Source organism: Notothenia rossii, assembly GCF_949606895.1.
Source record: "Notothenia rossii genome assembly, chromosome: 5".
Taxonomy (NCBI): domain Eukaryota; kingdom Metazoa; phylum Chordata; class Actinopteri; order Perciformes; family Nototheniidae; genus Notothenia; species Notothenia rossii.
The window spans coordinates 27,364,202-27,428,842 of NC_136903.1; the positions used below are offsets into that span (position 1 = coordinate 27,364,202).

The 64,641-nt window shown below is 40.6% G+C and overlaps 3 protein-coding genes across 6 annotated transcripts; 1 reads left to right on the top strand and 2 right to left on the bottom strand.

Moving 5' to 3' along the window:
• Positions 1-10,157: 10,157 nt before the first annotated feature.
• On the top strand, positions 10,158-60,279 carry LOC307041923 (uncharacterized protein). Of its 4 annotated transcripts, XR_013808946.1 has the most exons (5): positions 43,316-43,762; positions 43,864-44,991; positions 45,386-45,554; positions 55,762-59,584; positions 59,997-60,279. XR_013808946.1 is itself a non-coding variant. In XM_079685530.1 (4 exons), exons 2-4 carry the CDS (start codon positions 43,824-43,826, stop codon positions 55,820-55,822), a joined length of 1,398 nt encoding a protein of 465 aa, XP_079541656.1. In that variant the 5' UTR covers positions 10,158-10,381; positions 43,541-43,823; the 3' UTR covers positions 55,823-60,279. The 4 variants fall into 4 exon arrangements, 3 of the variants coding, with proteins under 3 accessions (XP_079541656.1, XP_079541657.1, XP_079541655.1); XM_079685530.1 differs by adding an exon at positions 10,158-10,381 and having other exon boundaries at positions 43,541-44,991; positions 55,762-60,279; XM_079685531.1 differs by adding an exon at positions 10,158-10,381 and having other exon boundaries at positions 43,573-44,991; positions 55,762-60,279.
• LOC307041924 (uncharacterized protein) lies at positions 10,575-23,909 on the bottom strand. Its single transcript, XM_079685532.1, has 2 exons — positions 12,193-23,909; positions 10,575-11,966 (listed from the first exon to the last, which is right to left on the bottom strand). The coding sequence occupies exons 1-2, from the start codon at positions 13,096-13,098 to the stop codon at positions 11,448-11,450; spliced, it is 1,425 nt and encodes a 474-aa protein (XP_079541658.1). The 5' UTR covers positions 13,099-23,909; the 3' UTR covers positions 10,575-11,447.
• On the bottom strand, positions 36,125-42,375 carry LOC307041925 (uncharacterized protein). The gene is made up of 6 exons (XM_079685533.1): positions 41,523-42,375; positions 40,535-41,160; positions 39,929-40,247; positions 39,419-39,473; positions 38,918-39,071; positions 36,125-36,728 (listed from the first exon to the last, which is right to left on the bottom strand). Exons 2-6 carry the CDS (start codon positions 40,543-40,545, stop codon positions 36,602-36,604), a joined length of 666 nt encoding a protein of 221 aa, XP_079541659.1. The 5' UTR covers positions 40,546-41,160; positions 41,523-42,375; the 3' UTR covers positions 36,125-36,601.
• Positions 60,280-64,641: the final 4,362 nt, after the last annotated feature.

Here is a 64,641-nt window from a genome sequence, read left to right on the forward strand (position 1 = left end):
TTGATGGCTTGGCAGAATAGAATGGCACTTGACATGTTGCTGACGGAGAAGGGAGGGGTGTGTAAAATGTTTGGGTCTTCATGTTGCACTTTTATCCCGAATAACACTGCCCCAGACGGAACTCTGACCAGAGCTTTAAAGGGTTTGACTTCCCTTTCAGTAGAGTTGGCCGATAATTCAGCATTTGAGGATCCTTTCAGCAAAATATTAGAATCATGGTTTGGAAAGTGAGAATTTAGCTTTGTCCTTGTTCACCTCTTTGATGATTGCTGTGGCAATACTCACAGTGTGTGGATGCTGCTGCATACCTTGTCTGAGGGGGCTAATGATGAGACTGATAGAAACTTCCCTGACCAAACAGAACCTAATGCTAATGAATCAGCAGAGCTCAGCTCGCGAGTTTTACCATGAGATAGGGCCGGATGGCAATTTCCATGACGATGACTTATTCCTCACCTCCTTGTTTGATCAGGAAGTTCCTGGTTCAGACGGAAAGGAAAACACTGGGCAGTAATAACACCCACATGTAGAAAATCGAGAGAAGATACATAGTGATGATGATGGAGGCCATTAAATAAAGACATTGTTTTGTGTGAGTGATTTTATATCCTTTTATGCTTATACATTTAATCATGGTGTGGAAATTATACCTTATACATTTAATCATGGTGTGAGAAATGTTTAGAATAAATCGATTTCTATTCAATTATAAATGTGAAGTATGAACTACTGGCTTAATCTGCCTCAATGTTTTGATTATTATTAAAACATGTGCCTATACAATCTACCTACCTCAGCCGTTTGGGTATTTTTGTATATGAGTTTTTAAGCTTTATAATCATTTGTATTTTCCAAGTTCTATGTTATTCCGAAGTATAAACAGGAGGGATATGTTGGAAAAATGCTGTTGTCTCCACTTTATGGTTTTTCTTTAATGCACTGATACTATATGTGACACTGAACTGTGCATGACCTTGCAGCTGCCTCTTGCTGTGATAGGAGGAGGCAGGGCATTTCGGGTTGTTGATATTTATGACCGACACTGGCGGCTGATACTAGTGCCACCTCGATTTACGACTTTGTTGTCATCTATCTCCGTGTTTTGGACTATATAAGCCTGAGGTTTTTTGCTGCTCCGGTGAGCAACATACCCCATGTCTGTGAGTTAACCCATATCCTTTGTATGTGATGTAACTCTGCTCCTTCTTGCAAGAATAAATTAGAACCTGATTATTGATTCTCAACCTGGTGTTGAGTGATATTTTCCTAACAGTGGGTGTTTCTCAATGTTGAGTACGCTTGCTTGGTAGCACATGTCTTCCGAGTCACTTGCTTCGGAAACGAGGCAAGAATATTTCCTAGCATTCAGAAAACGAAGAGTGGAACAGGCGAGCAAGTGTGCAGCTGTGCGTCATATGGGAGGTCCCGCCTTACATTTTCCGCCACAGATTTGGGGAGATTGGTCCGTGCGCAAAGCATTGTGGGGATTTTAAGACCGCGGAGTCTACACATGTGCAGGCTCAACATTTCTCGCTACGAAGTACGCCAGGATCGGTAGAATTCCAAGTATGCTGGACATTGGAACAGTCCTTCGGCGGCACTCGATGACGTAGTATGCTTGAAATAGTGGCTCTGGAGCAGCTTTACTCGACATTGAGAAACACCCCGTCTCATTTCCGCTCGGACCAGCCTACCCGGTCTACGTGGGCTGGGTCCTCCGTGGACCGCGTAGGCTGGGTCCTCCGAAGGGTGCAGCCCCTGAATTGAGTCACGGCCACAGTCTGTCTGTCTGTCTGTCTGTCTGTCTGAGTATTCCTTGGCAGTCTGTCGTCCATGTTTGTTCCTGTCTGTTTCTCCGAGGTCCTGCCTGTGTCCTCTTTCTTGTTCTTCGTGCCCTCCGAGTCTGTACTCCATTTAGTTTTTCTTTTAATTGTGTTATTTTGCGTTGGTAGTCCCTCATATTTGCGCTATTTAATTAAAACACCACTTTTTGTTTATACTTTAATACTTGCCTCCTCTTCATTCTGCATTTGGGTCTTGATTTTCTCAACTCATTACAGTTTTTCCCTAACTAAAAATTGATTTACATTTAAAATCTCTATTCATGTCAATCTCTGGCAAAAACCTATGGCATTACCATTTTTGAAGTCCTGTTTTGATTACTGTCCATGCACACTGTGATTTATATGCACTTGTCCATTTCATCATTAAATCAGAGCTCTCACTGCCTTGACAAGCTTTTAAAATGACTCCGCATAAATTAATGTTCCAGGTTTGTGCAGAAAAAAAACGTTAGTGTTGTGTTAATTGATAATCCCCCACAGGAGAAAAAGCAGTTCTGTTATGTAGGTGAGCTAATGGCTTGGATGAATCACCATTTTGGAATAAATTATATTTATTTTTGTTCACAGGCCATCCAACTGTACCTGTAAAATGGCACCCACTGATCAATTAATAATGGTTTGATTTGCATTGTATTGTCTTTTCTTCACACTGAAAATAATTGTGGGATACACAATGTGACAAATCGGGTTTTTAAATTGGTTAATTCAACAAAAATCAGTCAGTTGCCAAACCTGTAAATTAGGATACTTCTTACAAATGTCAAACTATTCCTTTAAGATTTCATAAATAAAGGATTACTAGGGACCACATATTTTACTTTGTTCGGATACAACTTTCACTCAATGAAAGTAGAAGCAGAGTCTCCTTAGATACCCCCCTCAATTATTCCAAACTCAAACAACATAACAGAGCACATGTTCTATTCGTCCAGCTGAAAAATATAAATCATCAAATATTAAAAGAACAGAGGGGGGGGGGGGGGGGGAAGCAAAGGGGGAAAAGACAAGATATAAAATAAAAAAGCTGCTGATTCTCTCAGTGGGTTTGAATAGCCGCAATTCTATTCATGTGAACAAAATCAAATGGCAGAAGAAAAAAGAAATAGTGGAAGAGAGAGAATTCATAAGGTTCATTTTCATCTTTCTCAGACTCCAGCCATGACGCATCGCTTTTACAGAGGCAGAGTTCAATTGAACTTAACGTTGGAATGTCTAAACTCTAATGATGTCAATCTCTTGATCTCTCGCTTTGTGAATAAAGTTTACACCATGTTCGACCAGGCGGCCAGTCAGGGACGTGGCAGGCCAGAGAGACGAGGGGAGAACAAACGTGAAGAAGGGAAGGTGATTAAACGCCTGCCGTTTCAAAAGAGCCTGCTTTTTTTTCTCTTTTATGCAGAGATGCCATTCTGTTATCTGGCAAAGCAGAGAGTATACAGAAAAGGATTACGGCCAATGGCTAATGAGCGGTTTAGTGCAGTGCTGGCAACGCTGCCGGGAGAGATGGTACCGCTGCTTCTCAATTTGTACACTCGTGTCGTATAATCACATGAGTGTCAAGTCAAGTTCTTAAATCTGAAACAGACGTCGAGGACTTGACATGTAATGTGTGTGTGAGTATTTGTCATCCTCGTAACTGGTTGGCTGTAGATGGTAGTAACTTTTCCTTTTCTGACTATAGAATACATTTTTGTTGTTTTATGATTTTGTGATAAGGTGTTCAAACACTTATTTTGCTTATTTCTCCCAAAAAGCCAATATACCAACTGCACCCTTGCTCTCTCAACACGTTTGGATTATGTGGGTGAATAGGTGCTTGAGTTTTGCTTCTTTAGTTTCTTATGCCTTTCTTCTTTCTGGATAACAATGGTGGAGAGGAGGTGAAGGGGCTTGTGTTTCCTGTTTGCCGACACCTAGGAGCTGCTTGACATCCACATGTCTATTTTGAAATTGTATTATGTTGGTTATTCTGAAAACATGTTAAAACTACAATGCTCATTCTCTCTCACTTCAACAGCTACCTCTAAGAGGCTAGACAAGGGCATCACTCTTTGAATTAACATTTTGCAACAATCTCCAACAGCCAATCATCATGCTGACGTCAAACTTTGACTCCTCTCTCTTTTCATCAGCTGTCATTTGAGGTGTATCACTGCATCCCTCCTCCATCCCATCCACTAAGGTTAAGCTCATTAGAATTCCACTCGTCACCAAATCCAGTTCTATTCCTCAAGATATGACATCACAAATGAGTGTCTAACTGTCAAAGACTATTGACATTAATTATCCTCTTGTGCACATGTCAAACATGATTCCTTAATCCAAAGATGGGTCTCTTCTGGTTGAATTAATACATGGTCAATATCTAGAGAAAAGGATCCTCTCCTCTTCCTGAGTTATTTTCAGTTTTTGTTATTTGTGTCAAGGGTGTAAGTTAATACATCCTGTACTGAACAGCCCCTTGTGTACCCCTACAGACTGTGAGGAAGAAGTATATATTCACTGTAATGTCACCTGTTTGTTGACCACAGTTTTAAAGTCTGAAGTTGGCTGTCCTTGCCATCGCCGTGATGACTTTTTGGAGCCAGAAATCCTCCTTTGTGTTCAATACAAGACATGTTGTACAAACTCTCGAAGTCCAGAGTGTTCACACATCTTTCATTCCCCAGCACGAACCAACTTAGTTTACACAATGTACGAATGCCCTTATCCTTGACAGTTTCATCTCATCCTTCAGGGCCACTTCCCTTCATTGCCAGGTTTCTGTGATGATTGGATGTTGAATAACCTTCTTCCTCTGCTGTCTGCATCCCTCTCCTGCTGCTCTTGATGACTCAGTGTGTTGCTACTTCCAGCCTTAGCTGCCCTATCGTACACCTCATTGCCCTCAACCCTATCATGTGCTACAGCCCATGGAAAACGTACACTTGTATGCCTCAACAGTTTAGAAACCATCATTAATATCTACTAAACTATGCCATCAAGGAAGATAATAAATCAGTGCATAAAAACTAGATTAAATACCCCCCACTAGCCACCACATCGCCTACTCTACATCATTTTGCACATAATTCTGCAAAGAATATTGATATCCCATCAGGCAGCCATCTGCTCTGGCAGATTTGCAAATGGGTTAGGCCAAATCCTTCCTCTTCTCTTCTGCTTTTGGGGATCTTTTTAACCATCAGTGTAAATACTTTGATAGTTACCCAACAGATTATTACGTTTGTTTTCTCAAAAAATGTATCACAATTTCCTGTTTCATCTTCCTGTATAAATATTTGTTTAAGTCCACATAAACCTCTCCACAGTCATAGTGGGACAGGTTTCCAGTTCTCTTGCACTCGCATCTTCCTGGTCGCTGATTGGTTCCTCATTGCACTGCCCCTGATTTAGGATTTTTTTGTTCCATCTGTCAGTTCTACTGCTTAATCAGGTTAATTGTTCAGTTTATTATATTTTTTGTACAGTGGGGGTACATAATGACAAAATACAATACGGGGCAAAAGAAATTGATTCGGTTTGAACCATCCAAAAACAATTTAAAGCCAATCAACCAAAATAAATAGCAGTACATCAAATTAGCAATATTCGGCCATGTAACGTGTTTTGTTATGTTCTGCTTCAGTGCCGGTAGAATTATCTTCAGCAGCAATGTTGATGAAAGAACTCAGGGAAAGAGTTTTTATATTTGTTTCTGTGGTAGCATTAGCACTGTTGTTTTCTCTGTTATGGAACAGGAGTTTAAAGTGCAGTGTACAGTACAGAGAGCTGTGTACACTGAAATGTCTACCTACATTTGTACAGATTTCTATATTGTATATCGGCCTTTATATCTATTAAGGCTAACGAATAATCTCTTTTTCATCAACTTGAATAGTGATATAGAATGATAAGGAGAGCATTTCTCACCCAGCGAACCTGCCTCATAAGTCTTTAAAGTTGCACATTCAGCAAAGCTACAGCACCACTCAAGCTTCTGTCACTTAGCAACTCTATTCTTTCTCCTAGAATTACTATCCTAAACTTTCCCTCAAGGCGAGCTGAACTGGCGGGGGCCGACCCTTTTCGACATTGATTGCTTGAGTAAGTGAGACATTTGCACTTTCACTCTGTGGCCTTGCTGACCAAAGATCACAGCCATATCCCTGCCAGACCATCCAACTTCATTATCAAGCAGCGGGGGGAGACACACAGAGACCTTAACTCGGCCTCAGGAGACACACGAGCCAGCAGATCACTGCCATTTCAGAGTTTGATCATCTTTATCCTCTGTTTTCTTGCTGCTCCTACAGTACCTAAGGCCTGATGCTTTCTGATCGCCTCACTACTAAGAGCAGAAGGGCTGCGAAATGAAATGGCAGAAATAAGAGAGAAATAGCGGGGAAGAGGAAGGTTGTCGTAACAACTATTCTTATGTGCTACTAGAAGAGGAAACCCCTGGATATTTTTGCACTCTTTCAGATTTGCCTCCCTTCCACCCATTCTCTTTATCTCACACTCATTACCACATTGCCTTTTATCAACAGCACATCTCAAATTTAACTCCATGTATGTCTCTTTCTTTCCAATTCCTCCTTGTTCAGAAGCTTTTCCCTGCTCCTTCTCCGTGGGCGGGGATTATAGATGTAGGGAATCATAGACTCCCAGTAGCCTTCTCTAGGCCCCTGAGTCATCCCTGCTGCTCCCTGATCGCTCAGGATGAACAGCAATCACCTGGGCCCAGGAGTTCAAAACTTTTAATCTCAATCAGATCCGATCCGATTTTGAAATCCCATTTTTTGTGATCCAGGATCAGACAAGTCGGACAGATTTTGTCCCTGGAGTTCAAAGCAATTCAGGATAGGATCAGCCTGATCCAGATTACGATTTTTCAAGATGACTAGAACCTGAATATCAGTGCTTTAATCCTACCGATCACCATCTAGTGGACATGAAAAATAATACAAGGAAGACAAGAGACCACATTGCAGAGACATCTATAATGTTTAATTATATTTTTTAATTTGAAAGGTGATGACAGATGATGGACTTTTTTTTTGTTGAAGATATTTTTACTTTAATCTAAATTACAGTTGTGATTGACAATCTTTGCTGTTACACTTTTATGAGCATCAACATTTATGTCATCAACATTTGGTTGAAAACAAAATAGGCCACCACAAACGTGGGCAAAAATGGAAAAAATTAAATGTATTTCCCATGAAGGCTAAAAATTGTGTATTATTTCAGTTAACAAACTTTGCCATCTTATTTAAATTGAAACATATTTTTAAATAAATTGTACACTACATTTTGCTCTGGTAATCCACTGGAAATCCACCCCTTTGGTGGGATCAGGATAATCCAGTTTTTTGGGATCAAACTGATCCCAATCCTGTGTTGTCGGTTTGAACTACCCATTTTGAAGATTTGATCCAGATTAAAGCTTGGATTGGATTTCCTGATCTGATCAGATATGAAAGTGATCCTAATCCTGTTTTTTGGTTTTGAACTCCCCAAAATCCAAATCTGATCTGATCAGATAGGGATTAAAAACTCCTGGGCCCTGAAAGAGACAGAGCTTAAATGTTACCCTGCACTGAATGTGAATGTTGCCACACGTTTCAAAGTAGCACAATCTTTAAGAGATCTTCTTTTCATTCTATTAATTGGATTTCATTAGATAAAAACTGGGGAAGTTTTCAGGAATCTGGCAAAAAAGTGTCATCAAATGTAATCATATTTTTTTCACATTACGGTCTATTCTGTTCAAACGATAAAGCAATTAACAATAACATTTCTATTTGTTGCTGGCGATGCTCAAAAATTCAGAAAAATATAGCATAACCTTTCATTTAATTGTTTCTTTAAAGCAACAAGTACTCCAACTCATACGACCAATAGATCGATTGTTCAAGCCCTTATTAATACGAAATAGGTTGATTGTTCAAGCGCTTATTACGACCTATAATCACGTTTTAACCGACCTCTAGTGCTCCCGTTGAATGCAAACGCTACGGAGGGTCGTATATTCAAGCAATAGCTCACGACTCATGCTCCGCTTCGCGTCGGGCCGAACCACGGATGAGCATATACCACCGCCTGAAGTGAGCTATTGCTTTTATAAAACGGTTACCAAGTGTGGCAATATGAAAGAAAAATAAACACTCTAATTAAAATAGTTTTTATTTGTAAATAATGATGTTCAAAATAAAATAGTCCCTCCCTTGCCTTCTGCACGAAACATAGTGTGAGGTGGTTGCTATGCAACAACACTAACAGCTAGCGAACATATTAGACAGAGAGTCTTGATCCATTATTTGGCTATTAATTTACATTAATTTGTATGTTGCCGTTTATTGTGCAGCCACTGAAAAACTGTCCAGCATCAGTAGAATGGCTTACGTGGTTACTTGTATAGGTTGAGGTTGTAGAGGCTGTTGCTTGGCGTGGCGAGAATAATGCTCTACATTCTCCGGTCCCCGAGATTCGGCTTCCACTAGCTCTAGAGAGAGTTTTCGCACCTGTGGGCCACTAACGGTCATAATTTCTCTGCTTTGTTTCAAGACCCGCATCAGAAAGCTTTTGAATGGTGGTACTTTTCCAGTTGGTCTACCTGCTCTTCACGTAGGTCTGCATGTCATCGTTTAGGTGCTTTTTTTTCTGGAGATAGGCACTCCTCAATCCACTCCTCCATAGCAAGACCACCCCGGAGGTCGAAGTTAACCTTAAATGTTTTCCATCTTAAGCAATGTTGTCAAATCTGTAATCAAAAAGGTCTGCAAAAACGCTATCGACCAATCAGATTGCCTGATTTGACTTGTCCGTTTTATATAGAGTCCGTTACGAAAAAGAACTTAATTCATTATGTCAAACCTTGGAAAGTACCTAGATATCCCTGCCCTAATGCCAAAGTAACTGCACACTGAATATGTTTTGCCGTTTGATGTCTATGTCTGGAGCGTTGTGCAAAAAGGAGGGTTCCTGCCCCGTTTCTTCTCTGCTGTTTTATTGTCCCAGTTTGAAAATATACAGTTAAATCGACCGGACTTCTTTCTGCAGATGTGAGCGTCCTTTAACAACGGTCAATAAGTCCTTGCTGCACATTATCCCTTACATCTTTCCATCTTAAGCTTTGTTAGTTAGTTAGTTAGTTTTGTAACGGACGTAATGTAACAGTTGTAACGGTTGTAGCTTTTCTCAGACACGGAGGGATACTGACTTGTTGTGAAAAGTAACTACAATTCTACCCGTTGTATACGCTCATTATATCACGGCTAAGAACCAATCAGATTGCTTGATTTGACTTGTCTGTTTTATAATCACAAATAACCCTCTCTGGAAAATCCTAAATTGTACGATAGTTTGGCCATTAAAATGCTTTTTGATTAGATTTCTAGCGAGAAGTGTATATTATACTTTCAGAATCCACGTCCAGTGGATGTGTAGGATCTATAGTTTGATATATATTACGAAGATGATTTGAGGTCTCGCCAGGAGAACGTGTAAGGGCAGCGTCCATGTAAAGTTAGCGTCAACCCTCACGGGGTGAAAACAGTATTTCCGGTCTCGAAGTTTTCATAATAAAACCGTATTCCCCCCGCTGTCCAATGATTTTAAAGCTATATCTGCAGTACTCATCCACTAAAAACATCAGTTTATCCTTGTTAATTACACAACATTAATTGGTTTAAATTGTGCACAATGCTTTTCTCTTTGGAAGCCGTCATATAACGGCATTGTAATACACGGTTCGGCTGCATTAACCTGTTAAACTCCGAGCCTGTTTTTCAGGTTTCAGGCTCGAAAATGACATTCCCAGAACAAATGACCATATCTTCCCTTCTAAAAGGGTTAAATTAATAATCTTTTTTCTCAAAGTAATGATAAACCTGTCAGTTGGATGTAGAAAAGTCAGATTCAATATAGATGTTTTTTATTTTAAAGAAAATTCAGATTGAACATGGTCAAAAACTGTAAATTATAGTGTCCGTCTAAAAAATATTTTGTACTTACAGTGAAAACTAACCTTGGATGATGGGTTAGTAGACTAAAAGCTTTAGGAATCCAAAGTACAACATATAATAAGTACCCTGTATCAAGATTGATGCAAAACAAGTGATATTTGACCTTTTTAGACAGATTTAGCAAAAAGAAACCTCTTCTGGGCCCATATGGGTGGATATTTCATATCTCTGACTCCCCTTGCTGGATTTTGACATTTGACATCTCTTTCTAAACGTCAGAGCCAATGGAATGGGGGAACTCCCACATAGTCCTTATTTGGTCATGTGTGTGTATTAGACTGCCGCATAGCCAAGACCGGAAGCAGCAGCCACTCTGGTGGCTACCATTAGCAGCTAACTTTTGCTCTGCGATTTTTACATAAAAATGGAATTATGGATTATAAATAAGATAAATTATTGCCCAGAAACTTTATCAACCTATGGATTAACCGATTCAGCCACGTTTTTTCTCGTTTTAATGCCATTGAACATGTCTTTTGATCAGATTGACAGCTACGGTGAGACGATCTCCCTAGAAGCTCCGTAAAGGTACGTGTTGTGATGTCTGTGTTTGCTTCCCCTGTCGCAAATTCGGATCACTCAGTGATGATACTATATACCTAAATAATCTGTGGAACCTCAGCTTTAATCGGATATCTTGTATGTGCAGCTACGATAAGTAATAAGGGTACTTTTATCTAGAGTTCTGTGCCAATGTCCGTTAGCATTTTTCGCTAAGGGGTCATTTAGATGCTTCTTATGAGACTTGTGTTTTGTTTTGGTAAAAATTGTTTATATCGTCAGTTAGCTGAGATTATTTCCGTTAATCTGGTATAACACATTAATAGGCTCTTAAATATTAAGATCCCCTGAGACCAGTGTTGGGGAAGTTACTTTTAAAAAGTAGTGTTTGCTCATTACTCGTTACTTCTTTAAAAAAGTAATCCCTTACTTTACTTAGTTACCCTCCAAGGAAAGTAACTTTTTAGGTTACTCGTTACTTTTATGTTACTTTTATGTTGCTCGACTTTGTGCAGAACCCCATCTCCGTTCCTAAATGTGTAGGTTTACATAAAGTTCTACTATGGAGGACATAACAGATATTTCTTTTGTGCTCTTTATTATAAAAAAATGCCAGAGCACTTAACAAAACATTGGGCTATAGGCGTCAACACCACCACTAAACAATAATATCAAACAATATCAATATAAAATCATAATCATTAAACAGGCTAGCCCCAAAATAGGTGCAAAGCTAGTGCAAATCATACTGTATCAATAGGCTCCTTAGGAACAACATGATGAAAACCTCAAAATGGCTCATGTGTCTCAAAATAAAACATGCCTCATGTAAATCCAACAGAAAAAGAATAACTTCAAAATGTCTTGATATCGATGGCTTGTGTAAATAAAATAAAATGGCATAATACAGCTTGGAAGCAAAGACATTTTAGCCAAAATAAAATCAAGAACAACTTAAAGCAGGACTGGCCTCAGAATTAAAAGGCTATCTTCACTGAATATGCTGGCCCTTCTTCACAGTATGATGGAAGATAAAAAAAGAGGATATTAGGCATAGGCTTGAGCTATGTCTACAGCATGGGTGGCAGGCAACCTATTCCACATCAGTACAAAATGTGTGATTATACCTCATCAGGAGCAGTCTTTCAAAACGTTTATCTGAGAGTCTGTTTCTTCTGGGGGTAAGCACAATACCTCCCATGCTGAACAGCCTCTCCACCGGTGCACTGGATGGTGTGGCAGTGTTGTATTTCATGGACACAGCTTTCACTCGGGGGAAACGGTTGAGGACTTCTAACTCTGAGCCTGATCTCATGTACTCAAGTACCTCCGAGTCTGCGCTAATGGACATTGCGTCTTCCTCTTCCTCATCAAAAGAAAAAAAGTCATTCTCATTGGCGCTGCTGTGTGCGGCAACTTCTCGGTTTTTATTCTCAGCCGGCTCTTCATCACGGGGTAGAGTGACTGTGCGACACTCCACGATGAGCAGCGCACGCGCCGCTTCTCTCCGCTCCGCTCCCCCTATCCATCGAACTTTACATTTCGGCAACGTCAAGGCAGCCAATAAAGCTTCACTGCTCTCCAACACCGGTGCGAATCGCGTCTTGATAGCCTAGGACAAAATTATATAGAAGAAATAAGCCTAGTTTTCAGACACACGACTCACTAGAGCTCTATCAGGGGAGGCATAATGCATTTATCTGAAGAATATTTATTAAGAAATGTCCGTTAATGGATAGGCATATACATTAAATTATATCATAGACATTGTAGGCTATATGATGTATGTATATGCCTAGGCTACTAACTTTCAGATAGGCTATTAAGAATCGGCTTACCTGTACAATTACACCCGGTAGGTTTGCTGTCATCCTCGACAGTCCATTTTGGAGTGCCAGTGTCCTGGACATCAGGGTCTCCAGGGTTGGTAGAAGACTATCATAGTAGCAGTTGTCTTCCCCTTGCAATATATCCAGTGCTACTGTCAGGGGTTTCAAAACACTGCAGTATTCCTTTAGGAATAGATGTTCACGCTCTGTCGGGGCTCTGATGTCCAGTCTAGTACAAAGCGTATTCAAATCTTGGGCCGGGATGTCACTGATGCGGGACAGGGCATCATGGAAGGAATTCCACCTTGTTGATGTAGGCACAATCATTTTTTTCCCACAGATTTCATCGACAATCTCAGAGGCCAAGGTAGAGCGGCTCACCTTTGTCCAAAGAGCAGCGCACTTTGCCGTTGCACTCCTGTACACACATTTTGAGTCATTGTTGGAGGACAGCCATTTGTCGATGTCATTGCACCAGATCAAATTGAGTGTATGCGAAGCACACCTGAAATGTGGGGGAAGAGAAAACTGTCCTTCTGTGGTCCCAAGTAACTCTTCCACATCTGTGAAAACTAGACCTTGCTCGTCGTTATCCTCCTCCTCGTTAGGCTCAGGGGGTGCATACATCTTGAAAGCTTTAACAAAATTAGGCCCGTTGTCTGTAACGGTGGCGGTGATCCTATGTGAAAGGCCAAATGCTGAGTGAATCTGTTCCATTTCAAAGTCTATAACATCATATGTATGCCTGCCCTTTATTCTTTTGCATGCGATGGCAGCTTTCTCACGTTTAAAGTTGCATGGATTGATCCAGTGCACAGTGATTCCCAAAAAGCTTCTGTTATGGCTACTCCATATATCCGCAGTGCTGGACAGATACGGCAAACTCTCGAACGTTTTCTTTAATTCACTCTCCATTTTCAGATAGTATTAATCCAGATAGCCAGTGAACGTTTTACGATCTGACCATGGGCGCCTGTCTCCCGTTATTGGTATCTTGCTAAATATCTTTCTGAAAGTGGGAGATTCAACAGTATTGATGGGCAACATTTCTTCGACGATGAACGAAGCTACAAGTTTGTCCAACTCTTGTTTAGATAGGAGAAACTGAAGTTTTAGCTGCTTTGGGCTTGGACTCGATATATCATCATTTCCCCGGGGATCTTGAGCTAATAGCTTCATGCTAGCATGTTTTCCTTTCAAATGCTTGGTGAGGTTGGCAGTTGAGTTAACGGCAGTGGACAAAAGTTTCTGGCCAGGGCACAACGTACACCTTACACTCACATTTTTCCCCTTAGTTTCAACAAGTTCGAAGTAATGGGAATACCTCCATCCCTCGAATGTTAGCGTTGGCTGCGCCTGCTTCTCGCTTGCCATCACTGCTCTTCAGTCTTCATGCCACCACCAGCGGCCAGCCTCTATCACGTACAGTGTGGAATGAGAGCTTGTGCCTGCGTAAGCACGCAGCTGAGTAGGCAGTGTGTCACACTGTCACTCGTCCCTCGGAAAAGTAACGTTCCGGCGAATTGAAGAAGAAACTACGTTACGTTACCAAATTTTCCGTAGTAGCACATTATACTACTTTTTACCCGGAAAAAGTAGTTACGTTACTGTAACGCGTTACACCCAACACTGCCTGAGACACAGTGTCGTGAAAAAAAACCAGGGTCCCTTGGGGCTTACATATCTGCCGTAGTTCTTTATTTATAGAGCCCTGCTGAGAAGACTTCTAGACAAACAGGAGAACTGCCGCCAAAACTGAAAACGTGACGTGGATCATAAATATATCAGCAATTATACAACATCTTACATTTCTTTATACACAATACGTCTCCTCGCAGTATCAACACTAATTCGGCTGACTTTTATATTTGATCCAATTGGTAAATAGGCTGTATTTACACCATAACGGTGCACAGCTGATAGAAAGGGACTTGTAGTTTTTAAAGATATTACTGAACTTCTTTGAATATAAGAATGTAAATACTGGGTTGAGAGAATAGTCAGGGGTTTTGGGTGATGGGAGACACATCTATGGAATCACAATTTCAATAGCTTACCATTAAATGACGGATATACCTTTCTGTCTGTGATGTTTTACAAATCAGATATTACATTATATATATCATATATTATATATACATTATAAGCTATAATATTTCACATATTGTAGTACTACAATATGTGAAATAATATAGCAATATCCTGTACAATTATGTGAAAACATGAATAAAACTACACATCTTCAGATGTTATACATACATAAGTGTCCTACAATAATAATACAAAGTTATTATGGCATTGTATGCTGTGTGTTATTTGTAACATCTTCAGAAACTCCTTTCCAACTCCTCATGCAGTCGACTGTTACAAATCTATACAGGTTCATGGTAAAATGCATAAGCTTCAAATCGAGAGACTGAAACTGTATATTGCATCGTTTATTTTGGCACTTGACAATCACCTTCCCTGAATTTGACTCAGGTGTAACTAAAGTCTGATTTGAGGGTTGTATATATTTCACATCATTAATCAGAATCTGCAAAGTAACTAAAATAAATGTAGTGGAGTGAAAATACCAGGTTAACCTCTGAATTGTAGTGGAGTAGAACAAAGTAGTACATGCTGCTGTAACAAAAACATTTCCCAGCTTGGGATCAATAAACTATATCTTATCTTAAGACCCGTTCGAGTCCAGTTTTGGATAGTCTGCCATGGTTATATTCCATTTCAAAGAGCTGTTTGACGCTCGGCGTAACCTTGTCACACTGCCACTCCAACATCCAATCACAGAGCTTGAGGACTAATCACGGGGTTTGAAAAGGAAAGCGGATGTTGCAGTCCCAAACAATAGCTGAGGATTCTGGGTAGTGTAGTGTCTTCGGAAACTCTGTAGTGTCTAAACTCTGAAAAAACTATTTGTTTCTCCGAATCGAAGGTTAAAAACACAAAAGCATTGTACACAATTTAAACCAATCAATATTGTGTAATCAACAAGGATAAACTGATGTTTTTTAGTGGACGATTAATGCAGATATCACTCTGTAATCATTTGACAGTGAGGAGAATACTTCCGGTTATATTATGAAAACTTTGAGACCGGAAATACTGTTTTCACCCCGTGAGGGTTGACGCCAACTTTACATGGACGCTGCGTAAAGACGTAGTACAGGTTCTCCTGGCGAGACCTCAAATCATCTTTGTAATATAGATCCTACACATCCCCTGGACGTAGATTCTAAAAGTACAATATACACTTCTCGCTAGAAATCTAATCAAAAATAATTTTAATGGCCAAACTATTCCACAATTTAGGATTTTCCAGAGAGGGTTATATGTGAATAAACGACCCTCCGGAGCGTTTGTAATCAACAGGAGCATGTTGTTTCTTACACGGTCACTAGAGGTGCTACACTTTAAAACGTGACTATGGGTCATAATAAGCTGCTGAACAATCGACCTATTTGGTCGTTTGTCGTAGGAGGACAGGCTGCTTTAAAGTTTTGAATATAAAAAATTAAATATATAATTGTGCATTGAAAACTATGGTTGCCGACAGGTGCAAACGCGTTACAACAACCCAAAATATTTCCATAAGGTGAAAGGTTTCATGCAACACAACAACAAATGTGCCAAAACACATGCAAATGAATAAACATCTTGTATATATTTCCGTTTTGTTTCAGCCTCTTTCAGTTCTTTTTCAAATGCAGTGTTTTGTATTTGCAGCACTTTTAGTAAACAATGTGCATGTAAATGCTGCACAGGTGTTTTCAACTTAGTGAAGATGGTTCTTCATTTGCATCTGTTTTGGCACTTTTATGTTTTTATATTGGCATCATTATTGAAAGTGCAGCATGTTTGTCTGAATAAAAGTGTTTTGGTCTGTTATAGCAGTTATTTTGGCCTCCACAAATTCCAACCTTATGATGATGCTGGAGGAAAATTCAGTGAATCCCCAAGGTAATTAGGATTAATTTTGTTGGAACCATGTATGTTTGCACCAAATGTTTGTAAGTATGTATACATATTTCACTGGATAAGTTAAGACTTGATCTGCTGGTGCCGCCAGATGATGAAGATAATTAGCATTCTCCCTCTGGCACATACTATAAATACATACAATAATGGAGCAAGACAATAGTACAAATGCCATATTAATCTATAGTTGTATGGCAATCCGTACTTAAGTCAAACCAAAGTGTTGAACTGACAGACGGACCCACCTCATGGCTTATAAAATGCTTCATATATTGTAGTGGTCGGTTATGTGATGCAATGAAAACAAAGGTTTTATGTACAATTTGTTGTCTAAAATATAGTACATTATTGTAAATGTCCTTGTTAAGTGTTCAGTCTATCTGAAAAGTAAGTTTATGATCCATTAAAATCTGTGTACTATTACCAGGAAGTATGTTATATAGCTGTTAAAGCACAAAAAGGACCACTTAAACACAAGGACACACAGTGTTGTAACTGTAGGGAAAGTGCTGTATACCTCCTATTACTGTGCCATTAAGTTAAAAGTCTTTCTTGCTTCTGCTTTCAAGAGATGCTGTTAAATCAGAGCAGTAACAGTGAGCCCGGAGCTGTTTTGGAAAATTGTTCCGTGGTGGAATAGCATTAGCTGTTGAATTGTCAATTTTCACCACCACAGGGAAATACAGTAGAATGAGCTCTAGGATAGTTTTCTGGATGATTGGCATTAACCATGTGAACACGTTCACTTATATTCTTCAGAGGTGCATTTTTTTTTTAAAACAAGTGATTTTTCTTTCATGGTACTTACTGTATGAGCTGAAAGTCTGAAACCCCACACTAGGGATCCAGCTTCATTAGGCCTGTGTGTATTTCTCTTCACTAGTCGTTAAAAATCACTCAAGAGAGCTTTAAAATGTCTCTTCACGTCAAAAATGTATGCCATTTTAGCCCTGGAATCTCCATCTTCACATTTTAAACAACAGCGTTCTCAAAAATAGACTTGTCAGCAGTGGAGTGCATGCTTGGAGGCATTCTGAGCCATGTCCAAATGGATGGTACAGGACGATACAAGAGCAATGTTGATCTTGTTGGCTCCACTTCGAGCGACAGAATTACTAACAAAGAATTGCTAACAAAGCAATTATATACTAATAAAGGACTGGCTTATCTAAAGCCAGTTGAGTAGCCCTTGAAATGTTTTAGCTCTATGAAACCTGATGTACTTATATGAATCTGTTTTCTTCAATTTTGTATCTTGTTGGTCGAATGCACTTATTGTAAGTCGCTTTGGATAAAAGCGTCAGCTAAATGCAATGTAATGTAAATCTTCCTTCGGTTACATTGATTGCTTCAGCTGTCTATAGCAGACCTGTGAGCGGGAAATTACTGAATCTTTTCATTTGAAAGCAATTGTTGATAACAGCTTAGGAGCTTGGGAATGTGCAAAACCCACAGTTTTGGGTACAGGTTTTTCCATACAGACTCTGACATTTGAGCAATTTCAGCTGCTTATCGTTGTGTGACTTTGGTAAGACTTGACCTTGACACTTCAAACACTTTCCTCTCATTCAGTGAACCTCCATTAGGGGAATACTATTCACCATCTTTTATTTGTCTTCGATGCTTTACTATTTTTCACTTCACTTTCATTGTCTCGTTTGTTGCTTTCCCCACACATGCATATGCACACATTTCAATCTCCCAGCCCATATTGTTGAAGTGCTACCATATGATCTGCATGCCAACTATAATCTTTTCTCTTCTTATTCTCAACTGATGCATCTCTCATTCCCTCCTTTTTTAAAGTCTTTCGCTTAGTCCGGATGGAAGATCTGTTGTTCTGGAAAAGTTAAAAGGATAGCTGCTGGCAGCATTGCACCGTGCTGGCTAACAAGAATATTCCCAATGACACTAAATTGAGTTAAATTCTAACATGTTTCACATATGCTTCAGATGGACACAGTTATCGTGAGATCATCTGGGTTTACAGATTACAGTCATTTCAGAACATGCCAATGAAAAAATTGAGAATGTCTTTAGAAAAATCAACCTCAAATTCATCAACTTCAATGTGTTGGAAAACAAGCCTTTTGAAGGTATTGGATATGTGTAAAATAAATAATAATAGTTGTGTTGTTCTCATAATCCTACACACCAGTTCCCTGCTGCAGCAAAAAGTCCTAAATGACATTAGAAAATGCCGTTACCTGAATGTTCAAAACAAATACTTGAATAAGCATTTCATTAAAGAGAGTTTCAACTTGAAATACTTCTTAATGTAAAAGTTAAGAGACCACATTCGAAAGACGATAGAATTAAGCAACACACTTGTTATGTGCTTGAGACTTTAAGCCTTTTAACTTCCAAGCTTGAGATGTTGCCATTTATATATAATTGCCTTCATTATATTGAGATTGATCTAACATTAAATGTCCAGAGGTGGCATTTTCTCTGCCAGCTTAATTATTTTTGCCTGTTTCAAAATCCTAAGTGCAGCTGAGTAAATGGTAGAATTTAGAGCAAATTCCTGTGAAGATAAGATGCTCTAATTTCAAACAATTCAGAATTATATCTTTGTTGGTATTTTTATGCACCTTAAATGCCGAGTTTGTGCATAGCCAAACACTGGATTCTGGATTGGGGGGGTTTACCTTGCTAGTTATTGCCTAATGGTTACAGAACCCAAAAAAAACATGATGACATCACAAAGTGACCAAAATCTGATCAGCTCATTGTCAGACAGGTTTCTACATAAATGGATAAAGAGAAAAAGAGTGAAACCAGCGTCCTGGAATGGTCTCTGTATCTTTACTTGTCACACAGATACTAAGGGTTTTTTACTGGGAGAGTTGCAGGAGAAATGACAAAACCGGCTGCAGTTTGAGAGCAGCGGGTGGAAGCTGCGGTTTTTGGTTCACTCGCACGGTTGCATCCCACATTATGAAGTTGATGGATGACAGTCCTCTAGTCTACAGGCACGCTCAGACATTGTTTCATAGTCATCGAGTGGATCATGTTGTTCCAATATAGATAAGTACACGAAGAAACATAGCTCATATACCAGCATATAACTGATCCTGTAGCCATTCGAAGTCTGCTGAGTTGCTACATATTTCCAGAAATTGAAGACATGCAAGAACTTACAAAAACTACAACCCTGATGTTGTACAATAGGAGTAGTGACAATCATTTTGAAATTCAGAATATTAAACATTGATATCTGGTTAGTAATATACATACAGTATGCCTCTCAATTGTTTTTGTTTTGTTGTGATCTCGCTCTAACTCAAATAGCTGTAAAACACCCAGTGAACAAAACACTTGCGCTTCTATTGGCTAGTTCTCTAACACATTGTACGTAATAGGCTAAGGGGCGACATTCTCTAAGAGGTTGAACAATCAAAAAAGAGGCAGAATAGCTGACCAATCAGAGCCGACTGGCCTCTACTTTTAGACAAGGTGAAAAGAGGCGCTGCAGTATGAAAATGTGAAAAATGTAAAACACGTCACAGTAGAGAAACAGAATATGAATATGAAACTGAAAATGAGCATAATAGGTCACGTTTAAATTACATTTAATTATTGAAAATTATTTTTAACGAAATTCTTCAGTGGAATGTTGACAGTGTAAAAAGAAACTCGTAAAAAAACGGTCAAAGTACTGGCAGCAGCAGCTGCCAAACAAAAACCCTTAAATTAAAGTAAAATACTTTAACTGAAATAAAGTGAAAAAGCCATTAATTTACAGGAATTGTCCTTAAAGATTTTACAGGAAAATACTGTAATTTTACAGATTTATCCTCTCTTTTTACAGTCAATAACCTTTAATAAAAGTACGGCACTAATACTTCTACGGGCAAATACTGTAATTTTACAGATTTATCCTCTCTTTTTACAGTCAATAACCTTTAATAAAAGTACAGCACTAATACTTCTACGGCAAATACTCTAATTTTACAGATTTATCCTCTCTTTCTACAGTCAATAATCTTTAATAAAAGTACAGCACTAATGGGGCGAAGCCTGCGAGCTAGTTCAGGCAGTCAACTCGAGCACTTATGCTGCATTCATACATAATGCCCCTTGCCACTCTACAAGCAACCAAACAGTCTCCTTAATATGCCGCTCTATTTAACCTGCCAGATCTCTCTCTATGCATTGCTTGCTGCTGCTACTGCTGCAGCTACTTCCACGTCGCTGCTGCTTGCCTGCTACGTTCACTTGCTATTGCTACGTTCATGTTCCTGCTGCTGTGTTTCATGTTGCTGCTGCTTGCCTGCCGGTGCTGTCCTTGCAAATGTCTACTGCAATCTCCGACTCTGGAACCGAATCATCATACGCAAGAAGCCGTAAGAAATGCCTCATTCCCGAAACACAGACTAGCTCAGAGCATGGTTCAGACGCCGCTGGAACGAGCCACAGCTCCCACACGACACACATATTCAGGTGTCCCTTCCGTCCTCATCGGGAGTAGCTTGTAATATCCTTGTGCCAGAGGAAGTCCCGAGTTCTACGCCAGCTCCGGTAACCACCCCTCTCTTGTGTGTCAGCTAAGAGTCGCACTGTCTCTCCAGGGGGTCCGCGGGGTCTTAAAAAGTATTAAAAGTTGATAAATCAATTTAGTGAAAATTAAGGCTATTAAAAAGTATTAAACGGCATTTTCCAAGGTATTAAGAAGTCCCACAGCAACGACAACATGAAACACCCTTTAATTTACTGAAACAACATGTCGGGAAACCCCCTCAAGGCGGCCCCATGCATAGCGCGCCGTAAAATGCTGCTTCTTATTTTAAGTTTCGTTGCCTTGCTCCGCTCTGTGGGGGTGGGGTCCCAAGGTGGGTAGACCGGCATACGCAACGCTCTGGGGTTCCAACGGCTCCGTGTGTAAGCCCTATATGATCATTTTCTGATAACGATGAAATAGCCCGCCTCCCTCTCCCCACGTCTCCTGCTGCTGCTGGGCTGTCAGAAGAGGGGGAGGAAAAGAGAGGCAGGCACCGTTTATTAAATATTATTATACAGAGAACAGAGTCGTTATCAATTTGTTTTAAAGCTCAATAAATAACAAAGAAGACCTCTGACCGGCACTTTTCTAATTTTGTACGGAAGATTTAAACTTTAACAGAGATGTTGACCGGCGGAAATTTTTTTTTAACGGAAACTCTGCCGCACGGTTCCCTCGTCCCTTGGAAGAGGCCGAGAGGTGGGTGTTTTTCATCTGCTGGCGGACTACCTGAGCGATATACAGCAGGAGAACACGCCGTCCACCGCGGAGAATAAACAGAAGGGCAACCATGGCAACCATGATCCGGGGTCTTCTTCGCTGCTTTTGGTGTATTTTGTGGCGGCAGCAGCGCCACTTACAGGCCTGGCATATGTACTACAGCGTTTCCAGGATTTCCAGCGGTCTAGTGTGAACGGACACATTAATGAATCAAATGCGTGTGAATGGAAGACTTTTTTGCGTTTGCGTATGCGTTTTACCGTATGCGTCCTCGTGGGGCCGGGGTCTAAGCCAAACTATATCCGGTCACAGAGATCTGCTATTTTAAAGTAAAGTCAACACATATCCACCCTAATATAGTCTATATTAAGAACGAGAAAAGTCTTAACATATATATTGTTTTTTGTAAACATATGAAAAATGTGTGAGGGTGATGACGTCAGAGCATCGTCCTATGTGCCAGGGCTTAGCCCCAGCCCAATTTAACCCCTGGGTATTTGTGAGGGAGCTCCTATATGGCATTACCCCGCTGAAGCTCACCAAAGTTTAATATATTTCATAGTTCAAAGTTTTGTCAATTGTTTTGTTTATTGGTCAAATACTGGTTTCTGAGGAATTTTACTGGAATGAAAGAGCACAGAGTACAGAAGCAAAAAAGCAGCATACTGCATTAAACCTGACCTTCACAGAGAGGTTGAAGTTCATGTGGAGAGGAGGCTTCAGTAGTCTGTCTGCACTCTGTTTAGTTGTGCTATCTTACAATCAATATAGTAAATGTGAGGTAAAGTGTGTAGCCAATGTAACCGGTTAGAACTCAAAGTTGCGATGAGGTCTTAAAATGTATGGAAAGGGTCTTAAAAAAGGTCTTAAAAGGTATTACATTTGACCTCAGCATTCCTGCATATACCCTGCTCTCGGTCGGCGGGTATTTAAACACCAAAAAGGCAGGAGCAAGCTGACTCCGGCATTCCCAAAGTACCTGCCATGGTGTCCTACCTTCTCGAAGTAAAATCAGCGCTTGAAGCCTTTAATCCCACGAGATATTCCCGTGAACAAACTCTATTTCCTCTGCCTGCAATGTAAACAAATGTTTCTACTTCCGCGTTCAACCACGTTGTGCCGCTGACGTCACACCCCCGAGGATTTTGGGAATTGGAGTCCCAGATCCAGCCACGAGTTCTAGCTTCCTGCCCCCTGCAGCAGCAATTTCTCTGGAATCGCATCTTGGCAGGTATATAATACTATTCTGCATAAGCAATGTTTTATTTGGAAATATTTGGCCTGCAGTAAGTCATATTTGAGGCAATTATACAGAGTTGTAAGTGTATAAGTATTTATACTACTATAAATCAATTAATTAAAAAATGGAAATTAATTAATCATTTCCGTTACGTGAATATGAAGGGAAGCTCGATACATTTTTGACCATCATTTTAGACTTCAATCTCTCCTACAGTGTCTCTTGTATGAATACCATGATCATTCTCTGCCAAGCGGCCATGTACATTTAATCACCTACCAAAGAAGAGTTTCCTCACAGGAGTCAAGCGCTACCTGCAATATCTGCCCCTCGCTGGGTGTGCCTCAGGAGGCTTCATGCTGCAAATCGTTTCCAAGCTCTTTCTAATCACAGATGTTCGTCAAATGACCTTATCACAGGCTTAAATCAAGGTTTCTTAGCAGGTTATGCTGGCTCCCAGGGACCCATGTCCGTTGAAACCCGCACTCAAGACTGAAGTTTGCACTGAAGGAGCCAGGAGTATTACACGTGCTGCTATTTAAACGTTTAAAAACATGACAGGCCCCTAGCCTAGTGCTAGGAGGAATTATTCTAGCAACGTTTCTTTATTGAGCCGTTAGTTCCTCACGATTATTCTGTCAAGAGTATTAATAACTACTAAAGATTTTTCCCGTTTCTATGCTCTGTAGATGACATGGCAAGGAAAGCAGACATCCCATATGCCTTCTGTGGCATATATATATTTTAAGGTTTTACAATCAAATGTGCATTTGGTTGCCATAGTAGCCCACGTTTCTTGACACCTCATCAGAAGCATTATGCTGGATTCTCTACAATACCTGTAAGCACCCCCTTGGTGTCCATCTTTTAGCCATTTCCTAGTTGTTAACTTTCCCAGATAAACTTCTCAACAGCTATAGGCCTACCTACCTCTTTCAGAACAGGAACTGGAAGCCCTTCCACACGTCTAGAATTATCGTTATCATTCTTGATAGTGTGCTGATGCAAGCTTCACTGCCACCAGACAAGCTGTCCCGCATCAGAACAGCCATAATTACAATTCATGTTATTTATTTAGCGCCTTTCCAATGTTCAAAGTGCTCTACGTTATACTAGATATTAGACTTACGTAATACATTCAATACCGATTACTGCCTTCAAATATGGTCTTGGGTTGCTCGCTAGTAAACTCTGGAGAGGTTCATTAAGGGTGTGACGTAGTCCGCATCAAACATGGGAAACAACTATTTGCGCGTCATCGCTTGTTTTGCTATCTATGCTGTGTGTAACCTATAGGGTCATGCATTCATTCTGGTGAGTGCTTACCTCCCTAGTCCCCTGTGTACAGAGAAAGGCAGTGGTACAATCTCATCAGAGCCACCTGTCATCGGTGAAACCTCCTCATTGCATAACGTCTCATTATCTGTTATAATGTTTTTAATGCACGTTGTCTGATTTATAGTCCTATGCGCCGGCCGCAGAGTCTGTTGATGCACTCTCCAGATTAACAGCAGCATGAAAATAACCTGCCAATGCTCCATGATGCAGGCTACTGTAGAAATTGCTGGGATCTGCATTTTATCCGCTTAATGTCACGCCAATTTTGAAAAGCATCTCCGTACAATGACTTTAGTTTACAGTTCATAGTCTGTTTGAGGTTGCTGGGTTGCTGGGTAACGCAAACCCAACCTTCTGCAAATGAACGATGTAATACACTTGCGTCTGGTGTAAAGACGCGGACTATTCGGCATGAATGCAACCTTAGAGATGGTTGTTGCTCAGATCTTTGGTCCTTAGCCCCTCTGCGACGAGTGGAATGTCATGTTGATTCTTTTATAATGACCTTGCGGTGTCTTCAGATCCTCTTTAGTTACTTACAGATGCTGCGCTTCTGCTGGTTCGGGGGATTTCACAATGAGTGGTTTGCCACTCAAGAGCATAATTCAAAGCATACAATTCAGCTTGGTACTTTATCTTCTTCTGTCCCAACCTCGTCTGTGTACTTATGCAATAGATATAATAGTTGTTCATGCATTAATTTTATTTTCATTCAAATCCTGCAATCTTCAAGTGCTAAGTATTAAGCCACGCTAGAGTTAATTCAATTGCTCCTCAAGGGCCTTAAGAAGGCACGTCCTCCACGCAATGATAAAGACTGCCTCCTAACTTTGCACCCGTGCAAAGGTTAATGTATAAGTTCAGACAAAGGGGTTTCACTATACATCGATAAACGTCAGATGCAGTTGTTACAGCTTTCTATGGGTTTCTCAGGTGGTGAATATACACAGATCTCTCACATTTTAATCCTCAGCATAATCTCACCCTTACTGAATTAACTTTGGAGATCAAATATACACACTGTTTTGAAACATTCAATGTCTGACAGTTCTGTTTGGGGAGTCAAGGAACCCTGAATAATCATTGCTAAAACTAACACTGTTTTCTTTGTCCTTTATCTTCCATGCTGAACTTCTCGCACCATTGCCCTCCGACACATGGGTCGGCACCCATGTTTATTCGATGGCTGCAAACCCAACGACGAGGGTTCTCCTCCAAGCTGCGTGTTCTCTGCCTAAGCTGCGATCTGCCCCCAGATCGCTATTCCCACTGTTTAAGAATCTGCACAGCCACAACCGCAGCTCTATATCCACCTACCTCAACCCTGAGTATCCTGGGCCGTCAGTCATCTTCTGCCCACCAGCGCTATATCATGTCTCACAGGAATGAGATCCTTTCAGCACAAACAACCATGAACTCTTGCACTACTCGATGATGAGTAAACATCCAAAGATGTATATCTGTAGAATTCTGTTATTGCATACCAGGTGGTTGCTGGGCTAGATTATATATATTTTTTTTATTATAGTATATTCCCCTCATAGCTGCATGCTTGGGGGGGAAAGCTCGTTGTCGCTGCCTCAAAGACCTAGACACAGCAGTCTGATAGGTAGTATATTCCCCTCAAAGTCGTGGTGCTGGGGGGGGGGTCGGCACTGGTCACTTCCAGGCCTACACATAGCAGTCACTAGGTAGTATATTCTCCTTAAAGCCGCGGTGCTTAAGGGGGGATGGCTTTTCGGGCTGTTCCCGGGCCTTCACATAGCAGTTTCACTAGGTAGTGTATATAGGTAGTATATTCCTCTCAAAGCCGCTGTGCTTGGGGAAGAATCGGGTCTGGGCTATTCCTAAGGCCTACACATAGCAGTCTCACTAAGTAGTATATTCCCCTTAAAGCCGCTGTGCTTAGGGGGAATGGCCACATGGCAGCTCGCCAGGCCCTCTACTTATCAGATTTACATCACCAGCGTCAGGCTCGGGCTACGCAGTTTTGGGGGATAGTATCTAATCTCCACGCAGTTTTGGGGGTTAGTTATTCGATCATCACTCATCGTGCTATGTATATCTATGGAGTGGTGATGCCCGAGCCTAGTCGCCAAGCTTAACTATATGCTGCTTCTAATAAACATGTTAAAAGAAACACGTGAGTTGTCTGACTGAAATGGGGCGAAGCCTGCGAGCTAGTTCAGGCAGTCAACTCGAGCACTTATGCTTCATACATAACGCCCCTTGCCACTCCACAACCAACCAAACAGTCTCCTTAATATGCCGCTCTATTTAACCTGCCAGATCTCTCTCTATGCATTGCTTGCTGCTGCTATTGCTGCAGCTACTTCCACGTCGCTGCTGCTTGCCTGCCCCACCACCACCCCAGCTTCCACCCCAGCTTCCACCTGTAGGCTCGGGGGTTAGTTATTCGATCATCACTCATCGTGCTATGTATATCTATGGAGTGATGATGCCCGAGCCTAGTCGCCAAACTTAACTATATGCTGCTTCTAATAAACATGTTAAAGAAACACGTGAGTTGTCTGACTGAAATACTTCTACGTGCAAATACTCAAATTTTACGGATTTATCTCCTCTTTACAATCAATAACCTTTAATAAAAGTACAGCACTAATACTTCTACGGGCAAATACTCAAATTTGACAGATTTATCCTCTCTTTTTACAGTCAATAACCTTTAATAAAAGTACAGCACTAATACTTCTATGGGCAAAAAACTCGTAAAAAAATTGTGAAATGACTGGCAGCAGCGGCTGCCAAACAAAAACCATAAAATTAAAGTAAAAATACCTTAACTGAAATAAAGTGCAAAAGCAATTAATATACAGAAATTGTCTTTAAAGATTTTAGAAGAAACTTTCCTCTCTTTTCAAAATCCATTGTCTTAAAATGTTACATTCAAATACCTTAAACAAAGTTCTGATGATAAAAAGTGTTTTTTACATTTTTTTGTATTAGATTTGTATGATCAAACACTAAAATAAATACAGAACCTAAAGTTCTACAGCTAGAATACTGTTATTTTACAGCTTTTTTTTCTAACATTTTCCAATCAAACAGGTTCAATAAAATCACAAAATGTTCAGTAGGAAACAATTACTCTGAAAACTTAAAATATTTGTAGAATTATATTACAAATAATGAATACAGCATTTCATATTTAAACATCATGCTTATAAACAGTAGAAACAAAAAGTAAGTTTAATTTTTTAAGATTACTTTGAAACATTCTCAACTGAAAATAACAGAAATTGCAAAATATGTTCACATTGTCCATTTGAAGGAGCAGTGTGCAGGATTTAGTACGTCTAACAATGGGGATGTAGGTTCCAACCAATGGATAACTTGTTCACTCACCCTCCCATCCCAAGTTTGTAGGAGAATGTATATTGGCTGCAAAGAACTTGAGGCCCAATCATGTTTCCTCTGTCCATTCTGCGCTGCTGTAGACGTGGCAGTGCAACCTAGAGGACAAAAAGATCAGAATCAGAAACGGGTTTATTGCCAGGTAGGTTCAAATGTACGAGGAATTTGACTAGGTGTCGTGGTACATACATACAAATAAAAATGAAAAATGAAAAAAAGGTACAAAGATAACTATATTAAGAACACTGTAATAAAAATATAGTAAGATAGCAATAAAATAAAGCAGTAATTTACATCGAAATAGAATGAAATAAATTATAGAATATAAAATATGTGCAGTAAGCAATATTTAAACATTGCATTATTTACCATCCTATGAACTCCATTATTTAATGCATAGTCTGCGTTGTGGCTGAGGTAAAGTGTCAGTGGGGGGGGGGGGGGTCCTGATGGAGAGAGGTTCTGGTCCTGAGTTTTTGGTCCTGATGGAGAGAGGTTTTGGTCCTGATGGAGAGAGGTTCTGGTCCTGATGGAGAGGTTCTGGTCCTGATGGAGAGGTTCTGGTCCTGATGGAGAGATTTTTTGGTCCTGATGGAGAGATGTGTTGGTCCTGATGGAGAGAGGTTCTGGTCCTAATGGAGAGAGGTTCTGGTCCTGATGGAGAGAGGTTTTGGTCCTGATGGAGAGAGGTTTTGGTTCTGATGCAGAGAGGTTCTGGTCCTGATGGAGAGGTTCTGGTCCTGATGGAGAGATTTTTTGGTCCTGATGGAGAGATGTGTTGGTCCTGATGGAGAGAGGTTCTGGTCCTAATGGAGAGAGGTTCTGGTCCTGATGGAGAGAGGTTTTGGTCCTGATGGAGAGAGGTTTTGGTCCTGATGGAGAGGTTTTGGTCCTGATGGAGAGGTTCTGGTCCTGATGGAGAGAGGTTCTGGACCTGATGGAGAGAGGTTTTGGTTCTGATGCAGAGAGATTCTGGTCCTGAGGTTTTGGTCCTGATGGAGAGAGGTTTTGGTCCTGATGGAGAGGTTCTGGTCCTGATGGAGAGGTTCTGGTCCTGATGGAGAGATGTGTTGTTCCTGATGGAGAGAGGTTTTGGTCCTGATACAGAGAGGTTCTGGTCCTGAGGTTTTGGTCCTGATGGAGAGAGGTTTTGGTCCTGATGGAGAGGTTCTGGTCCTGATGGAGAGGTTCTGGTCCTGATGGAGAGATGTGTTGGTCCTGATGGAAAGATGTGTTGGTCCTGATGGAGAGAGGTTTTGGTCCTGATGGAGAGAGGTTCTGGTCCTGATGGAGAGGTTCTGGTCCTGATGGAGAGAGGTTCTGGTCCTGATGGAGCGCAGCCTCCTGCCAGAGGGGAGGGGGGTGAACAGTTTGTGTCCAGGGTGGGAGGGGTCGGCCACTATCTTCCCGCCTCAGGGTTCTGGAGGCGTGCAGGTTGTGGAGGGATGGCAGATTGCAACCGATCACCTTCTCTGCAGAGCGGATGACACGCTGCAGCCTGCCCTTATCCTTGGCTGTGGCTGCAGCGTACCAGATGGTGATGGAGGAGAGGATGGACTCGATGATGGAGGTGTAGAAGTTCACCATCGTCTTTGGCAGATTGAATTTCTTCAGCTGCCTCAGGAAGAACATCCTCTGCTGCACTTTTTTGATGAGGGAGCAGATGTTCTGCTCCCATTCGAGGTCCTGGGCGATGATGGTGCCCAGGAAGCGGAAAGACTCCACAGCGGTTACTGGGGAGTCACACAGAGTGGTATACAGGTGGTTTTCCCCACACCAGGTCACCAGATGGTCCATCTCCCACCTGTAGGCGGACTCGTCCCCACCAGAGATGAGTCCGATGAGGGTGGTGTCGTCTGAAATTCAGGAGCTTGACAGACTGGTGACTGGAGATGCAGCTGTTGGTGTACAGGGAGAAGAGCAGAGGGGAAAGAACACAGCCTTGAGGGGAACCGGTGCTGATGGTCCGGGGGTCAGAGACGTGTTTCCCCAGCCTCACGTGCTGCTTCCTGTCAGACAGGAAGTCTGTGATCCACCTGCAGGTGGAGTCGGGCACGTGCAGCTGGGAGAGCTTGTCCTGCAGCAGAGCCGGGATGATGGTGTTGAAGTCGGAGCGGAAGTCCACAAACAAGATCCTGGCGTAGGTCCCTGCTGTGTCCAGGTGCTGGAGGGGGAAGTGAAGTGATAACTATTAGTAAACCATAATGATGGATGTTATTATCAGCAGCTGCCAATAGATCCCCTAAATCTTGTATGATGGACCTTTGAAGCGCAGACACACTCACCAGTAGGTATGGGTATCGTTAGGATTTTATCGATACCGGTACGGGTACTGCTTATCGTATCGGTATTATTCGATATTCTTATCGATACTTTTCAATAATTTGGTGCTCAAAATTATAGACATGAATACAATATGTCAAGATTAAACAGCCATTGTATTGTAATTTTCTTGCAGAAATAACTGTATAACTTATACATTAACTTTCTCAGAAGCAGACACAAATAAATAAAATGGCCTGGCTCGCCCTATCATGCTTTTTGGGATTTTCCCTCAGACAGAGGATGAAATGAGGCATTTTTTTTTAACATTTGTAAATCATTTACATCTTCATCCAGACATTTCAAAACTGACAACCTAGCGTATTTTAATCGCAATTACAATTTTGGCCGGCCACAATTACGAAAACAACATAATCGAAAAAAAAACGATTTAGCATTGCTAGGTTGTGACTGCACTACAACATATTTGATCTCATTAATTTTAGTCTAATTTATTTGTATTTATCATATTTACATATGTTTAGTAGCTTGTGGAAGTGCGCTCCAAAATATTTGTTGATCTTGTTTATTGGTATTTATTATTTTGATATTATTTATTTAAATATATCATTTATTTAATTTAGTATTGGTTTTTCAGTTGAATTATACGTTCAGGGTAATCAAAAGTTAAAAATATACTGTTCAAATTACTATTTGTTTTAAAAGTCAATGAATAATCGTATTTAATAATCATGATATTAATTATTGACCAAAAATAATCGTGTGTGTGTGTGTGTGTGTGTGTGTGTGTGTGTGTGTGTGTGTGTGTGTGTGTGTGTGTGTGTGTGTGTGGCTCTGCTGCCTTGGCTACAATATTTCATCGTTGCTGTTGTATTATTGGTGTTTAACTACGGTATTTAGCGTCTAGCGTTGTCAAGCCAGTCTGCTCCTGCAGCAACGAGCCTGTCAACTTCTCGACCAATAAGAGAACACTGGGCTCACAGGGAGGGGGGGGGCAGGAGCTCGAACAAGCCGTGTAGGACAGAGTGAATACCGCTGAATACACATACTATATAGAGATGCTGTATGAGAAACCAATGTAAATTTGGAAAATTGCACAGTATAAATCTATTCTAGTAGACCTCAACAATGGAATTATGATCAGTAGAAATGGCCATGACATGGGACCTTTAAGGGAGGGAACCATTTAACGCACCCTCCAAGGCACTGCGTGTTAGCAAAGTACAACTGGTATTTCGAAAAGGAAGATATGCTTGGTAAATTCTTAATAAAAAAGAAAAACCAACAAATTGAGCACTTGAGTTTTCATTAGCAGCGACTAGCTACAGCTGCGGAGCTTCGGTCAATACCGCTAACAGTTTATTTCCTTAAAATGGTACATATCATTCAATCTATATTTTCATCTTCAGTTGATGAAATCTTCATTATGTCCCTGTACAATAAGATTTGAGCATTTTGTAATCCAGTGAGGAAATTCAAGACCAGTAAATATTGATTGATTAAACAACACTAAATACAATTGTAGGGCTTTCTTCAAACTCAAGACTCTCTGCTGCGGCTGTACCTTAAAAAGGCAAAACAATTGTCTGATGACCTTTGTTGAACAAGGTCTGATTGTCCTGTACATGTACAATGTGGGGTATTTTTAAATACTTTACTAAACCACATTCAATATTATGTTAGACACAAGTTAGTTATTACTCACATATCAAAGTCTTTTCATCTGCAAGATGGAAGAATAGCTGGTTGCTGCCTGGAGAGACTGATGAGGGACACAGGCTGGCGTCAGCAACTTTCCACACAAAGCCATCACATCTTCACTGTGCACTGGTGCTCTGTCAAAAGAGTGAACATCACAGCTGTCATGTTAACCCTTTGTTACACAACATACAACCAACATGCATCAAAAGTAGGGATGGGTATCGTTTGAAATGTATCGATCCTGATTCCGGTTCTGCTAATCGATTCCCCGTTTCGATTCCAAAATTGTAAAATAAAGAGGTCAAACGTTTAGATAACAAAAATATCTTTATTCTTTTAAGCTTTAACTGACATTTTTACAAATAAAAAATATACATGCAATACAAATGTATTGCACAATAACTGTGCTTTATTTTAACTGAGCTATGCCTTTGGCCAGCTATTAACAGGTAAACGCTAATTTATTTTACAATCGGGCTTTACATGTTAACAGGTGGGTGCTAACGTTAACTTACAGCTTATTGCAGAGCTGCCCCCACTGATACACTGTGCCTTGTCTTTTTCTTTTTAAGTTTAGTGGAGCCTCACTTTAGAGCAGGGATGGGAAAATGGTGGCCCGCGGGCGGCCCCCACCTCCTCTTTTTGCGGCCCTCAGATTAATTTATAAACAACGTAATTAATAAAAAAAAAAATTTTTTTAATATTTTTAATTTGTTTTACTTGTAGTACTGATACCGTCCACTAGACTCCTAATTACGTCTCGAGCTGCGTACATGATTTCAAATACCGCGAAATAATATGTGACGCATTTGTGTGTATTGTGTTTGTTTCCCGGGGAAACCCTCTAAAGAAACACCTGCTGTTGTTATGCCTGCTGTGACGTTAAGTTGCCTCTTGTAATTATGCCTTTACAAGCTTAAAAGTTGTATTTATCATCTGAATTTGGCGAAACAAGTTCAATATTCTAAAAACCAAGACTTTGTTTATTTGAAATCAGATGAAAACAAACTGTCCCAGAACCTGCCGTCTTATCTATTATTACTACGCTTTTCATTCATAATTTCAGCGGGAGGGAGTGGGAGTGGTGCCGAGGAACAGCAGAGTGCGGGCTGACTGGTGTCTGTGTTGACATTCCCCTTATTGTGGAATAAGGGGAATGCAGAGACTGGCTACAAGTGTTTTTAGGTTCAAATTAGACAACTAATGTCTGGGTTAGTGTTCATGACTTCATGTGTATGTCATCTTAATGGTTAATCTCAATACACACACATTTCCCGTGCTTTCCAATAGTTTAAAATAGTTGTATTCCACTGTTTAATAACCTGCTCAATACAAACATGCCACTTGTAAAAATGAAATAACATTTCTGTGAACTGATATTTGTTTAGTGAGCTTATTAGAGGATGTTCCCATTTTTTGGGGATGTTCCCTTTGATTGTAAAATGTCAATGAAGATGTCAGACTTAGTATATTTGTTAATAATTACATACAACACATGGCATTTTTGTGTGTGTTTGTTCCAAGTGAATCTGCGGCCCCCTGGTGGCCAGTACATCAATGATGTGGCCCCCACCACCATCAAAGTTGCCCATCCCTGCTTTAGAGCATTTACCGCGATCCATCTTTGGTGTTATGAAGTGACTGAGCTTGTGAACTGTCTACGGGAGGGCGGGGGGAGCCTCGCTGCGGGGCAACTGTGGACCTCTGTCGCCTGTCAGCGCAACTTACATGATGCCGTTTAAAAAAATGAAGGGCGGTGCCGGCCGAAACGGCCCGCTGATGACCGGCCATTCTGTGATTCTCCAGAACACACAGATGGCCAGTCCGCCCTTACCCTGTATTCCACCGGGTCGCCGCGGCGCAGATGGACCTGGTGGAATACAGGTTCTACCGCGTTTAGGAACCGTTAAGCAGAACCAAAATTGTGTATTTTGTATGGGTACCCGGTACCCGGCATTTTCTTATCGGTTCCCAACCCTAGTCAAAAGTGACCCGAATTAGTTTAAATTGTAAATATCTTTGCAATAATTACTTTAATCTTTCAGGATTCCAGGTATTTCTCAATTAACCTGTTTTTGATCAACACCAATTCTAATTTTTATTTGTCCTTTCTTACTTTTTTAATAAAAATCAAGTTTGTCACAACATGGGTCAAAAATGATCCTATTATTTTCCTATGTTATTTCATGCATGGCTGAGTGTTTCTTTAAATACATTGTTTTTGATTACCACACATCATTATTTTAATTCACCCATTCTAATTGATGAAATAAAATAGTTTATGCCAAGTGTGATAAAAATGCAAAAGAATAAAGATACTTTAATAATAATTGTGTTAAAAATAATAATTTTAGCAGAGATTTGGACCAAGCATGTATTCCCCTTTCACCAGAAGGCAGTATTTAAAAAAAAAAAGAAACTTTGGCTATGTTCGCCCAGTTGATATTTACCTGGGAAAAGACGAACATAGAAGACTGTCATGCCCAATACGTACCTGTGTGAAACACGATAACGGCAATCCTGAAAGATCCTATTGTGTTGAAAGAATGTGTTGATTCTCAAACTCGTCCAGTTTCAGATGGCATCTTGAGTGATATTTCCGATGGTTCAGTCTTCAAATCCAAAGAGCTGTTTTTTCAAACAGGTGACACAATCTTAAAACTGATCTTATATCAGGATGCATTTGAGGTTGTCAACCCACTTGGGTCATCCAGAAAGAAACATAAGATTTTGGGAGTCTACTTTACACTTGCTGACCTTGAGCCATTTCATCGTTCTAACATTGAAAACATGCAATTAGTACTATTGTGCAAAGAGACAGACTTTAAATACTTTGGTCAGGAAAAAGTGTTCTTTAAAATGTTGTCAGACCTGAGACAGCTTGAGGAACATGGACTTGACCTCTGGTCATATTGTTCGAGCTACAGTAATATCTATTGTAGGTGACAATTTGGGTTCACACTGCATTGGTGGCTACACACAGAATTTCAGCACTTCCAAGTATTTCTGCAGGTATTGTGAGGTACATAGAGACCAGCTTGAGAATGTGAGCCAGAGCTTTCCTGCCCGAACAGTGGATGGCTACAAACGAGCAGTGCAGATATTGCAGGAGAGTGATGTGAATGATGTCAAAGGCATATATCGTGATTCAATCTTCAACTCTCTGAAACATTTCCATGTATGTAAGCCAGGTCTTCCCCCATGTATAGGCCATGACTTGTTTGAGGGGGTTGTCAATTATGACTTGGCTATTTACCTGCGCTACTTTCTAAAAGTAAATCATTGGTTCACATACTCTCAGCTGAACAGACGAATCACACAATTTGCTTACAAGGACTCAGATTCCAGCTCATCTCCTTGTCGGGTGAATGAAAAGGCCAACACATTAGGTGGTCAAGCTGCAGAGAACTGGTGTCTCCTTAGACTTCTGCCTGTCCTTATTGGTGACAAAGTTGATGCTTGTGACCCAGCATGGCAACTGTTGATCACATTGAAAGAACTTGTTGAACTAGTGTGTGCACCCAAGATCATCACTGCCCAAGTCGCATACCTTAACATTGTTGTGGCTGAATATCTTGAAACAAGTACAGCATTGTTTCCTTCTGAACATCTTAAACCAAAACATCACTATCTTCTCCATTATCCATCATTGATCCTGAAACTTGGCCCCCTAATACGGCTATGGACAATGAGATTTGAGAGTAAACACTCATATTTCAAGAGATGTGTGAGGAGGACACAAAACTTTAAGAATGTGTGCCTGTCCCTTGCAAACCAGCACCAACTCCTCCAAACAACCCTCAGCACAAATTCCTTTTTTGCAGCAGTGCTGAGTTTAAAAAAACTCAACTCCATATCATGCTCACCTGTATAGCGATGTGGTGCGCAATGCAGTTGAAGCATACATGGACACAGAACCTGATTCTGTGTCCACTGAGGTGAATTTGAAGGGCACCCTTTACAAGAAGGGATCTTTTCTCTGCCTTGAACGTGAGTCTGATGAGTCAATCAAGTTCGGACAGATTGAGCTTGTTTTGATTAAAGATGACAAAGAGGTGTGCTTTTTGGTGACATCACACACACTGTAAAAAAAAAATCTGTTGAAAAACGGACAAAGTGCTGGTAATTTGCTGCCAGGACATTGTCCGTTATTCTACAGACACTTCCGTCAACCCTTTAACGGATATTTCTGTAGATTAACAAGACTTTGTCTGTACCATATACGGACACTTCTGTCAACCTTATAACGGATATTTCTGTAGATTAACAAGACTTTGTCCGTAATATTTACGGACACTTCTGTTAATCCTAATACGGACAATTCCGTATTTTAACAGTCCTTAGTATGTACTATTTACAGACACTTCCGTTAATCCCAATATCTTTTTTTTTAAATCTTGGGATAAAAAAAAAATATATATCCTAATACTAAATAAATAACAATCATTACACTTTCAAGCAAACTGAATAAAGCACAATATATAGAAATTGAACAAAATGTATACCATTTTTTCCATACAAGTGCATTTATTTCCTTTTTGCTAATGTATAAAGTGCATTTAATGATGAAATGAAAAAACTGAACTTTTCTCCCACTGCTGTTGCACCCTACTGGCTCACCTGTCAGTGAGGAAGGAGGAGCCCCCTCCAGGAGGATGTAGCGACTCCGTCCTACACCTCCCACTCAACATTCCCCGCTGACAGGCACTGCCCCAACCTGTAGGAGAACATGCAGTGACAAATATCACCCTCCCAACTTCCCTCCCCCCGAACATGGGGGATTTGAACCCAAAGAATCTGTGGTGGTGGGCAATAATTTTACCCCTCGCTACCTGAGTGCCATACAAATGTTTTTTTTTTAAGACATTTCCATACAATTGTAAAACCCTAACATGAACATACATTCAAGTATGTAAAATAACAGCAACAATAACCTTTTTCTTAACACCATGATGTTAGAGGTCGGGCTGTGTGTACATGTGCGCCTCAAGATCAAATTAGTAGTTATAAATTCCTCCCAATGTTTGCCACTGCTGTTGCACCCTACTGGCTCACCTGTCAGTGAGGAAGGAGGAGCCCCCTCCAAGAGGATGTAGCAACTCCGTCCTACACCTCCCACTCAACATTCCCCGCTGACAGGCGCTGCCCCAACCTGTAGGAGAACATGCAGTGACAAATTAAAAAAAAGTAAACTTTTTTTTTTTTTAAGTGTGTGTGTGTTGGTATGTTTAGTCCAAAAGTCCAGTCCAAAAAGTTCGGTTTTGAGCTTTGAGGAAAGCTCACATGTGCCAGTCAAATTCCTTCAGCTCAGTCACGAGCTTCGACAGTTTTGGAGGAATGTGATGCTGTTTCTTCCCCTTCATCTCAGCCTTGGACCCTCGGTCAGGATTCATTCCAAAGAAAACTCTAAGGAAACAGAAATATGTTTAGCTGCACATGCAACTAAATGAATGAAACTGAACTAAAGAGTAACATGCAGACAAAGCTGAGATACTACTTGTAGTGTGGCTCTACAGGAGTGGAGCCGTCTAAAATAGCATACATTTGTTTTCTCCACCATGCCCGTGTGTGTGTTTCCATCTACAGCTAATGTTGCAAAATACTACTACTACAATAACACTTTGCTCCTGTAAACTGAGCAACTCAGACAACGTGCTGTTAAAGTCTGCTCATCACCAACATACTATACTGGAAATCTCAGCATAACCCGTGCACCTGTGACTTGTGTGGATATACTGTACGTGCAATGAACGATCTCAGGGCACCGTTAACTCAGTGCATGAGTAGCACAGCTAGTAGTAGTCGCTAGTAGTCACGAGTGCTGAAAGAAGTTGTGACGATTGATAACAAACTTTTAATCTGAAATGTATGTCTAAAATTAATGAACAATGAGTAATGGTCTATTTTGTGACAAAAAAATATATAATTTACATGAGCCGTCAAAAATGGCCGGCGAGTCTGTTGTAAACAGTGCTGTCCGGGAAGATTGTTTCAATGACAGTGGGACCTCTTTCTGGTCCCTCTGAACCCGTTCTGGATCACCACTCCTCGGTGGTGGTAATAGGTTTGCATTTGAGAATACAAACATTATGCACCTTTACAATATGAATTAACAAAACTATTATTTTGTGCTGACAAACTAGGCTATATAGTGTATTTAGTGACTTTTCCTGTCATAATCACCACTGTGACATAGCCTACAGCAGCCTACTGTAGCAGCCTCTATATTTTATATGTAAAATGTCTTGGTATTTGCTACATTTATCGTGGAGTTGTGTGTTTGTTAAACATACATATACAATTTAGAGGTGACAGTGTGCGGTGTTATAGTTTGTTAAATGCACAGGTGAACATTTGACAGGAGGAGTTACTAAATCCACAATGGTTTTGGTTATTGGCTACATACTATAGGTGGATCATGTTTGTTTGTATTCTCATAATGCAGACCAATCCACATAATCACGATAGGCGAGTTGTGATCCAGTGCACAAAGACGGAGGTCCAGATTTCATTGTAGCAGCTTCACAGGCAGCCAAGGTAAAGAGGGTTGATTTATTTGCATCGATTATGATTGTACACAGTCTATATACATTTTAGTCACAAAATAGATAACATAGTTGCTCAATTTTGATTTCACACATACAACCACTGCATTAAAACTGCATCTAAATTTGCTACTTTCAATATCGCAGTCTACTTGTCAGATTTCAGTCAATCTTAAGTGTGACACAACCACTAAGCTCATCTGCAACAAGAGCACAGGCGTCAAACGTTGAGTGGAGTGGTAACTGTGACACTCGGTGCAAATGTACACGTTACACAACAAGTATTAACATTGGGGCATGAATCCTGGTATGGATTTTGTTATATTAGTCACAAAAGCAGCTCACATAGAATAGCCTAAATGTGTGTCTTTGGTTAAAGAGATAGCTCAGAGATAGTTGTTAGGAATATTGTACATGTTTTCCCAATCACCCAGTGTCAGAGCCTAATAAATGCCAAATGCCTTAGGACAGACCTTTTCTATGTACTTGGTGTAGTCTGAAGTTATATGAAAGAGCATGGGCCTTCAACAGGAAGCTGCAAAATGTGCTGCCTGTGTTATAGGAACATTTATTAAGTATTGAGGGTTTAAGTGATTATATGTTTGATAATACACATTAACATGAAACAAACAATAGAAAAGATCATGTGTAAGCAAACAAACTTTACACAACACTGGTGATAGTGCTGTCAAACAGGTCTATGAACTCTATGAAAAAGTTGAATCTGCAATACAATTTTAGGCAGTATTTGGGTCCCTGGTTCATCTCTCTCAGCTAAGGGGTCCTTGGACTGAACAACATTGAAGACCCCTGTCAAAGAGCAATGAATATCTTGGCTCGATTGTAGAGTGTCAATGGGATCAAAACATATAATATATATTATATTTAATAATCATGATCCCATAAGCATCCTGGAATTGAGCACAACTATGCTAGTAATCTAAGGGACGATGAGTGGATACCTTTTTACATGCTTTGTCTGGTGGGAAGCCCTCAGTCTCAGAATTTGAATACCCCAGCTTATACATTTCAAAACAATGAGCTGCTTACCTTTGCATGAATTCCAGGGTAAGAGACATCTCCTTTGGATATTCAATGTTGCAGACATAAAACAAGCAGAAAGCATAGCTCAGGGCCACAATGGGGGAGGTGATGTGGTCATTCACAACTTCCTGATCAACAGCAATCTGGAATAGATGGTCACCTTAAACATAGATCACAAAAACAATATGTATTAGTAATTTAAAAAAATAATAACGTACACACGTGCCAAATTTTCCATACTCAGCCCAAACACAGGTTATGGTAAGAACAAGCAACAAATACTTTGAAAAGGTATTCTGCATTTAGTTTGTCAGACTTTACATACAAGTGTACTTAAATTTAAAGATTTTGGCCCTAATCAACATAGTTCTGAGCACCATTTACAAAACAAAATCAACCAACTCTATACCTTTTCATCACAACAAATCGTCTCATCAGTAAACCTAAGAACAAATGGAGAACATATCTCCAAGCTTGCTGGGATGCAAAAATGATTCAACTACAAACCTCTGATTAGGATGCATGGGGTACAGGGGAGGCTGAGTTCAGCATCTGCGGAGTACTGTTTTCGAAAAATAAAACAACAAAGATACACATATGAATGTGTTGATTTTATGTTTCCAATGTACGCAAACACACAGTCAGGCAGGCAAATAGACCATCTGCCAGCGTCTGTATCAGAGGCAACCATAGACAATAATGTTAATAGTAGTTATAAAAAAATATTGTTTACACAAACATAATCGATTAATGTTAGGATCAGAATCCTTTTCGGTCAGGGGGGGAAAGTCTGTCCTTACAAGACCTTGTTCTATTAGGGGACAGCATTTGGTCCTCCAAGACAGAGGAGCTCTGCCGGGATGGAAGTGTATAATTATATGAGGGATTTTCTCCTGGTCGGGAAAATAAATCAAGGATTTTACTGATTTCCTTTTATCTTCGTTTCCAGGAGAGATGGTTTACCAATTTCGATATTATCAGCAGCGCAAAGTGGGGTTTAAAATCCATAAAATGTACCTCATTTTTGCAGAAAAGGTGATCAGGGTTTTCCTTGAAGTATCTCACAATGCCACAGATCAGCTGTACTGGACCTTCACCCATCTTCATCCCTTTGGTGTCAAGAAAGTTGTTGATGCCCGGTTCTTTTTTGGAAAGCTCCTGTGCCAGCTTGTTTTGTAACGAAAAGCCAAGGAGTCTAGATGCATGATCAAACAGGTGAGCAGCTTCAAAAAGAAATGGCCACTCTTCCTTTAGGACCTTTACATTGGTTCCGTCGTTGATGGTTTCACGCTGGATGGGATATGTTTCAGCCATCAGTTTTCGAAACAGATGACTCCTAAAGATATGAGGCAACAGTTAATCAAACTAATAAATTCAATCAATAATAAAACAAATGATCAATATAAATACAGATAAATCAATTTCGGGTGAAAATAGCTGATATACAAGCGCACAACGAGTCCCATTGTGAACTTGTAGATCAGTTATTTTTTGTTAGTTATACAAAACCAATTTGAATTGATATACCAAAAATAAATCAAACTCAAATATTAACCTCTCAATTACTCAATCAAAAAGTAATCCATACATACACAAGAACATAATGGATGGTTGGAGCCCTACCTGAGGATCATGGGTTTTGAAGGCACTTTTCAATTCATTTCGTTTTGACAGCAGTTCTGCTCTACTCTCAGTTCCCTTTACAGCAACATCCCACTCCACACATCCATAACGATCGGAATTTCTTGACTTTTTCTTCCGCTGAACTTCACCCTCTCCACCCTCTGCTCGCCTCTTTCCTGGGGTTGATGTTCTCTTAATATTTTCAACTCTGTTTTCTAGCTGGGTAAAGAGAGGACCACAACCATCTTTTGCAAACGGCATATTTCCAAAGGGCTCTGTCTGTTTGAAAGACAGAGGATATTGTCCTACAATGTTCTTGGCGATTTCCATCAGCTTGGATCTACCAGGTCTTCCAGGGTGTTTATGGAGGTAATCATCAACAACGATCCGAACCATCTGTAGTCTTTCTTTCGACTTTACCCATTTCTTTTCACCCAACACATCCATGAGCTTTGAGGGCATTTTGTGCCATGGTATGGAATATGGCTCACAGGATGGGGAGTGGGCAGATGGGGTATGGGCAGGTGGTGCTTCAGGTGGTGTTGGGGACAGATCATCACTCTGTGGCAGAGGTGTAGATGTAGGGCCAGGGCCAGGGCTTCTGAACTGTGGTGCAGCTTGTGAATCTATGGATGACATACCCCATAAATTAACCACATCACCAATGCTACTAATTAATTAATACACTAGTTTTCAATGTCCGTTGGAGACCACCAGGGGTACAAATGGACCCTTAAGGGTCTGTGAATTTGTACAGACAGTATACAGGGTTGGGCAATATATTGATATATCATATGAGATTATTGAATAGGATTTTGGGTATCATATTGTGATACCTGTTGTGTTTTCCTGATTTTAAAGAATGAACTGAACTTACCCAACTGTTAACATTACATAGTCATAAATACATAATGGTGATATTTGATTTTGTCGGTGTTGTCCACCCCTCAGTACTGTGCAGATTAGGGTTACAAATAAAAAAACTTACCTCCTTGGAAAGCCTTAACGAGTCTTCTGCACTGAATGAGTGGCAGAGTGTCCTGAATGTCCGGGGCATCCACAAGGATCAGGTCATCTTCACATTGAACTCCTAATTCCACCAGTCTAGCCATGAGTGCATCCATCTTATCACTACTGAGCGATGGTATGGCTTTCTTAACCACATCTTTCACAAGCTCCATGTTGGCATGTGTTTAAGAGGAATGAGCAACCTCGCACCTCTCTGGTAAGAAGAAAGTGGATAATAATCATTAAGTTTGTCCAGATTTTGGCAGCTGTATTGACCGCAGTGTTTGGGGGGAAAACACTGTGCCAATGGAAGCTAACGGGAAGCTAACGTTAGCCCGCGTCCTTTTGCAATACTACTTTTAATCCAGATGTAACCACAACATAACACACACACCTTCAAATGTCAACGAAGCCTATCGAATATATATTAGTCGATATGATACTATTATAGCTGTATTGACCGCAGTGTTTGGGCGGAAAACACTGTACCAATGGAAGCTAACGGGAAGCTAACGTTAGCCCGCGGCCTTTTGCAATACTACTTTTAATCCAAATGTAACCACAACATAACACACACACACCTTCAAATGTCAACGAAGCCTATCGAATATATATTAGTCGATATGATACTATTATAGCTGTATTGACCGCAGTGTTTGGGGGGAAAACACTGTACCAATGGAAGCTAACGGGAAGCTAACGTTAGCCCGCGGCCTTTTGCAATACTACTTTTAATCCAAATGTAACCACAACATAACACACACACCTTCAAATGTCAACGAAGCCTATCGAATATATATTAGTCGATATGATACTATTATAGCTGTATTGACCGCAGTGTTTGGGGGGAAAACATTGTGCCAATGGAAGCTAACATTAGCCCGCGGCCTTTTGCAATACTACTTTTAATCCAAATGTAACCACAACATAACACACACACCTTCAAATGTCAACAAAGCCTATCGAATATATATTAGTCGATATGATATTATTATAGCTGTATTGACCGCGGTGTTTGGGGGGAAAACACTGTGCCAATGGAAGCTAACGTTAGCCAGGTTGGAAAGATACTAATAAAACAACAACACACAAACCTGCGAAAATAAACTAACCATAAATACAAACTTTACCTATCAATTCAATGAACTGGCCAACTTTTGCACGGGGGGATACTGCTTAAGGACTATATTCTAACTGGGGCCAGTTAGAAGAGAGTTACCTGCCAGACGTACACGTAATAAAACAAATATTTAACATTAACACAAATGTTATGTTTACCATAAATGTCCTTTTTGATTAAGAAATGAGGTTCCATTCCCAAATTAAACACAATGAACCAACCTACCGAGCAGACTTTCAGGTTCACTTTCAGTGCGGGATTCCTGTAATGGCGGCCACAGATATTTTTTACCGTGCAAAAGCACCCACAATGCAATGCGCAACCAGTGTTGCCAGATTCTGTGAGGGACACAAACAAGCCACAAGGTCTAGAGAAAATAAGCCCAAAAGAAGTGAAGTGGGCCACATGAGCACTTTAAACCTATACAGCAACTATTAGAAAATAGCAGATCACAACGTGCCGCGACGCAACGCGTTGTGAGCTTGTAGACCTGCTATTTTCAAATAAAATCTTGGGGGAAACTTATAATAAGCAGACCTGGCAACGCTGTTTTCAACGGCAAAAGTAATGTAAAAGTCGATTACAGTACTTAAACAGTAAAATTTTACACCACATTGGCCATCATTTTACGGATTTTTCTTAGAGTGCACTTCGTGTTATTTACCAGAGTATGGACTCTATGAAGTCACAAAAGCAGCCGAGGCTATGCACTGTGTAAATGCCAAACACTGCCTGGATTTCTACCCATTGCCTCTGTATAGTCTGAATGGACAGAAAGTCATATCCCTTAAGCACAGTGTTGTTGACCAGTGTTGAGGTCTACATTGCATTAACCCAGGGGACATAAAATGGTGTTGTAATGTATTTACTACACTCAGATATCCTTTGGAAAATATCTCATCTCTTAAAGTCATGGAGGAATGGACAAGTGGCCTCGTCCTTCAGTTCTGTATTCCGCCAAGAGGATGTCGTACGACTACTGGGGGTGTTCGAAAACCTTGGAGTCGGTTCAATTGAGGACTTTAAGTATGTGGAAGCAGATGACCTTGCAAAGTTCCTGAAGCCAATCGAAGTGAGAAAAGTTATGGCTTGCATCAAAAGTAAGTAAAAACAATAGCAATAGGATGATTAAAGACTTGCTGGACAGAAGATAACCAGAAAATGATATTGACTGACATGAATGCATCTTTGTGTTGTTTAGGTTCACAACGAAGAGAAATGGATGACTCCTCCTCAATAGCAACTTCCCAAAATGAGGAGGAAAGCGCAGGCGAAGACTCATTCTTTAGTGATAACGATGAAATTGCCTTAAATGTTCACTCTGCACCAAAGATCGCTGCCACATGGAGCTTAGCTTCTTCAATGAGAAGTCAACCCTCACCAGCTATGCAGATTCAACCCTCACCCACTTTATGCGAGACTGGGTCGTCATCTCTAGCCACAGAAGATAGTAGCTGGCATTACAGCTTTGAAGTACCCTGGAATAAGATGGCGTCAAATACAAGATGGTCATTGGAGACTGAGAAGAGACCATCTGCAGCAGAGAGAAGGGAGGTTTTAAGGATTGTGGTTGCTGAAATATTAAGTGTTTGTAAAAAACCAGGAAAGAAACACCTAGGGGAAATTGCTAGAAAGATGGTAATACAATATCCTAAGTCTTTCCGGGATGTGATTGAGGCAATCACAAAGCAAATGTTGAATCGCATTGATAACTACAGACGGCTCCAAAGTCCCCTCCAGAAAAGGCAATCTGAAGGTGAAACGAATGATGCAAAGAAAAGGCGTAAAGATTCATACGGCTGCATCAATTCTGAGCCAGAGCTTCCTGCTGGTGAAACTAACACAATGCAAAAGCAGAAACAGGAAGAGCTCAAGAGGATGTTTGACGAAAATGCCAGGGATGCAAAGACAATTGAAAGACTTATGGTTGAGACGTTTCAATCACAGAGGAGAGACATCTTATCCTCCAAAGAGATGGAAGACCTTGTTAAGGAGTGGCCTTTCCTCTTCCAGGAAAATGGAATCCGGCTCCTTTTCAGGGAGCTAACTGGAGTGGACATTACTCTCAACTTTGATGAGTCAACAGAGACAAAATTCAAAAAAATCCTTCGCTACTTTCAGTTTCAACAAAGTGACCCAACCAACACAGCAGGAGCTGTTCTCAGCCAAACCCTGGCAGGTGGGGATGAAACATGTGCAGCAGTGTTAATGCTCCTTGCACATTTCAGAGAGAAACAAGAGAAGATGCTTGTAGCTGTTGACGACACTGCTATTGCAAGTGAAGTTGATGTCAAGAACCTGCCCTCAACGCCTTGCATTGTGGTCTGCGGTAAGTTGGCTCCTAAAAAGAAATGTTCCCCTCATCCTTCTGCTCCTTGCTTATGTCATCCTATGTTCTTCTTTTGTCCCCTTTTTTCTATTTTTAATCATCTGTCTGAATTATTATTTAAATGTTTGTCTTTACTAAGGTAATGGGTTAGGAGTGCATTGTACTAAATGTAATACATCCATAGTTAAACAATGCTGCAATACAAAAAAACAGGGCATAAGAAATTGTGTAACAACATATTCCTGTCTTATTTTATTTTTACTTAACACAATTTAATATTTTGCTGTTCAGACCAAATATAGGCTTTTCAGAAATGAAGTCCTAAATCAGTGTTCATAACACAACAACCTATTTACTGGAAATGATCATCTGAATGCCTGTTAACTGTTTACAGGTAACAGCCCACTAACTGCAAAGACATTTATGGTTGCAGTGGACCAAGTTATCATCAACGAGCAGCTTCCCATCTTTACTAAAGCCTTACAGTTCATGTTCTGCTCATATTATCTGCAAAACGTTGACTATCCTGTGGAGATTGCTGCTACACTTGAGTTCTTGCAGAGGTACGTATTTAGCAGGAGTGTAATGTAAAGACAATTCTTTAGCCTATGTTGTCTAGAATTTCTTGAAACAACATGGTCTTTGTGTTTACTTCCTCAGACTTCTTGACTCTGAAATGACATAAAACATGTCATTTCAAACTGAATTGAGAATTTTCAAATATAATCCAAGTAATCAAACAGAAGCTTTAAAATAGTGAAATGTATTTGTTTCGTTACAAAATCATTTATTTCCATTGTGTTAACAGTGAATGACATCTTAAAGAGCAACTTGCAGGTTATTTCTTTTACTACATTTATGCTTAACCTTGCCTGAAAATTACAATTAAAAAAGTGAATGCAGGATTTGATATGCTTCACAAGACATAAGGGCAACAATTCAGAGGGAAAGGAGCTGTTTTGAGCTCTGCTCCTAAAAACTGCTTTTTTTTTAAAAAACGCCTCATATTACGTCACATGGTGGGAGCAACTTTCTCGGACTCCTTCTCCGCCCAATCCGCGGTAGTAGTTTGTAGTTGGTTTGAGCGGTTGTGATTTAGTGAGCTGGTAATTTTACATTGCATTTCACCATTTGTAATCATGGTGAGCTGGTGTTTGTGCAGGTTGCACAAACTCCAGCCTGTCAGGAAATCGAGTCCACAGTTTCCCTTACAGGAAAAGGACCGGAGCTAGCTTTCGTTCCTGGGTGCGTTGTGCGAGGTGCATCCACCTCCCTGCAGCACATACTCTCCACAGCTGAGGCCTATCAAACAAAACGTTTATCAGGAAACCGTATTACATCTCTCTCCCCCCCTTCGCTCCTCTCTCTCCCCCCCTTCGCTCCTCTCTCTCTCCCCCCCTTCACTCCTCTCTCTCTTTCCTCCGGTACACGGCACCGTAAGACATAGTGTGGAGTTGCATTAGGTAACGCTGTGGTGGCTGTACTCCTCCAGCCGTCTCCTTTGTGTTTGTTTGTTTCCCCCTGTCTGTGTTGTTTATGTGTGCATGGTGGCTGTCACTCCTGGCTCCCGGCTCAACCTCCACTCACCTGCTGATTGAAAGATGAAAGATTATGTATTGAAGTCAAGGGAGAGAGAAAGATTATCTTTCGATCCCGTTTGAATTGTGCCACGAATTACACATGTTTGTCAATCTTAAAAAATAATTTCCATGTTTGTTGTAAAACTGTTGAAATATAAGACTATGAAAAATACGCAACTAGAAAGACTACAAATCACAGAGTCCCGGTCCCGCATGCTGGCTCTTACGGAACCGACTAACCCTTTTGTGCATGTACAGCTCTCAACATGCCCAGACTTGTAGTGATTTTCACCTCGTTTAATAATTTTCACCTCATTCTGAAAGAAAGAGGTGAAATGTGCCAACGTGACGGCTGTCTTGGTGTGTGGTGCGAGACGGGAGATGTAGTTCATTGAGTGGTTTCACACAAAAAATGTGTTACTTCACAGTTTTACGACACATTTTAATTTTTTTGACTTGCAAAATTATCTTTTAAATTGACAAACATCATATATGTAATTCGTGGCACAATTCAAACGGGATCGAGAGATAATCTTTCTCTCTCCATTGACTTCAATACATACTTTTTCCGAAATAAGGTCCCATGGAGCTCCCCCGGAAAGTGAGGGACTTCGCCTCTCTATTATCTTGGGCTTTTTAGCATGCTTTTTTTAAATTCGTGCTGGCCAAACGGCGGTACTACACTTCCGTTTGGTTGCCAGGCCCGGAAACACTTTTTCCCATTGACTTACATGGGGAAAGAGTGGTCTGTAAATCGTTGGATAATTTTTTTAAACTAAATAAACTACCCAGTATGAACACTTGTATAGCCCTTATTAAAAACATTCATTCCTCAAGTTGTAAAAATGTGCTGATAACGTTATTCTGAGAGTTATTTCCCTCTGCATGAACGCGCATATTATATTACATGGGCTGTATGATGTAAATCTTGTACCGTAAATGTTGTATTAAATAAAGTTAATATTACCGACGTAGATTAACGTCCCTGTAGCTTCGTATTGCACTGAGAAGCTTATTGCACTGTATATATATATATATACATACATACATATGTATACATATATATATATACATACACATATGTATATATTAGGGCTGTCAGTCGATTAAAATATTTAATCGCGATTAATCGCATGATTGTCCATAGATAATCGTGATTAATCGCAAATTAATCGCAAATGTTTTATCTGTTCTAAATGTACCTTAGAGGAATATTTTTCAAGTTTTTAATACTGTGTCGTCCTATGTGCACGTATCTCTTGTGCACTTTGACTGTCAGCTAAACACCTTCCACCATCAAGGACTAGAGACCGTAGATGTCGTTTAATCGCTTTTAATCATGAAGAAAGGGTGAAACTAGGAAATAAACACAATACAAGAAGTACATAAATATGCAGAATAATATTTACACACATTATACATTGAATCAACACCAAAGAACATACACACACATGGCTGTAGCACAGGGCCGCCCCTCTCTACAGGCCAATCACGCAGGCTGCATGGGGCCCCGCCTTGCGCAGGGGGCCCCGCCCAGAGGGCCTCAGCTGCTGTGTGCAGTTCTCCGCTCAGTTCTCCGCGCACCCCACGCGAGAGTGAGAGGTGACAAGGGGAGCACGTCTGTAACCTGACACTGTTGCAATGAATCGACATCTGACCAATCACGGCTTTGATACGGCCACTAGTGCAGGTGAAGAGATGTCGGTAAAAAGACAGTTTCAGTCCGGCGCAAAAAATAAAACATGAAGAAACTAGAGCATCACTCGAAGGTGGGTTATTGTATGTGTCAAATGTACTACTTGCGAATGTTGTATAAATCAAATGGCCAATTGCCATATTAAAACATCAGCTGCAATTCACGACATGAAGAAGGCAGTCTCTGCATAGCATATAGGCTAATGGAGATGCAGTTATTTCCAGCATTCTTCATTTACCGTTCATTCAAGTCTGTTATGCCTTTTATCTGCTAATGTACAGGAGGAAGAGTGATAAACTGTCTGTCTAGTTGGCTTACATAACAGTTAAAGTTTACAGCCTAAAAACATGGAGCATTTTTTCCCCTTTTATTCATTTTTATGTCAATTTGCACATTTCATGGTGATGCTCAGCCTCCCCCCTTAACTCCTAACAGTCATCTTCATGTCAACCACAACACAGATAAATACTGATAGAAATGTGTGTGTAGTTGTTGATACATTGCTGACATTTGAATACAGATTTAAGAAATATCAGTTTTTGAGCATGTCATAACAGGGTATATGCAGGAATCCTGAAGTCAAATTTAATACCTTTTAAGACCTTTTTTAAGACCCTTTCCATACATTTTAAGACCTCATTCCAACTTTGAGTTCTAACCGGTTACATTGGCTACACACTTTTCCTCACATTTACTATATTGATAGTAAGATAGCAAAACTAAACAGAGTGCAGACAGACTACTGAAGCCTCCTTTCCACATGAACTTCAACCTCTCTGTGAAGGTCAGGTTTAATGCAGTATGCTGCTTTTTTGCTTCTGTAGACTCTGTGTTCTTTCATTCCAGTAAAACTCCTCAGAAACCATTAGAAACCAGTATTTGACCAATAAACAAAACAATTGACAAAAACTTTGAACTATGAAATATGTTAAACTTTGGTGAGCTTCAGCGGGGTAATGCCATATAGGAGCACCCTCTCAAATACCCAGGGGTTAAATTGGGCTGGGGCTGTCCGGGGCTAAGCCCTGGCACATAGGACGATGCTCTGACGTCATCACCCTCACACATTTGTCATATGTTTACAAAAAAGGATATATATGTTATGATTTTTTTCGTTCTTAATATAGACTATATTTAGGGTCGATATGTGTTGACTTTACTTTAAAATAGCAGATCTCTGTGACCGGATATAGTTTGGCTTAGACCCCGGCCCCACGAGGACGCATACGCAAGCGCAAAAAAGGCTTCCGTTCACACGCATTCGATTCATTAACGTGTCCGTTCACACTAGACCGCTGGAAATGCTGGAAACGAGGCCTGTAAGTGGCGCTGCTGCCTCCCGAAATACACCAAAAGCAGTGAAGAAGACCCCGGAGCATGGTTGCCCTTCTGTTTATTCTCCGCGGTGGACGGCGTGTTCTCCTGCTGTATATCTCTCCGGTAGTCCACAGCAGATGAAAAACACCCACCTCACCGCCTCTTCCAAGGAACGAGGGGACCGTGCGGCAGTTTCCGTAAAAAAAATGTTCCGCCGGTCAACATGTCCGTTAAAGTTTAAATCTTCCGTACAAAATTAGAAAAGTGCCGGTCAGAGGTCTTCTTTGTTATTTATTGAGCTTTCAAACAAATTGATAACGACTCTGTTCTCTGTATAATAATATAAGAATATTTAATAAACGGTGCCTGCCTCTTTTCCTCCCCCTCTTCTGACAGCCCAGCAGCAGCAGGAGACGCGGGGAGAGGGAGGCGGGCTATTTCATCGTTATCAGAAAATGATCATATAGGGCTTACACACGGAGCCGTTGGACCCCCAGAGCGTTGCGTATGCCGGTCTACCCACCGTGGGACCCGTTAACCTAGTCGCTTAGTTCCCCCCCCCCCCCCCACAGAGCGGAGCAAGGCAACGAAACTTAAAATAATAAGCAGCATTTTACGGCGCGCGCTATGCATGAGGCCGCCTTGGGGGGTTTCCCGACATGTCGTTTCAGTAAATTAAAGGGTGTTTCAATGTTTCATGTTGTCGTTGCTGTGGACCTTCTTAATACCTTGGAAAATGCCGTTTAATACTTTTTAATAGCCTTAATTTTCACTAAATTGATTTATCAACTTTTAATACTTTTTAAGACCCCGCGGACACCCTGCATAAGCATGTTTTGTCTTGACTATATTACAACTATATTATAATAAAACAATATAGTATTTGTATTATTGAATTGATTATGATTAACATTATTAGTAGGAGTAGTTTATTTGCATTAATTATATTTTAATCTTTTTGAGGCTAGTAATTGGCAAAAAAAATGGTGAAAATCCTCCAGCATCATTGAAGTCTCCGGTTTGGGAACATTTTGGTTTCGCAGTTACGTACAAGGATGACGGACAAAGACAGGTGGTCCGAAGCAAAGTTGTTTGTCGGCATTGTTCAACTAAAATTGGTTACACGGCTGGCAATAACTTGCACACTCATTTGAAAAGGCATCACCCGAACGTGAATATCACCAGTACCAAAAGAAAAAAGACTGAAGTGCAAACCCAACTCCCACTACTGTAGCATTTAAGCCTCCACCACTCGCAAAAAGTTCAGACCGAGCCAAAGCTATTACAAACGCCAAATATCCTTATGTTGCCATGTTAGCAAAGCGCTACCTGGCTGTATCTGCTACCTCTGCCCCTAGCGAGAGGGTGTTCTCCACAGCAGGAGACATTGTTAGTGCCAGCAGATCTGCCCTTTCGGCAAACAATGTGGACAAGTACATTTTTCTTTAAAAAAAGCATGAAAATACAATGACAAGCAAGTCATAATGTCAAACTGGCTGCTTAGGTACTAGCACAGTACAGTCCAAATACAGATTATTTCAGTTCATCGAAATGCTGCACCTTAATGTTTATTTTATTATATTTTGTATTTATTTGAGTGAATATTCACAGTTTAATAATAATTAAAAACCCAAAACTAATAGTTTATGTTTTGTGAGTACTAGTACAGTAACGTTCAAATACAGATTATTTCATTTCATCGAAATGCTGCACTTTAATGTTTATTTTATTATATTTTGTATTTATTTGAGTGAATACATTATTCACAGTTTAATAATAATAAAAAATATATATATATTTTATGTTTTGTGATAATTTTTTCTGCTGTACCGAAAACGCACTGAACCGTGACCTAAAAACCGAGGTACGTACGGAACTGAAATGTTTGTGAAACGTTACACCTCTACTAAACGCATACTGAACGACATACATGCACATTTACCTCACTGTATAAAAAAGTAACTGTTGATAATAATAATAATAAACAGGAATTATATTTGCAAAGTAGCCTACTTTGTTTCCAAACTATTTTTTTTCACTCCTGTCGGTTGGGGAGGGGGCCTCATCTCACAATGTCGCTTAGGGCCCCAAGTTGCAAAGGGGCGTCCCTGCTGTAGCACAACATTATGGCTGTAGCTAACGGTAGTTCTACAGAGGAGTTTACAACACACATTAACTATCATCTCAAAACTAGTCTCTATACTGTAAACATATTCATTGGAAATGAAAGAACACTTCGTTTATATCAATTGTACATGCCAATAACGCGACAAAAGGCACGGAACGTCAAGGATTAGGGCAAATTGTGGTCACCAAAAAAACATGTGGCTGTCCTGTCCACATGCAGCTTCCTTATGCACTAGGCCACATGGCACATACTTTACACATTATGACTACCGCCAGCAGGGGGAGACAAATCCAACAAATGAACAACAATGTCCTGATGAGGACAGAACAAATACTCTTATCAACATATGAGTGGGCAAATATGCTTTATGCAAATGTGTATTATCATTTGAACAATGACAAATATTCTCATGAATATTAGACACAACAACCTCTGAACATTACAAATATTCGCCTCAATTCAACCTGGAACCTCTCTCATACAATAATACAATACAAAGCGTGTGTGCGTGTGTATGTGTGTGTGATGGATCGTTGGAGCTATGTGCAACTCAAGGCATATGCTCGAACGGGAGCTGCCTGGACGCTGCAATCATGTTGCGCGCACTATCCGTGCTGAGTGTGCTGACTTTTCGTACAATGTCCCACTGTCTGGCTACCTGCATAAAGTCAAGTGCTCGGCGCAGTTGTCGGCGAAATGTCGCTCCTCTGTTTTAATTTAAACAGCTCCTTAAATCCGTTAGCGCAGCTTGCTAGCACCAGATGCTAACAACAACAATACACGTAAGGTCTCTCTCTCGCTCGCGCCACACATACATGGCCGGCCCTTGTCATAGGCAGTATAGGCGAATGCTAAGGGCGCATCAATCAATGGGGGGCGCCGAAAAAAAATAAATAAACAACACAATTTCCCGATTTTGGATCAACAAAGTACATCTTGTTATCTTATACTAACAGAACTACGCCTGTATTGCGTACAGCGCCCATAAACTATGGCGCACCCCCCCCACCCCCCCCACAAATCAAGTTCAACTGCCCCAGCCCCAGTAAAAACCAGAGGTTTATGTGAAATTGTTCTTTTTTTTAAATAATGGTTTTAGTGTGCAATTATAGGTTTTAATTTTGTATTTGTGTTAATTTAAAATAAATCAAACTCCCAAAAAACATATACAGCTTTTATTAACATTGGAATTTACTATGTAAGCGGTCGCGGGGGGGAGAGCTTTAGAGAGCTCTCTCCTGAAGTTAAAGGCACACCTTTATTGATCATCATAGTTATAAAAAAACAAAAGAATAGATTTTCATCTATTCTCTTATAGTATAAAATACTATATGAAAGTAGAAACAATTGTTATTAATAAACAAGAATACAGTTTAAAAGGGGAGTGATTTGTAAAATATCCATAAATAAAAAGAAAATCTGCTTACAGTTGTGTTTCATATGGGTGTTCAAAGATGTATCCATAGATCTCTTAATTTTGCTCTCAAAGTGCACCAGATTGATGCTTTTAACTTCAATATAAACAAACAAAAATCTTCCCGGGGGAGCATGCTCCCGGACCCCCCTAGAGGAGGTTAGATCCACTCCCCACTTAAATCATGTTCAAATGGATAGGATACTAAATACATTTGCACACATATTGTGTCCATATCTTTCTGTTTTGGTGGTCATGCCACAACCGCATGCATGCGCGAGTCATAGTGAGTGTCTGCATTTGGGGGGGGGGGGGGGGGGGGTGGCGCCAGCTAAAATCTTGCCTAGGGCAGCAAATTGGTCAGGGCCCTGCACACTACACACAACCTCCCGGTCCTCCCGATGGCCAGTCAGGGCCTGCCGGTGAGCGTGGAAGTGTGGTCTGCAGCAAGCAGACGAACAGGAGCGGGGCTGTCAGCATCAGCTTGTAAATTATATTTTAAACTCGATGCGCTCTGAAACTAAAGGGCGGCCGAGGACATAAAATACACATGCGTTAATCGCGTTAAAATAATTAGTGTCGTTAATTTTTATGTTATTAACGCGTTAACTTGACAGCCCTAGTATATATATACATATGTACGTATACTGTATATACATATGTATATATTTATATATACATATATATATATTAGGGCCGGGACTCGATTAAAAAAATTAATCTAATTAATTACAGGCTTTGTAATTAATTAATCGCAATTAATCGCATTTTTAATCACATATAAATATTTGACCTGAGAACAGTGAGAAGCAATTTTTTTCACATGTATTTTAGTATACCATTGAATAATGACTGAATACATAAGCTTAAGGATCAAAACATTGTTTATTTTTTTCAAGGTGGTACTTAACAAAGACCAACAGAAAAGTGCAATTTTTGCCATAAAGTGTAGCAATAGCATATTTAGGAATATAGTACATTTCAGAGATTCAGGTAGCCTATAGGTAGGTAGACCTTCTGTAAACTATAACACTTTGTTTTTTAAGTAAAACACAATACTTTCAAGTACATTCAGAACATTGGAAACCCTGACTATCAGAAAACATCTCTCTGTTGCTTCAGAGGCCATAACAGACTTTGTTGATTTACCAACAGTTGATTTAAAAAATCTAATCAATTTCAGTCCAACTCTCTCAATAACCTTGGCCAAAACAATAAACAGTTCAACATAAAGTGCCAGTTGCACCAACAACGTAATAAATAGTTCAACATAAAGTGTTCCATTTAAAATAAAATAAAAAAGTGCCAGTGATTGACCTCAATCCCTCCTATTCTTCCAATATCCTGATGAAAAGTAAAATCTCTCTGTTGCATAGGCCACTGTTTGATCAACGCGAATTGGGTGTAGGTCCTTGTACTCCGAGTCGGGCTAACGTCCACGCTAGCTTCCACGCTAGCTGCTATATGTTTTGCATTGAGGTGATACTTGAGGCTTGATGTGCTGCGGTGATACGCAAATTCCTTTTTGCATAATTTGCAAACAACTGTGCTCTTATCGATGCTTCCATCCGTCCGTTTTTTAAAACAAAATGTCCCATCCACGGGGCCAACCAAAGCGATCTCATCAGCTTCTTCGTTCACGTTTGACTATTGTTCACTGTGGTTTGTTGTTGTTTGAAGTCATGAACGTTAGTTGGTGCTCCAGTATAATCGGTACCCCTGAAACTCATCCAGTGAGAAACGTTCCGCGGTGCAAAAACAAGTGTGATTAAAATGCGTTAATTTTTGTGTTATTAATTAATCTTAATTAACGCGTTAAAGTCCCGGCCCTAATATATATATATACAGTGCAATAATTATTTCATGCTAAATGAAGCTAGCTGTTGCTTGGATATCACTAGTTCCTGTTACAGTGTAATATAAAAGTACATAACTATTGGTGTGTGAATTAGCATAATTACTAGCTAGCTGCTAACTGCCGCCTCATTAATATCAAATCCATCATAATAACAATCCAGTACCATGCTGTCATGAACGCGCGGTGCTGTTACGTGTACGCAAATTGAAATTGCCTCGCTCATGAGAGTAACAGCTGGCGAAATTACAGCCTTGCCTACTGATTTTAATTTAACCATATACCAAGCCCGATTGTCGATTTCAAATGTGTGCTCTAAAATGTTATTTAGAAATGACTATTATCGTTATTAAGCAAGGCAATAAATCTCAAAGATATGTAGAAAATAAATGTATTTAAGATACGTTCATGACTAACGTAACGTGGGAGAAAATATGTTTCTAGAAGATATGTAGAAAATAAAAGTATTTGAGATACGTTCATAACAAACATAACGTGGGAGAAAATAAGTTTCTAGCTAAACGTAATTGAGAATGCATTTTTGTTCTGTGGGAACGTAATTTTTAGGAGACAGGGTTGGCTCTGGAGATATGAAGCTCAGCGCAAGTTCAGGCAGGAAGACCTATCACTTCGTATTGCGCGTCATGGCAATACTCGCTCCCTTCACTAAAGGATAGGGAGCGCCACTCCCCACTCCTCAGCTAACCTATCACTTCCCTCCATTCACAAGCCTAATCATCGCACCTGTTAATCCCTCTATGCTCTCCCCTTTTCCATCAGCTGTCTTCCAGGTGTCAACGCGCAAGCAGCAGCAGGGCTTCGTCCCAGCTCCGGGTATTAATCCATCAGCTCCGCAGTCTTGCGGATTAAGCTACAGGGGGCGTTCCCCAGTTGGCTAGCGGTTCTAGCCGGCCACCCCGCAAACCCGGATGCGGAAGAAAAAGACAAGGATACTGAGCTCCACGGAAGTTCCTCCGGCTTAATGGAAATGGGCTACTTCAGGCAAACAATTGACACACGCCTTCAGTCTCTCGAGAGGGCATCACTGGCATCAGGGCCGCTCAAATGCGGCGCTTCCGGCCTTCACGCGGAACGGGCCCTCATCGCTTGCGAAGCTTCACCCACTTCCGGCTTCAACCACAACCCCTCTTGCAGGCAGGCAGGGCTCAAGCTACATCTCATCGAAGCTACTTCTCCTCCTGGCTCAGTAGCAGTACTGGTCTCTAAGTGCGTCTTAGGTGGCAAGCAGGTAGTGATGGCGAGATGAAGCCTTATGAAGCTTTGAAGCTTTCCAGCAATTGGTTCGCAAAGGGTTCATGTCATGAGGCTTCATCATGGGCTTCATTTGAACATAAACCCCTGTTGGTCAAAGCGTGTAAAACAGGCAAATTGGAAATCTCAACAGTTGCGCTCTATCTCATACCGAGTTCCCAATGAGTAAAGCCTTAGAATAACTCTAAACAACGGACATAAAATCCTATTTTCATGTTAACAATATTGTTTTCATTCCAGTTGAATGATTGTGATTGAAAAGCCTATAGGAGGCTGGTAAACATTGCAAAGAGGGATTCGTATTCCTTAATATTATTCATAAACTTAACCACGTTGTAGCCTGAGAAGGCTAAACCATATCAGGAATACATTTATTAACTGCATTATCTCATTTAGCTGTAGCTTCTATAAGCAAACCCTGCGGTCGTGGGTCGGCTGCTTTCCAGCGAGCCACAGCCCACACGCTGAATCTACCCAAAAAAAAAACACTGGATATATCTTATCTGCATTTATTCATGTTTTATTCCTACATTTATTTATGCTTGTATCTATTTATACTTATGACATTTTCCGACCTCTATATAAGTGAGGGTCTGAGCTCTTTTAATTCCATCGTGTCACCAGCGGACCCGGGTACAGGAGGGGTAATATGGTTTTGTTATACATCCATGGGTATTATGAGCGTTGTGGCTCAACGGTTCAAATGAATCACGTGGTATCGACAGGCAGCGAGGTTCGCTTGTCATCGATGACGTCACTGGCCCAAAATGATACAAGCCTCGATACATGCTTCACAAAAAGATTGGGGATTACTCGACACACGCTCCGAAGCCTCGGCGCAATACGTAACATCACTACTAGCAGGTTCAGCGCACAGCAGGCTCGCCTCCTTTCCCTGCGCCTCACCGCTAAAACAGGTAAGAAAAGAGAAGAAAGAAAAGAGAGAAAGGAAAGAAGGAGAAAAGAAGAAGAAAGAGAAAAGCAAAAGAAGAGAAGAACGAAGAAGAAGAGAGAGAAAGAGAAGAAGAAAAAGGAGAGAGGAAAAAAGAGAGAATATCGTTGCTTTAGTTTAGGGTTAAGGTGAGTTCCAGGCAGTGTCGGGTGTAACGCGTTACAGCATGGAGTTATGCAGTTCGGGTAACAACTACCCGTCACAATGCTCAGTAAGTACCGCAGTTTCAAGCTTCACACAGCCACGGATGCTGCCCATCCGTGGTTTTTGGGGGTTTCTTTCAGGGAGAAAGAGATGTTCATGTAAGATGATAGAAGACAGTCTAATCACCCAACCAGCACATCAGCATCTACGTCTCACCGTGGCGTAATTAAACTGCTAATTAAGCTAGTCCTATACCAGGGCTCGATAGCAACGGTTGCCATTGGCAACCATTTGGAAATGTCAACCACTTCTTGGACTTTGGTTGCCATCAGTGGCAACCAGTTTTTAACATAAGAAATAAGGACAGCAAACGTGCACCCCAAAATAGATAAATGTTCATATTCGTTTTTAAGAGTGATATTTAATTGTTGTGACCAGTCGGAACCTGATACTTAAATTGCACGTGCATTGGCGTGATTACAGAGCCAGAAGCGATGCACGTTTACTCGCGTGCGCGGTGCGCCGTGTGTTTGTTTTACAACAAAATGGCGAAGCAAAAATAAGTTGCTTGACTGTGATAAAAGTTCAGCCAACACCTCAACTTCTCCAATGAATGTTCAAAGTGATTCAACTGATGGAGCGTAAGGTAAAACCCGAACGAAAAACAAAGAGGAATGTTTTCTATTCACTTCCGGTAAAAGTTCCTTCAAAATAAGAGTCCCGATCTTATTACTACAAAATAAAAGTGCAAAACGAAACTTTACCATAGAAAATGGTTGCATTAAATTATAATCACTCTATAAAAAGGTAACACATTTTAAATATAGTTAGACATATTAAAGGTAATTTACAGCATCAATAATTAATATCAAATGTTTAACTATGAATGGTTTTCATTTATTTAACATTAGAAATGTATTAGTCTGGCCAATCCAAGACTTCATGCTGAAGGGCCAATGGGTCTATGGTGGGGGTCAGCACAAAGGTCAAGAAAACCCACATTTGAAAGGGAGACAACGGATGATCAAGAAACTGGTGACTTGCTCAATTCATTTGTGAGGGATCTATGAAGACAGGACAACAGCAGCACTACTGGTATTTTGTATACCAGCAATTGAGGGTGGACAAGTTTACTACCACTTAGGTTCAAATAAGTGCGTTAATTACTTATTGTAAGGCATTTGAACATTCTCGTGTCACATGTTCATTATTAAGTGGATGTATAACTGTATAGCATCTTAATTATTTAAAATATAAGGTATCAAAAAGGGCAACCGTATTTTCAGTTGGCAACCAAAAGCGGATGCCTGGTTTGCCAGCCTGGCAACCACTTTTAAAAGTTAGCGTTGAGCCCTGCCTATATCATGGGTCATGTCTCAGCATTTACCTAAGCAAATATTATTTCATGCTGCTCATATTGCACTCATATATTTGGTTCATGCTCACATGGCTTATGTTAAGCAGGGTATGATATTCATGCATCATTGTACTCAAGCCAACAGCCGCATTACATTGTCTACATCTCCCTCTTCGCCGGGCATCGGCTCGTGCCGGCTATCCAAGATCTCTCCAGTTTACCTCTGGTAAACATGCATATAACTGGTGGTGGTGTCTTAAGAGCATTTCTGGGCTCGTTCAGGATAGGTGCAGCAAACCTGCCGCAATCAAGGTAATTGTTCCTCTTCCCTACAACAACCGCTTCTCATCCTACATTCGTCCGAACGCCAGTGCCGTGCTGGCTATCCAAAGGTCTCTCCAACCTTCAAATTGGTACGTATCCATATAACTGGTGGTGGTTCTTAGCATGTCAGCACGTATATTCGCCCCGCGGCTCATGTTTATCCTTGCATGTCTAACCCTGTACGTCCAGGTTGTAACCTTCGGGTCTGTATAAAATGTGTCCCTGCGAAGTCAGGTTGCCCCGTACGTCCGGGATGCCCTGTACGTCCAGGATGCCCCGTTCGTCCGGGATGCCCCGTACGTCCGGCAAGCCCTGTATGTCCAGGACGCCCTGTATGTCCAGGATGCCCCGTACGTCCGGGATGCCCCGTATGTCCGGGAAGCCCCGTATGTCCGGGACGCCCCGTATGTCCGGGATGCCCCGTACGTAGGACGCCCTGTATGTCCAGGATGCCCTGTACGTCCAGGAAGCCCTGTACGTCCAGGGAGGATGCCTAAATCCCCACATGTACTAACCTCTCTTTTCATCCATAGATTTCCACTGCATCCCACAAGGTAAGATTTCATCACGTTCAGTACTTCATACCTTCACTTCTTTTGGGGGTTCATCGGAAACGGTTCTTCCCTTCCCGAATGACATCCTACAAAACCTGGGCCTAATCGCCAAACACCATTTAATTCACTTGTTATAAACTGTCATCATTATGTTTCATTTATATAATGTGACCCGATAATAAACATGTATTCCATACATCACGTCTCTCCTGATTGAAATGAAGCTCAGCGCAAGTTCAGGCAGGAAGACCTATCACTTCGTATTGCGCGTCATGGCAATACTCGCTCCCTTCACTAAAGGATAGGGAGCGCCACTCCCCACTCCTCAGCTAACCTATCACTTCCCTCCATTCACAAGCCTAATCATCGCACCTGTTAATCCCTCTATATATGCTCTCCCCTTTTCCATCAGCTGTCTTCCAGGTGTCAACGCGCAACCCTCCTCCACCCCTTCGCCTCCTGCTTCCAACTCAGGGCCAAGCTCAACCTTCTCCCTTCCAACCGGACCTAACCACTTATCACCACCACCAGTGTCTAGACCCGGGGGGTTCATCGGAAACGGTTCTTCCCTTCCCGAATGACATCCTACAAAACCTGGGCCTAATCGCCAAACACCATTTCATTCACTTGTTATAAACTGTCATCATTATGTTTCATTTATATAATGTGACCCGATAATAAACATGTATTCCATACATCACGTCTCTCCTGATTGAAGTTATTTCAGTAGAAAGTCAAATATGTTGTTCTATTTGATGTGCTTTTTATGTGTTACAGGTATTTTCAAATTATTTAACAATGTTATAATAAAACATTTCAATGCTGTTTACTGCACAAATATATTTCAGAAAATGTTGGACACAAGTGGGATGACTGGGGCTCTATTTTTTACTTTTATCTGATATTCCAGATGGTCTAGTGTTTTTCAGTCGGCCTTTGCTTGAATTCTAAGTGAGCCCTAATCAATCATCACAGGCTTTGAAAGACTGTTCGCAGGGTTTCTTGTTCTTTGCCATTATATATAATTATCTGTGGCTGGAGGTGTATTCAAAGCATGTTGTGAAGAGAATGCAAAGTCAAGTCCCTGTTTGACATTATAACTGAAGAAGCCATTTGGACAAATTGTGAAAAATGCAGTTCATGGGATTGTTTTCACCATGATGTGGTTGCACTTGTAAAATATAAACGGAGGCTGACACAATTTTACATTTCACTACACAAGAATCTCTAAAATAATTATTCACAATAATGAAATGTATTTTAAATGGGCCGTATTCATTTTCAGGATTCATAATGTTTTTGTTGTGCCTTTACTGTGACATGTTTACATGCTTTAATGTGCAAAAAGTCTCTTTATTTTTCTCATACTGCCTGTGCTGCAGCACCTCTTTTCACCCTCTATCTGAAACCAGAGCCCAGTCTGCTCTGATTGGTTAGCTGGCTGGCTTTGTTGCGTTAGGTTAACCGCTTAGAGATGTCCAACCCCTTAGCCTATCACATACTATGTGTTGGAGCGCTAGCCAATAGAAGCGTGAGGGTTACATAGATGTCACTATGTTGAAAAAGTAAACAGAGAAGTCCAATCTATTGTTTCGGGCAGGGGGGGAGTGTGTGGGAGAGAAACTCCCCATTGCGTGAACTTTCGGAATCCTTAATGCAAATTCAAATGACCGAAACATTTCTTAGTGCTACTTACAGTACAGAAATTAGAAGTTTTGGTTTGTTTCTTATTGAAGTAGTCGACAGAGGTGGGTTTTCAGTCTGCCACGATAGATGTGTAGACTTTTTGAGCCAAGATAGCAAACAGGCGTGATTTTCAACAAGCAAGCCAATTGCCAATGTAGGAGTGTATCTCTTTACCATAATTTAGTATGAATGTAGTTAGGACCAGATCTATTCACAGCAGGGTAGGCCATTTAGCAGATTTGGGCAGCTACTTGTTTCCATTAAAAGGAGTGGAAGAACAGTGTAGTGTGGGAAAATGTTTGTTGTTTAAAGACTATCAGGCTGCTGCATTCTGGATGAGATGCAGATATCTGATGGCATTTGCAAGTAGGCAAATAAGGAGGGAGTTGAAGTGGTCAAGGTGTAAGATCACAAGAGATTAGACCCAGCCTGCTTTGCCTTTAAGGTCAGTTAGAAGACTTATCCTCCTGATGGAAAGCTGAATTGCTGTTTCTCTTTCTTTTAAGTCCTAATGCATATAGCTTATTTGCCTTATTTCTTTATGAACATCAATGCTACACAATTTAGAAAGAAACACATGTTTTAAAAATCAGCTGTTCGATCTCTCTAAAAGGCAATAGGAAGGGTTTCCAACCATACAGTGTGTATCAATGCTGTCAAAACAAATCTTGACCTTGTCAGAATGATAGTTTTTAACAGCTACACATGCTATGTTATTAAAGTGTGAAGTTTCACAAACGCCAAAACTCGACTGTAGAAGTCCAGAAATACATAGAGAGCAGCGGTGTGAAAAAGCAGAAAAAAGAAAACAACATGTATTTAAATTCTGTACATAGATATTAAACCAAGTATTTGTGTCTAGTTTAATATTGTATAGGGCTACTACAGTGCAGAGAATAAATGATGTGCAGTTTTCAGTGTTCAAACTTGTTCCCACTCTGACATATACAGTAGTAAGAACATTTCACGTTTTATCTTTTTCTTCTTGCCCTTTTTCTTCTTGCCCTTTCATTGTTAATGAAAATTGTACTCGAAATAAAATGTGAAATCATTTATCTTTCTTTCCATCTGTACTCCAGCCTTTCACACAAGTTGGAGGTTTCAAGCACGATAAAAAATTACAGACTATTAAGTCCCGAAAGCAGTGATTTTCGCAGAGTAGAAGGAGCATGTAGAGAGTGTGAGAATAACTAAATACTGTTGTGCTTAAAACAAACTTGATGGTCTGAAATGACTCACCCTTACTAAAAAAAACTCTCTTTTCACTGCGGAAAGTTATCCTTTTTTCCCTCACTGCAAAGCAAAAAATCGATAACAATGTTCAAAACTAGCTCTAAAGACTAAAGATTATCCAGCTAATTACATATTATCTGAGACAACAGAAAGCTAGGGGTGGACCCAAAAAAGGCCCACACTCAACCACTAAGCAGGCAATTACAATTACCATCAGTTCCACCGTTTCTCTGATGAGGACGGTGATAATGGTGACAATCACGATGACTAACAAAGCGTGGAGTAATCAGAACCGGAGACCGGGCCCTGCAGCCACAAGAACAGTGCTAACTAGGAACCCTGCTGACAGGCAGACACACTCCAGGTAAACAGAAGTGTAATCAGTCGCATCGTGCTCAGTGTGGACCTAGAGACAGTTTAGTGCAGGGGTGTCCAAACATTTCTCACTGAGGGCCACATGAAAAACATACGAAAGGCCACTCACTAGAGGTAAGGTATATGGCCTCATATGTTATGTTATAAGTTAGCAAAACCAATCAAACGTAGGTAAATTATTCTTGATAATTGAATATGCTTAAAGAAAACAAAGGGGTTAGGGTTTTATTTATTTTGTAATATAAAGTGTTGGCAGCTTATTCCTAAAAACGGAAGCTTTTTTTATCAACTAATATTTGTTAGAAAATGTTTTCAACTTTAATTGATTTATTTTAAAAGTAGGCTCATTAACACATGAATACTACTGTGTAATATCTGTTTCCAAATATCTTCAAGAAGTACAAGTAAGAAAAGCATACTATTTTAATTTGCTGACGGCCAATTCAAAATGGGTAACGGTCCGCAGTTGGCCCCTGGGCCGTAGTTTGGTGACCCCTGGTTTAGAGCATCACACACTGCAGTAAGCGCCTTTGGATGTCCAAACTATTAAAATGTTAAGCTTGACTGTATGTTTTTGTCAAGTTAAGGGAATGAGAAAACACATTGAAATGGCTGCCGGCTTTTGGTGTGGCTTGATGTAGCCTCATATCTAGTGAGTCATCTACTTTAGAAACATTTTTGTTATATTTGTTGAACTGACAGCGATAAATATTTCCAATGCTCTGACAAAATAAAAAGGTCCAGATTCAGTGGCTGAGGCTTTAATAGGTTTACCCAATCATTCCATTTGGCTCTAATGAGATGATTGAAAGGACCAGGGCCGGCCCTGACGAATTTGCTGCCTAAGCAAGATTTAACTGGTGCCCCTTTTTTTTACTGTCATATAGTATTTCATACTATATAACCAGTTATAACTATAATGATCATATAAAGGTGTGCCTTTAACTCACTGAGCTGAGGTTATCAGAGCCTCTCAGTCTTTCAGGAGATTTAACTGGTGCCCCTTTTTTTTACTGTCATATAGTATGTTATACTATAAGAGAATAGATGAAAATCTATTCTCTTATTTTTTTATAACTATAATGATCATATAAAGGTGTGCCTTTAACTCACTGAGCTGAAGTTATCAGAGCCTCTAAGTCTTTCAGGAGAGAGCTCTCTAAAGCTCTCCCCCCCGCGGCCGCTTACACAGTAAATTGCAATGTTAATAAAAGCTGTATATACGTTTTTTGGGAGTTTGATTTATTTTAAATTAAAACAAATACAAAATTAAAACCTATAATTGCACACTAAAACCATTATTTGAAAAAAAAGAACAATTTCACATAAACCTCTGGTTTTTACTGGGGCTGGGGCGGTTCAACTTGATTTTGGGGGGGGGGGGGTGCGCCATAGTTTATGGACGCTGTATGCAATATAGGCGCAGTTCTGTTAGTATAAGATAAGTTTTTGTTTTTTTCTGCGCCCCCCATTGATTGATGCACCCTTAGCATTCGCCTATACTGCCTATGGCAAGGGCCTGCCCTGGAAAGGACTGCCTTCCTGTCTCTGCACACTGGCCGTGCACTCATTGTGCGTCACCGAAGTCTTCTAGAGGCCGCTAGCTTGATAGCTTTGAGTACTAACAATAGCTCTGTTTGGTGCTTACGTTCATAATGATAGTGAGGAAAGAGTATTTGCCAACTTGATGGCTTCCTCATTAGATGTAGAGACTTTAGGAATAATTGCTGCCAACTATTTTTATTGGAAATTAGTTGGCAACA

Coding starts and splice junctions, on each gene's coding strand:
- LOC307041924 (XM_079685532.1), bottom strand. CDS start 13,098: ATGGAGAGTGAATTAAAGAAAACGTTCGAGAGTTTGCCGTATCTGTCC. Junction 11,967..12,192: donor TACCGGGTGTAATTGTACAG/GTAAGCCGATTC, acceptor ATTTTGTCCTAG/GCTATCAAGACGCGATTCGC.
- LOC307041925 (XM_079685533.1), bottom strand. Junction 39,474..39,928: donor ACCTTTTCTGCAAAAATGAG/GTACATTTTATG, acceptor TTTCGAAAACAG/TACTCCGCAGATGCTGAACT. Junction 39,072..39,418: donor CCCATGCATCCTAATCAGAG/GTTTGTAGTTGA, acceptor TCTATGTTTAAG/GTGACCATCTATTCCAGATT.
- LOC307041923 (XM_079685529.1), top strand. CDS start 43,522: ATGTATTTACTACACTCAGATATCCTTTGGAAAATATCTCATCTCTTA. Junction 43,763..43,863: donor AGTTATGGCTTGCATCAAAA/GTAAGTAAAAAC, acceptor TGTGTTGTTTAG/GTTCACAACGAAGAGAAATG. Junction 45,555..55,761: donor ACACTTGAGTTCTTGCAGAG/GTACGTATTTAG, acceptor CTTTTCCATCAG/CTGTCTTCCAGGTGTCAACG.